General features: G+C 39.7%; 1 long non-coding RNA gene across 1 annotated transcript; it reads right to left on the bottom strand.

Moving 5' to 3' along the window:
* Positions 1–7,827: 7,827 nt before the first annotated feature.
* Positions 7,828–43,748, bottom strand: LOC116854593. The gene is made up of 4 exons (XR_004380196.1): positions 43,628–43,748; positions 12,708–12,854; positions 8,863–8,918; positions 7,828–7,844 (listed from the first exon to the last, which is right to left on the bottom strand). It is a non-coding gene; the product is annotated as an uncharacterized LOC116854593 (long non-coding RNA).
* Between the last annotated feature and the right edge of the window lie 28,341 nt (positions 43,749–72,089).

Here is a 72,089-nt window from a genome sequence, read left to right on the forward strand (position 1 = left end):
AAAGAAGCTCATGGTGAAAGTCAAGAAGTTCTACAACTACCATGATACTTATAGGCTTTTTAAATTATGCTTATTACAAACCTCTTTTGGAAACCCATTTCCAGGGACAAATCTGGATTCTTAGTGATGGCCCCTAATATAATTTTCATGGTTGCTGATGAGACACTCGTCTTACAAATCCAGAAAAGCCAGGTTGAACGTCAGTGTCCTCAGTTATCCATCACTATAGATGTTGTGCCACTGAAAGTTTTAATTTAATTTTTTTAAAGATTGTATTTATTTTAAACATAGAGAGAGAGCTAATGCAAGCAAGAGGAGGAGCAGAGGGAGAGGGACAAGCAGACTCTGAGTGCAGAGCCTGACTTGGGACTTGAGCCCACAGCCCTGAGATCATGATCTGAGCCAAAATCAAGAGTTGGATGCTTAACCGATTGAGCCACCCAGGCACCCCTTGAAAGCTTTAATTTCAGGAGGCCTTCCTGGACCATTCTTATCTGGTTGATAAAGTCAGTAATTCAATGAACAATTAACTGACATTATTGATTAGTTACTATACAGCAGGCAACATACAAGAATTATGTTTAGGATACAAGAATGATGAAACTATCCCCAAGAAGTTTACAGTGTAGGCAACGGTCTTCAAACTTTTATATGCAGTAGACTGACTCTCTTGAAACTTATTAAAATGAAGACTTTCGGCCTTCCTCCAAGATTAGAGCTGCCAAGTTGCAAGAATCATCAGGTAGGGGGATGAGGAAAGGTTTGGTCTTCATGTTAGAGTCTATAGGAATGTAACTTCTGGTATGTGAGCATACCCCTGGGGTGACTGCAGAGTCTGGGATGTACAGTGGGCATTGTAGTGTCTTCCCAATATCTGTTTCCCTTCCTTTTGGTAAACGTACTTCCCATCTTTACCCACTGTATTTTAGGAGACTATGTCTCTATGTCTGGTTGAAGGAGTGGGCACATGGCTCAGAGTCAGTCAGCACAATCCCTTCTCTTGACCTCAGTATTTGGCTCAGGAATGGGCACATGACCCAACTCACAATAACAAGAGGTAAAAAGGTGTTTTCTGGGAACTTTTAGGAGAGCATGCTTCCTCACACAGAGAACTTGCAGGAATAGCTCCTCTCTCTTCCAAGATGTACTAGAGGAAGCAATCTCCCTGGGAGCTAGGAACACCTTCTTTTCAGAATGACTCTGACACTATGGAGGGCAGAAAGGAAAGGGATAAAAGGAACCAGTTGTTTAATGTGTCCAATGACAGTGACGAGTCCCTCAACTCGTCTGACTCATTAATCCCTGCTTCTTTTGAGAAAAAGTTTGTTGTTTGGTACGTGTGTGTGTGTGTGTGTGTGTGTGTGTTACTTGCAACAATATAAGTCCTAGCTGTTGTGGTTGGAAGACCATTCACTATACTCTAAACTTCCTGGAGATAGTTTGGTAATTTTTGTATCCTAAACACCCATGGCAGTATGGTGCCTGCTGTATAGTAACAGATCAATCATGTTGGCTAATTGGTGACTGAATTATTGATTTTATAAACCAGATAAAGGTGGTCCAGGAAGACCTTCTAAAATTAAAACTAACTTTGAGATGGGCCCCAGAATCTTTGTGTTAGACAAGATACTCCAGGTGATTTTGAAGTATGTGACAAATGACCCAGTCAATATGTTTAGATAGATCTCATTTTCAGAGAGTAGAGGTGTTTGCCTCATAAACAGTTTGAAAAACTCCTAAGGAAAATATGTAGGTTAAGTGTTAAAAGTTTAACTAAATCATATCTAATGAATTTTATTTTGAAGGTTTAAGTCATCTGTCCCTAATACATCTGCCAAAGATAACTGCTCTTGAAACTTAAAGTCATATATTTTCTGCTTTGCTATCCTAAGAAATGATTCCATTGCAACCACAATGATGACAATTGTTATACCTCTTATGTGGTGAAGTGGAGAAAATGGGTTTTATGTAATCATTACTTAGTGAAAGTTGAACTGTCACCTCAAACAGTCAACAGTCAGAACAGAAAATTTAAGTAAAACTGAGAACTCTTTTACTCAACTTCACAAAAGTAAAAAATGTTACATAAAATTGATATACACATTTATTGTCATCTTCCTCTTTCAGATATTAGCTCATCATATCTATACTCTGCTGATAAGATAGTGAAATGCTAAAATTTAATAAGTGGCAGATTAAAACAGCCAAAAGAAAATTGTACTGTTTATTAACCCGTATCTTAGAGGATTAGGCATAAAATGCTTTCTGTAAATGACGCCTCATTAATATTAATATTCTTTCTACTTGGAGGTGCTCATTATATTTGTAGTTAACCTTTTACTTTCCTAAAAAGATAATCTTTTTCTGAGGAAATGATACAAAGAAAAACAGACCAAAACAATCTTAGAATGTTTTCTATAAAATTGCAACATGCACTGTGGTTTTTTTTAAAAGATTGATTGATTGATCTTTTTATCTATTATCCATCTATTTATTTATCTATTTATCTAGTTATCTATCTATCTATCTATCTATCTATTTATTCATAGAGGGAGAGTGTGTGTGCGTGAGTGGGGATGGGGGATGTCCGGGCAGAGAGAGAATCTCAGACTCCGCGCTGAGGGCAAAGCCCCATGCCAGGCTCCATCTCAGAACCCTGAGATCATGACCTGAGCTGAAATCAAGAGTCGGAGGCTTAACTTAACCAGGTGCCCCGCAACATGTACTTTCAAAAGACCTCCATTCAATTAAATAAGATAACCTTATATGATTCTGAAAACCTTATCTGTGGCTTGGGTGAAATCTTCCTGTGTGGCAACACAGTTCTCCCAATGACTGACCGCTTGAGGCGGAAATTCCATTGGTCAGTATGGGAGGCAGAATTTCTGAAGTGATCCTAAAAGACATCTTGCCCTAATATCCAGCCACCTTGAATCTGATGAGATCTCTCTCGTGATTGAGTTATGTGGCACAACTGACCTTAAGATAGGGCGATTATTCAGGTGGATCTCATCTACTCACATGGGTCCTGAAAAGTGGCGTGCTTTCTCCGGCGGGCAGCAAAATCAGAAAGATTCAAAGTGTGAGAAGGACTTCATGTGCCATCATGACTTTGACAATGGAGGAGGCCATAAGAAGGAAGGTTAAGTGGCCTTAAGGATCAGAGAGAGAGGCCTCAGTGACTGTCAGCCGGGAACTCATAGCTCAAGTAACTTCAACAGCTTCAGTGAGCTTCTTAGTGGGTTCTTCCCAGAACCTCCCCACACGAGCCAGCTGGCCGACACTTGGACCCCAGACTTGTGAGACTCTGGACTTCTGACCTACAGAACTGTAAGATCATAAATGGGTATTATTTTAAGCAACTAAATTTGTGGTAACTTTTTACATTGTAATAGATAATGGGTATGGTAGAGACAAATGCAAGCAGAATATTTAAGGTCGGGAGACCTCAGAATGCTTCTGCTGCACTGGTTTCCTAGACAAAGAGGGTCTCTAGACATAGGAAACAGAGAAACTACAAGCGGTTTCCAACTTTAAAACCCTACATTAAGTTCTACATTTATTATTAAATACTGCTAAATGGATTTACTTGATCTTGATAACCATCAAGCTTCTCTGTTTTCAGCCCCACTGGAACAGACATTATCCCCATTATGCCCAATATTAAGAACAGAACGTAGAACAAATATATGCTAAAAGATTTGGGCTAGAATTATATTAAGTCTGTATTACAACCACAGTTGTTCAACGGTTGCCAATTATGTTTTGAATTCATTAGATAATAATAAACTTGTTTGTATGTAGTAATGCAATTAGATTGGCCAAATCATTCAAAACATGGGCTTGTTGGGCAGGGGACAGTAACAAAAAAGATATTAGTTATTAATTTGTTTAAAAAAAAAAAAAAAACCTGTTACTGGGTGCCTGCTTGGCTCAGTTGTTAAGCAGCTGCCATCCACTCAGGTCATGATCTCAGGGTCCTGGGATCAAGTCCTGCCTTGGGCTTCCTGCTCAGAGGGGAGTCTGCTTCTCCTTCAGCCCCTCACTCCCATTCATGCTCGTGGTTTCTTGCTCTCGCAAAAATAAATTTTAAAAAACTAAAAAAAGACCATTATTTTTGTCCACACCTCACTCTAAAGACACAGATGAGGGAACTAGTTAGGCTAAACAATTATATAACTGATAGCTAAATCATGGCAACAGTTCTAAATGTTTATGATAGAAAGCTTTTTAATCAAACAAGAGTCTATCCAAGTTTAAAACTGGTAAGTGTTGCTGCTCAATTAGCTGTTTGTGAAAAAGTGGAAATAGACTAAAAAAGAAAAAAAGCAGGCTTTAAAGAAATAAAAAAAATTTTAAAAGCGGGTATTAGATTCACAATTAGTGGAACAGGAACTCCTTTCCATTTGGTTTCATGAAACAAATTTACAGAGCGCCAACTATATGAAAGGTATTAATAGATACTCTTTGGACTACAAGAATGCAGAAACCTGTCTCGACCCCACAGGAGTGACCACCTAGGAGGGGAGCAGAGGCAAGTACCTGCAAAAATACAGTATGAGGGGGAAGGGGGGCAGGGGAAGGGGGGAAAGGGAGTGGCTACTGGGGGGAACAAAGAACTAGGGAAGCTAAACGGGCACAGCGCTTCCTTGTGCCTGGAAGGGCTGGAAGGATTTCACGGAGGTGTCCCCTGGCATGGAGACAATGGTCCCCGAGGGGCGTTTCCTCGGAGGTTTATTACATTTTACAGAGGAGATGTCTCATTAGAAACTTGTCCCTTGAATGCTTGTCCTGCCAGGGACCTGAAATGTGAACAGTAAGGAAAACCAGCTGTGGAACTGCTACGCCTCAGGGAGAGATACACAGAAACTATTTAAAGGAAAGTTGAGCCGGCTTTGTGCCCCTGCAGCACACGCCCCTGAGATGTAATTCCCCCGTCCGTCCCGCCGCTTGTCCTTTAATGCGGTGATGTTTAACTTCACTGTTGGAGGAATGTGGAGGATCAAGCCTCTTAAAACATGAAAAGATGGAGCGCCGATGTTTCAGATCCCTGCTTCATGTCTGAGAGGAATAAGGAGCATCTCTAATCCCATTTGTAGTGGCTGGTTTCTTTTCTCCAGTCCAGGGACTTAATCCCTAGACGCCTTGGCGCTCTGGCACTTAGCCTCTATTTGAAGTGTTCTTTTCATATTTGTGGGATGTTTGCTCAAACCAAACTACAGAATTTAGCAACAGGCATGCCCCCCCCCCAAAAAAAAAGGGAAAAGAAAAGAAAAATACAAAGAACATCTGAAAAAGAAGATAGATTTTTTTTTTTTAATCTATTTATTCATCTGGAACTACGTCAGTGGTGTTCGGTAATCTTGATTATATTGCCCTCTAGTGGTATCGAGAGCGTATAAGGTACAATAAACATTTCCTTTCAGGTAGTCTTCAGGTTTATTGAGCATCTATTGTCTAGCACCCAGATAGCCTCTGAGAATAGTGAGACGTTAAGAGCTGGTTCTTCCCCTTGTTGATTTCTTGGTCCAGCAGTGGAGGCATTAGCCATAGCATAGTGTGAGAAGGAACTACAGTGGAAGTATGTACAAAGATCAATGAGCATGCTGAGGAGAAAATAATTAATTCTCCCTAAGCATATCTGGAAGGGCTTTCCAAACACATCACAGTTGAGCAGCGCCTTGAAAAATGCACAGGAGTTTTCCAGCTGTGTGTGTGTGTGTGTGTGTGTGTGCGCGCGCGCGCGCGCGCGCAGGCACATGTGTGTATTGCTTCACGGCTGAAGGAGCAGCCCGGGTAAAGGAAGCTAGTCCTTTATTAACTGTTAAAATACATACTGTGTTCTCGTGATGGCTCTGTGCCTTCCATGTGAGATTCAAATGTGCTTCAGCCTGACGTTATAATCCTACCTCCCCAGGTGTACCCACAAAACACTTTGCAAACTTCCTGCAGGTTTTATATTGGAAAGGTTGAGACAAACTGATTAAATAGACCTTCATATCATAGTCAAGATTCTGTTTTACCATGATTTTATCTATTATGATTATAATAGTATATATAACACATATATAATACAATTTATATAATAATATGTAAATGATTTTGTTCTTAATAATAATCCAGACTACTTTATAACGCATGCTATGGGTGGTTCTCACTTTCCCCTTCTTGGACGTATAAAACTGACTTTGTTTCACCATCATTTCTAAAAGTCCTATGTTCCATAATTTGTGATATAAAAACAGCTTGAAAAATACACTTATTTAACTATCAGACTCCAGTGGTTTATGGATTTGCTGACTTCCTCTGTGGGTCAATATCTTTCCCTTTGGTTATGTAAAAAAAAAAAAAAATTGCAGCACCTTCCTGGCTTCTGGGCATCTGGTCAGCGCTAGGGCAAGTTCCTGGGCTATCCCCAACTCAGCCACCACTGGGCTGCATGTCATAGGCAATTTCTCCTGGAGCACCCCCTATTCCCTCCCACCCCAGATCTGTGGAATGGGGGATGGGCAGAACAGGTATGAGCAAGGTGATTATCTATGACCCAAGATTCTTTGCTTTGCCAAAGTAGCATCCAGTAGGGGAGCAAACATGGGTTCCGAGGCAGACAGATACGGATCAAATCCTGGCTCTTCTGCTTACTAGCTGTGCGATGTTGGCAAGGGCCTTTCTGAGCTCCACGATCTTCTTCTCTAAAATGGAGATGTTAATATCTACCTCCAGGATTGCTGGAGGGATTAATAAGAGTATGTGAAAAGAGTCTGGCACAGAAAATGATCAGTAAAGATTCGCTGGTTTCCTAACTCCCTTTATTCATTGTAACAAGCAACAGCTGTTCTAAACTTCTGCGTAAATATGAGCACAATAGAACAGTTTTTTTGGTGTACTCCATTTTGTCAAAACTAACACACACCTAAAAAGAGCCTTGCCATTTGAAACTCAGTCTCCTTTCCCTCACTTCATTGGCTCTTCAGCCAACTCTCGGCATTGTGACATCTATTGCCCATCGTTTACTGAGAGTCTACTCTGTGCCAAATAAAATGCTGGGATCAAAGCATCAAACACTGCCCTCCAGAAGCCCTCCAGTCAGGTGCAAGGAGGCAGATGAGAAAACCAGCTACAATTCAGCTTAGTAAGTGCTGTGATGCCGAAGGAGCACGGAGGAAGGGCACCTAATTTACGTTGGTCTTTGAAGTGAAGTGGGCACGGAAAATGAATCAGGAAGGATCAGTGTTTCTCTTGTGGGAAATAAAAGAAAGTATGCATGGGGACTGGGGGGATGGGGAGAGGAGGAAGGTGAGGTAAGGGGCAGAGTGGTGAAGATAGAGAGAGAGGACTTTTCCAGAAAGAGGAAGCACAGGTTATTGAGGCTAGAAGACAAAATCCATATTTGTGATCAAATGAATCTTCTAGATCTCCATATTTTGGTTTTTTATTTACGTGCCTGGCAGATGTGATGTTGTGAAACGAATGGGTTTTGCAGCCCAGGTAACAGAATCTTCTTAGAAAAACAGTTACCTGTACCTAAAATAACTCAGCCAGAGGCTAGTTAATGCCAGATCAAAGTTACTAGTTAAACCACAGCGTCTCTAATACTAATCAGAGTAGCTATAATTATTCACGAAATCATGGTGTCAATCTTATTTCATATACATGACTATTTCTGTGATCTATTTTTCCTCAAAGAAACTCCAGCATTTTCTAGACTACAACTGCTTTAAAAAGACGGAAAAGTTTCTCAGCCAACAATATGATTTATTCACTCTGTCTTTGTCCATTCCATCCCTGTACCCCAGCTACTCACCAGATGTGGGCATCTTGGATTCACTCCTCATTTTGTTGAGCTAAAAAATCAGAATGCCAACAGTGAGATGAGGGAGCACACAGAGCAGCATGGTGAACAGGCTTCCAAGCCGTGATGGTGAAAGAGATGTACTTCTAGAGGCACCGCAGATATTTTTTTTCCCTCACTAACTTGGGCAGGGATGAATTCACTTCTCCAGCCTTGATTCCTGGCATGAACAACCCCAAATTAACATTTTTAGAGCCCTTTTTCTGGGTGAATGTTTGGTGTGTAGAACTTTTCCTCCAAGGATAATTTTAGCCCTGAAAATGCATCAAATTATTTCAAATCCTGGCAAATTTCAAAATATGAGTGGGTGACTTAGGAAGGATCTATTCTCAAGAAATAACAATGGTGTCAGAACAATCCAAGAGACTTGGAAAAGAATTTATACACACACACACACACTCACACACGACTTCACTTCCCAGAAGTTGAAATTGATTTAACACATTGAGATTATGTTACTTGAGTGTTTCTTCTAAATGCTAAGGAATAGATTGACTTTGACAGTAGAGACAAACATTTCTAACCCACAGAGAAGAGGGCAGAGAGGTTGGGGTTCACAAGTATTACAGCAGAATTACCATTGCAAATGCAACCCCTTCCCCAGCATACCACCCCCCCTGTCTTTCCTGGGGCTTTTCTTCATGGAACACCAAAAATCAAAGCAATTAAGGTAGAGTTTCAGGGTATGTACTACTCATCCTGTGTGGTTTCAGAATATATACTTTGCAAGGTCAAAATGAAACACCCCAAATGAATAAGTAACCACGCATTTGCACATATAATTATTCATATTTGCTTGCAGTCCTTATTCTTTTTAATTTCTCCTCCTACCTCCCAAGTTTCAAGAAAGAAATACAAGACATATTTTTCTAGGTACAGTATCCTCCCAGGTGGGCTGCCATTGTCTTTGGTAGCAGGCAAATAGGCTTGAAGTGATTGCTCTATTTCTGCATATTTCTATAGAGTCCAAACCAATAAAAGAGCTCCAGGTAATGGTTCCATGCACTTACATGAGGAAAGTTAAGTTCCTGATAAATACCAGTCTCACTTGGAGAAATTTTTCTTTCTAAAAGACAGGAGAAAGTTGATTATCTTGTAAAATTTGAGAATCCCTATTTCTTTTCTTTGGCCTTGATTCTTGAGTCTATGTAACAATAAAATAAAAACAACCCATTCCCCCACAGCAGACAGATGGTGGTTGCTAACAGGTGCACACATTCTGTGCACATGTATGTGTGTGTAAAACATAGGCTATGTTACTCCATTGGGAGGGCCACAGTGAGGTCGTCACCAGGCTAGGGGTGTGAATTTCCAAGGCATTTATGTCTGGGCACTTCGCTAGGGTGCTGCGGAGCATCACCAGATGTTCATCGCTGCATAGCGCCTACGGCTTTGCTGTAGGATCAAAAAGAAGCAAACGGAAGTATACCAGAAGTAGGAAGAGCAGCCTCTTTCTCCTCCAGTCCCTTCAATGTCTTGTGCGGGTGATGTATAACACTGCGCTTACCATAATGGAAAAGATGCTTAGACGGTCCACCTAAAAGATCACCAAGTTATGCAAGGCAGAGGTCCTTGGGGGGCCTCCAAGAAATCCACACACAGGAACCAGGCTTCAGTTTTCTGTCCTGGGCATCCTTGGTTAAAACAGCACCAGCGAAGTAGAGAGCCTGCCACCTTTGGTTTTTGCCTCCTCCTGCCCTGACCTTGGAAGATCCAGAAGCAGGAGAGGAGTGGAAGAGCAAGAAGGAATAAAAAAGGTGGATGCCAGCAGGTCCCTGAGCCACGAGTCAAGCTGAGTTGGTGGGGAGGGGAGAAAGTGGGGGCAAGGGAGAAACTTTTAGGTTTGTGTTTGGATTGGACTGGATTTTTTAGGATTTGGAAGTGAGATTTGATCTTATAACCCAGGTTTCTCTAGAAACCTGTTGGTCAAGGACCGGGAAGGGAGAGCTGATATAACCTGGCAGAAGGCAAGAAGTGGAGGAGAACCATGTCCTGTTTAGCCCTCATCAAGTTGAGGTGGTTAACAAAGAGTACAAAACGCCTGTGGACTAGGATTATTGTCTGATGGTGCCGCAGTTCAGAGACATTAAATGACCTGCCTGCAGAGGCCAGGTTTAGGCAACAGGCTGGAGCCATTGAAACTTGATCGAGGCTAAAGGGCCCACAGTGACTACCACAGATCTGAATGCAAACAGGCTCATGCAGGACCCACCTCAAAATAGCCATAGGCCCTATCCAGTTACAACCAGGCACAGTTCCTAAGATTGCCAAAAAGGGAAAATTCCATACATTTCCCATACTCCCTCACTCTGCTGCCCTGTAACTGTGGCCCCTCACCACACCCTCCTTGAAGAGGGTCCCTCCTTCGCTGTCCTGCCCACTCCTCCCTTGGGAGGTATTCAATAAACTTCTCTTTTGTTCTGCCTTGGGTGAATCCTTCCCCTGCCTGTGCCATGCGCCCTTTCTTTCCTTCCTTCCTTCTGATTTTATTTATTTGTCAGAGAGAGAGAGAGCACAAGCAGGCAGAGAGGCAGGCAGAGGGAGGGGGAGAAGCAGACTCTCCAGGAGCAGAGAGCCCAATGCGGGGCTCTATCCCAGGACCCTGGGATGATGACCCCAGCCCAAGGAAGATGCTTAACTGACTAAGCCACCCAGGTGCCCCCCAAAGTGGTAGAATTTCAAAGAAAAGACAGGGGAGGGCACTGCAGGCAGACAGGAAGGGGAAGTCTTGGGATGCTGGACCAGTAGTGGCTGGAGTGCTGAGGGGAATGTGTACTGGGAAGAGGGGTAGAGATTTGCGAAGGGGAGTCTGATCCAACTATTCCAGTAGGACTCTGAGCCATCAAGTGAGGTGATGGAAGTCCTGAAGATCGCTTGGGTGGGGGTGTGGAAAGACATCACAGAAATCAGACCGTCTTCGCAGCCAGGATGTGAGAGAACGAGGATTAGAACGACGATGATGGCAATAGAAATTGGCAGGGTATGATGACAAATTTGATAGAGGGAATCAAGGAGAGGCTAAATAACAGGTTACCAAAGGAGAGAAGCTGTGTGAGGCTGGCCCTCCTCTTTTGAAGTAAATAGCTTGGAGGGCAGCCTGTCAGTCACGGCCGCTATTAGGAGCCCCGGAGTGCCTGGGAAGGAAGATTGGCCTAATCTAGCGGAGCTTTTCTTCTGTTCTTTTCCTTGAGTGGTGATGCAGTGTGAATGCTAATGCGTGCGGTTCAGGCAACTCACAGGGGGTACCGCCCAGGAAAGCCAGCTGGCTGCCAACACCCAGCACAGGGTGACATTGGCTCTAATGAATTGAGCGCGGCCGTGGGTCTGGTTGAACCCTGCTGGCAGAGGAGTTTTCCCCTCCTCTTCCCCTGGGCCTGGGGCGCGGCCCCCCCCTCCCCCGGGCTCTGGGGTCAGGCGTGCGTGCACCCCGCAAAGACAACAGAAAGGGGGCTTTTGTTGCGCCAGAACTTCCGCCGCCAGCGGGGACTGGAAGGTCCGCAGCTCCGTCGTAGGGGAAAGCAAAGAACAAAAAGCGGAGGGAACGGAATGATTGACAGCACAGACCAAAAGCCGAGGAGGGGAAGAGAGATCAGAGAGCCAGGAACCGAGGGATTTCAAAGACTAGAGGCGGTCGGGAGCTGGAAGCCCTCGGGAAAGGGCGGGGGGCTCCCCCGGGGCCCTGGGAGCGGAGTGACGGTGTGGGTGGCCCTGGAGTGGCGAACAAAGGCTGGGTGGGGGCGGCGCTCCGAGCGCGGCCGTCGCTGCTGGGAGCAGAGCAGATGGCTCCCGCGGGAAGTGAGTGCGCAGAGCCTCCTTCCGGACGTGTCAGGTGTGGGACCGCGGAGGGCTCAGCTTCCGGACCGGCAGACAGTGGTTTCCTGTCCGCACCGTGAGGGAAGCTCTGCTTTTCAGGAGGGACCCGTAGTAAGCAGCACCACGGAAAGGAAAATAGAAGCAAATGCCAGTGTATTGATTTATAACGAGAAAGACGGCTGTGGACAGAGCAGAATGTTCACGTCCGCAGATCCGTAGGTGATCTCCCTGCAGGCACGCAGTTAGGGAGGTCGAATTATGGCCAAAAGGTTAGAGATGAGCCCACACCCCGAACAAGGGTAGTTTGCTACCTCATTAACGACCTGGAAGCAGCTGGAGTGACTAGCCCCTCCGCAGCGCTTAGATGGCCCTAGAAACTTTAGAAGCTTTATAGTCCCCCCTGTTGTCAGCAAGACCACTGTTTCTAGGTCTGGTCTGAAAACACCTGCCTCCAAATTCACTGGGGAACTTAAATATTCAGAGGGCCTACCAGCTCCTGATTAGATCTTAGATCGGTGGTGGTGGTGGTGGTGGTTTAGAAGCCTGAATTGGAGAATGGCAGGGAGGCCCTGACAAGGAGGGCTTTATGCATGGAGACTGGGGAGGGGTCAGGTACTTTGGGGCAGGTGGGGAGGATAAGAGGTAGGTAGGGCTATGCTGGAAAATGGTAACTTTGCCTGGTAGACAGGTGTGAACTTGTGAGTCCCTCTCTCTTCCCTACTGTCCCCAAGAAGGCAGGTGCTGACAGAACAGTTCCCTTCCAGAATTATTTTGATGTTCTGTTTCACTGAGCTACTCTCAATTGGATTCCACTGGACTTCTCCATGAACTTCGACCTCCCCTATCAAGCCCAGTTTTTGGCTTAGTTTTCCCTTTCAACTTGGTTTCTCCCTTTGTGTTCAGTGAGGATTTCTGCCTCTGGCCTGTCTTCAAGTCACTATACTCAGGTTTTGACCCCTCAACCAATTCTCTGGGCAGATCACTAGCAATGAGGGGAGTTGTGGAGGAAGTCAGGTGCAGGCTGGACCTCGTTCTCTGTCACCTCTTTTTATGTCTCCTCTGAAGCTGCCTTCCCAATGGAGAAGAGTTGGAGGGTGATTCTTAAGTCAAGGGAAGAGGCCCAGTAGTGCTTGCTTGCTAGATTCTTCACAAAGACGTCCGTGGTCTTGTCACAGTGTTCATGGTGAGCCTAGAGGACAATAGGACCTAAACCAGCCTGTGAAAGTCAGGATGGTCTCACAGAGGAACTTTCTCTCCACAGTGGAATAAGAGCAGAGCCCCTGGTGTATTTGTGCAGGTTATGTGACAGCCCGTGGTAGGAGCTTGGTGGTTAGAGGGGAGAAGGATGCAGTGTGCCTGAAACAGAGAGCAGTGCAGGGAACTACAAGGACATAGGTCTATCTAGAGCAAGGGGACCAGGGAGGCATGTGGCAGGCTGAAATGCAGGCAGGGGCCACATTCTGATGGTCTTTGTGTTCTGCCAATCCAAAAGGTTTAAACTTTATCTTGCAGTCAGTGCTCTCCAAACTGGGTTCTCTCCACTCACTGAGGAGGTACAAAGTGAGCTACTGAAAGGTGAAAAGAAAATCTAGACCTTCTTATGTTCATTAAAAAATTAACTTTATTGAGGTATCTTGTATTATATTTTTAGTGTAAAAATTTAAAAATAAATGTTTTTAAGCTATAATGTATGGAATGATCATGGCCCCTTCACTTGGTCCATCTATCCAGTGTGTCACATATGGGACATGAAGTGTCAGGAGGACAGAGTGAGATGGGAGTTCTCTAGTTCAAAGTCTATCACTTGGGCCTTCAGTTTTTGTTTCCTTTTAGCATGTATCACATATTTCGATTTAGCCAGGCAATCCTGGTTAAATTGACTGATAGATTATATTACATTTTGACTAAACTGACTTTACAAAATGGACAGATGCATGGCTTAAGATAGTCTTACAAAGAAACTATATAGAAAGCCAAGAAGCTTTCTGCAAAATGGACTGGAATTCAGAGCAAATGGCTTTCAACCGAATTAAAGATGATCAGTCTAACTCACGGCAATAAATGGAAATTAAAACTATACAGGGATATAATTTGTCACCTATCAGATTTGCAAATATCCAAGTTTGACTCAATACCCAACTGGTGAGACTGTAGGGAAACCAGCACGATTACATTGCAGGAAGAGGGTGGGGGAGATGCAAAATGGTACCACTCCTAATGAGAGGACTTGATACTATTTAGCAAAATCAAATAAGCCTGAAATATCTTGTGAAGCCAAGTAGCAAGGAAGCCAGGAGAATACTGGGGTCATGTCAAAAGACCACACGAGTTAAACTGTATAAGCTCCCATTGGTGAAAGATGAGAGAATCAAGCTTTACCAAGAATAATAAGTGTAATGAATTGATATACATCAAATATGTTTAAATCCATGAGTTCATAATGATACAAAAAACTTTGGTTACCTTTGGAGGATGATAGGGAAGCAATTATTATTTTAAAAACTAGTGAAAAAGGGAAAGGATTAGCATGTATTCTTTCCCTATATAATTTCTATTCCTTGTGAAAAGAAATGGTTGAAGTTAAGAAATATTAACTTTATAGAAGTATTCAATTTACTAAGTGAAGAAGACATGGCAGAATTAAAATATAACCATGAAGAGAAGATTGCTTATATACACATATTCCAGCTAATAAATGAAGAATGATAAAATTAGACTAATATCGTATCCCTAATGAATTAATGGATTTATGCAGTTATTATCCAGGGCAGCTAGCATCCCCAAATGTGCTTCTTGGTAGAATCACACACCAGCCATGAAGTAGTTTAGCTGAATAAATTGAAACTGAATTGGATTAAATCTCTCTATATAATTACCAATTTGTGGGAAATACAGGGAACTGAGGAGTTTGTTAAATGACACCTGACACTCTACAGGACAAATGACTGTTTCTTTAACATATGAATTGAGGAAGTGGGTAAAGAAGATGAAGAAGAGATTATAAATGAAAAGAAACTTCAGAGACATATAATCAGTCACAATGTATGAGTTTTATTTGGATGCTGATTCAAATAAACACACAAAAAACAAGAAGTTTGAAATAATCAGGAAAGTTTGAGTCTGGATTATATATTCATGATATTAAAGAGTTATTGTTATGTTTTTAGGTATGGCAATGAAACTATGGTTTACTTTTTAGATACATACCCTGAAATAATTATAGATAAAATTATATGATACCTGGGATTAATTTCCAAGTAATCCAGTGTTAAGAGAATGTTGTAAGTGGGTGGGAATATAGGTGAAGCAAGGTTGGTTGTGAGTTGATAATTGCGGAAGCTGAGTGAAGGGCAGGTCAAGATTCATTATCGCACCCTCTCTGCCTTTTTGTATGATTGAATTTTTCTATCATAAGAATGAAATAGATTTTTACAGATAAGACAGATTGAAGAGAATACAAATACTGCAAACACCAACAGCAAAATAGCAGAGCTGACGTATTCCTCCTAGTATGAGCCTTTTATCAACCATCTAATGAGATAAAACAATGATAACCTAATTGCAGTTGACAAGAAGCTGGGAAAAAATCTTCTAAGTTGAAATATGTTTCGAGATGAATCCTGATCTAACTGCATATTGTGTCTTAGCATATTAACCACTACTCAAAGTTCAAAGCCACTGTTTCACATAATTCACCTGTTTTTTAAAATCATTTGACTAAAAAACAGCCAGAAAATATGAAAGAGTGGCTTTTAGGCGTGGATGACAGGCAGTGCAGAACAGTGATTCCTGAAAGAAGGGAAATGAAGTGAGCCCTACAATTACCCCCCTTTTATTACTCACAGAGAGTTTCCAGGCCAAAGTGCAGGGAAGGCAATCCCAAACTGATGCTGGCAGGTCCCTGTGTTCAAGGACACAGGGCTGGGAATTTAGAGAAGCCAAAGTGGCTAGAATCCACCAGGCAAAGTACCAGAGAGGAGAAGCAATCGCAGAGACAGGTGTCCTCTGACTCTCAGCTGAAAAACTGATTGGCATGTATGTATGGAGAAACAATACCAGGCCACCAGAAAGGAGTAAGGAAAACAATTTCTGGACATCCCAAAGAACTTGGAATACTTCATTTTCCCAATAGCCAGAATGGAGAAATGTCTTATTTTTTATTTATTCATTTATATGAGGCATCACATAGAGAGTCAGAAGGGTACTTTTTCAGTAGTGGAGCCCAAAAAGCCTAGATGATGGTTTCTCAGTCTTGGCACTATTGATATTTTTGGGCCAAATGATTGTTTAGTATGGAGGGCTATCCTGGTATCATATCATATAGGATATTCAGCAGTATCCCTGCCCTCTACCTGCTAGATACCAGTAACACATCTACTTCTCTAGTCGTGACAACTGAAAAGTGTCTCTACGCATTGCCAATATGCCCTTCCCTTAGGATCAGAATCATCCCTGGTTGAGATCAGTTGCTGAGATGAAAAGTGGCTCTGGTTCTGCCTAACAGAGCTTCACAGCAAGCTGCAAAAGGATTAAATTGTTTCTAAGGAACTCTGCTGCTTTCTAGAGGAAAGTTTAGGAATATTGAAAACACAAGCAATCTAGCATGCCAAAATATAAATTTCACCATGTCTGGCATCCAATAAAAAAATTCCAGACATGTAAAGAAGCAGAAAAGATAAACCACAATGAGGAGGAAAACAATCAATTAGAAACAGATTCAGAAATAGCACAGAAGATAGAATTAAGAGAGAAGAATGTTAAAGGAGCTATGATTAATATATTCCATATGTTCAACCATGAACATGATAACAAGAACAGTTTTAGGAGAGATTGAGATGATAAAAAAAAGACCCATACTGAACTTCTGAAGATGGAGAATACAATGTCTAAGATGAAAAATACACTAAATGAGATTAATAGTGGATTGGATACTTCAGAAGAAAAAGTTAATAAACTTGAAAACAGTATGGAAATTATTCCATTAAAACACTAAAGAATATCAGAGAGTTTTGGAGCAATGGTAAGCGGCTTAATATGCCTATAATTGGAGTTTCAAAAGGAGTGAAAGGGCTGGGGGTAAAAAATTTTGAAGAAATAATGTTTGAAAAACTTTCAAATCTGGCAAAGACTATATATCTACAGATTCAAGAGTCTCAATGAACTACAAGCGGATGAAAAATGAATACTACACCAAGGCACAGTCTAATCAAACTGATGAAAGTAGGTGATAAAGGGAAAAATATTTTAAAGGAACTAGAGTAAAAACACAAATTTAATACAGAGGAACAAAGATAAGAACGACAACAGACTTCTTGTTGGAAACAATGTGAATAAGAAAACAACCCCAAAAAACCCCAAAACCAAAAAAGAAAAAAAAAAAGGCAACAACAACAAAAAACCACACCAAATAAAGCAAACAAAAACAAAAACAAAAACAAAACATAGTGGAGCAACATCTTTTAATTATTGAAAGAAAAACACCTCTGTGGATTTAGAATTCTATACCCAGCAAAGATAACTTTTAAAAATGAAAGCAACACAAAGATTTTTTTCCAGGCATATGAAAGCTGAAGAAATTCACTGGCAGCACACCAGTACTACAAAAAATCTCAAAGGTAGCCCTTGGTGTAGAAGGAAATGGAGCCAAATAGAAATCTGGATCTACACAAAGGAATGAAGAACATCTGAAATGGGAAATACGTTGACTAATACAGAAGATGCATTTTTGCCTATTTAAAAATCTCTATTAAAAATGCCAGGATATTTTAGAGAGAACAGTTTTTTTCTGAAATCAATAAATAACATTTTTAAAAAATATTTTATTTATTTATTTGACAGATAGAGATCACAAGTAGGCAGAGAGGCAGAAAGGGAAACAGGCTCCCTGCTGAGTGCAGAGCCCGATGCGGGGCTCGATCCCAGGACCCTGAGATCATGACCTGAGCCGAAGGCAGAGGCTTTAACCCACTGAGCCACCCAGACACCCCAATAAATAACATTTTATTTCACCTTTATCTTATCCTTTGAACATCTCTGGGTTTATATTAGTGTAGCAGGCATGTATAATCTTTATCACTCAAATGAAAAGATAGTACTATTTCACTAATATATATGATACATAAGAGTTGCATGCTCATTTTTTTTCAGGTAAGGATGAATGATTAAAATCTTGGAGATGATTGCTGTGACTTATAAAGACCGATTGGAGTGTTTCAAATGGTGATATATTATTTTATTATTTTACTTGGCTCTTAAAAAAATCATTAGGGTTAGCAATATGGGCAAATACTTGAGGCAATGAAGGACCTGAAATGAGAGGAAATGGCTGAACATGAGCTCTCAAAATTTGAAGTCATTCGGAGGACTCTCAGCTAACTATACAATATGTGATTTTGGTGACTAAATTAAAACAAAAAGACACATGTGTCATCCTGGATTGTTGTTTTGACCTATTTGAAAAAAAAGAAAAAAGAGACAAGACTTTGAACTATTAAACTTTTTTAGTGCCTTAGAAATGAGCTAGCATTTGCCTTACATTTTATGGGTTTGAAAATTGAGACCAGCTGAGGTGAAGTGACTTGCCTAAAATCACACAGCTGGTTAATTGGGTTGTATTTGGCAGGCATTGACCTTGTGGACTGGTGATGTGAGGATATCAATCTACATGAATTTCACAGCAGGATCATTCCTAGCTGTGACTTCAGAGCCCCTTGTCGGCTGTGTAGAATTTTGGTCACTAGATGGCACCCCAGACAACAGCACCAAAAGATCCTGTGATTTTTCCGGTTTTGATTACCCACAAGGCAATTAATGCTATTGACTCTTTGTATCACACAGAAATTTCCTAAAAAGTTTCCTGGCTGAGACAGAATTAAATAAACAGAATATTCCGGGATGGATAACAAACGGGGGAAAAAAATCCCTGTAAACACCTTCAGGAAGGATTGTTGGTTTTCTACAATATTAGTATCCCTTCCCCAATAAATTAAACAGTTTAATATTTTAATGTACTCATCAGATGTCACATAAGAACTCCCAATTCTCCATTTAGCACAGTTACCATTGTTTAGCTTGAACTACCCTGCTTACTACAGAGGAGTCATTCAGGTCAATTCTACCTCATAAACCCTCATGGATCTCTGCTTCCTCGCTGTCTCTGCTGCTTCCCTGGTCCAAGTGTTACCATTGTTCTCTTGGACTCTTGCAATATCCTCCTAATTTGACTTCCTGCTTTCGCCTCTAACTTATTTCAAATTTCTTTTCTACAATGTTGTCTGAGAAGTCTTTTAAAAATATGAATCTAGTCGTGTTATTCCCTTGTTTAAAATGCTTAGTGGGAATTTCTGGGTTATTCACCACTGTTTTGGAAAACATAGTGATTCAGATAAATTAATAGCAGTATACATTTATCAATTAATATTATTTGGAAAGAAGCTCTGAGTCAGAAGCGTGGTGCTACAACTCTTACCTCACAGACAGAAGTATTCAACAATGGAGGAGGAGGAAGTTGGGGAGGAGGAGTGGAGAGTGAGAGAGAGAGAGATTATTATACCAGAGCTGCTTTCCAGGATTACCAGACTCATATACATTCCCCTTTCTCCTCAATGCAGAGCTACAGTTTTGGGTAATGTAAGATGGCCAAGAGCATTTGCACTTGGGTTGTGAATTTGGTAGTGGCAAGGGACTGAATCTGAAAGAATGGTTCCTGGAAGGGAATGAAACATAGAGGGTTTCAAAGAATTCTGGAATAAGCTCTACTCCTCATGGAAAGATAATCAAGCATAAAGATCAAAAGACATTTCCTAAGGATTGTAAACTTATACCAAGTAAAAGGCACAGAAATCTAGAAAGTTATCTAGAAATGGCCTTCTAGGTTATGAACAAAGGGGATGATTTTGATGGTAGCTAGGTGTTTACTAAAAAGAGACAAGGAGAAACTACATACATTGTTTATGGGTGAATGCTGGGACTCAAAAGAAACTCTCCTTTTTTTAGGGATGAGTAAGGTTAAAGTAACACGAAACAAAACCAAGTGTTTCTCTAGTATGAAAGATGATAACCTAACCCTCTACTTTCTGAAAAAGAGCTTACTTTTGATAAAGATTTACTTCAAGGAGCTAGTTAATTTTAGACATCATTTATACTATACTCTTATAAATGTGAAAACCATGGGTTTCACAAAGCAAAGATCAAAGATGAGACATTAAAACATTAAAATGGAAAAGGAGCTGATTGAATAATAAACAGAAAAGGCCTTGGATTTAAAAAAATCCAAAGGAAGTAAAAATAGATATGAAAAATACAAAATAATCAGAATCAATACCAAAGAATTAGCACTACAGAAAATCAAATCCATTTTGTAGACACTAGAGGGTCATTGTCAAAAGTCTTCCAGGATAAGGAGGACTTAAAGTACTCAGAGAAAAACATGATTTAAAAAAAAAGAATGTCAGATGTGGAGTGTAAAGAAGAGAGATCTGAAAAAACAGACAAGAAAAAAAAAAAGAACTAGTGGAACTGAAACAATTTCAAACATACATAACCTCAAGCTCGACTCGAATTTGAAAGTGAAAGTGACTCATTCATAGTAGTGTAAGGGAAGTGTTATGTAAAGTCACCACGACCTATACGGATCCTAGTGAATCCTTTTTAACTGAAATTTTTACTGAGAAAATTGTAAATTCATATACAGTTGCAATAAGTAAGACAGAGAGATCCCATATACCCTTCACCCAGCTTTCCCACTGTAACAATGTGCAGAATTGTAGTATAATACCGTAACCAGTGTATTGACTTGGGTACAACCCACCAATCTTATTCAGATTCCTTCTGTTTTACATGCAATCATTTGTATATGTATGTGTTTTGCTCAATTTGTGTGTGTGTCTATTTTGTACAATTTTATCACATGTGAAGATTTGTATCTATCACCACAGTAAAGATGTTGAGCATTTCTATCACCTCTAGTAACCCTTTATAATAAAGGGTTTATCCCTATTACAACCACACCAACATCCTTCCCACCCCCACACCCTGCTAGTTCTATCTCTAACTCCTGGAAGCCATGAATCCTTTCTCCATGTCTAAAATTTTTTCAAGGGGCTTCTGGGTGGCTCAGTTGGTTAATCATCTGCCTTTGGTTTAAGTCCTGATCCCAGGACCCTATATCAGTCCTGTATCGAGACCCTACATCGAGCCCTGTATAGGGCACCCTGCTCAGTGGGGAGCCTGCTTCTCCCTCTCCCCGCTGCTCATGCTCTCTCTCAGTATTTCTCTCTCCCTCAAATAAATAAATAAATAAAATCTTTAAAAAAATAAAAATTTGTCAAGAATGTATAAATGGAATCATACAGTATGTAACCTCTTGGGAGTGGCTTTATTCATTCAGCATAATTCCTTAGAGATTCTTCCAAGTTGTTTTGTATCAGTAATTTCTTCCCTTTTGTTACTGAGTAATATTCTCTGGTATATATGTACCACAGTTTGTTGCTTACCTGTTGAGGCTGGTGACATTTAAAAAATTTAAATATAGGGGCGCCTGGGTGGCCCAGTGGGTTAAGCCGCTGCCTTCGGCTCAGGTCATGATCTCAGGGTCCTGGGATCGAGTCCCGCATCGCGCTCTCTGCTCAGCAGGGAGCCTGCTTCCCTCTCTCTCTCTGCCTGCCTCTCTGTCTACTTGTGATCTCTGTCAAATCAATAAATAAAAATCTTTAAAAAAAAATTTAAATATAAAGAAAGATTTCAATACTTCTTTAGATAAAACAACAAGTTTATTAAGGAAAGAGTAAAAAATCAGAATTATCTTAGATTCTTCCGAGTATTTCTATTGATTGGTGCTTTTTGTTTTGATATTTCAAACCACTAGTTAAAACTTTTATATGGGTTTAACTACTTGTGTTATTAAGCATAGTGACAGTTACTAGTAAAAATTAAAAAAAATAAAGCACATGATATCTGTGTTTCAGGTCATAAAAGAAGCAAAAATAAACCATAGAAAACATAAAAACATGGAAAACAAAGGAAATGCTAAGGAAACATTCTTTTTTTTTTTTTTTATAAAGTGGCAAGAGGCTTATTTAGTTTATTTTTTAAAAGTTTTTATTTACTTGTCAGAGAGAGAGAGAGCATAAGTGAGGTGGGGGTAGGTGGCAGGCAGAGAGAGAAGCAGGCTCCCTGCTGAGCAAGGAGTCCCATGCAGGGCTCAATCCCAGGACCCTGGGATCATGACCTGAGCTGAAGGCAGATGCTTAACCAACTGAGCCAACCAGGTGTCCCATAAGGAACCATTCTAAAAAGACAATGAAAGTGAGACCAACCATGCTAATTATGACAATAAGTGTAAGAGAGTTAAATTCTCTTGTTAAATAGTAAACACTTTCAGATTAATAAAGATATATATGTGTGTTTATTAGAGGCAGTTCTAAAACAAATTTAAGAAAGAAGTTAAAAGAAACATGTGGGTTTGATAACAATTCCTGTTTTCTTTGTAAGTAGGTTTAGGACCCATAGCTCCTCATTCTAGTTTAAGAGCACCACCAGTAAAGCACTACCATCTCCCAACAAGGCTTGCTGAGAAATTCCATTTCACTAGAACTGACACTCTAGCTTCTCCATCCCCTACCCAACCCCCCCCCCCCACACACAACCCAAACAAAGAGGACTATGAAGGGTATTAGGGAGGGGTATTAGAAGGTTTACTTTTAGGAGTGCCTGGTGTTTGTAAAGGCAAACCTAGTTCCTCTTTCCAAAGGCAAAGAAGATAAGCCCAAGGTAGAATTATTTAGAAGGCTTGAGATTTCTCTTTTTTGAATGAAAGGGAGACATATTTTGTTCTCCAGTTGGAAGTCCAGAAAGCTATAGTGATTGCTGACCTGCCTCAGGTGGTAAAAGAGCCAAACTGAGAGGGGACAAGAGGTTTCTCCTGGGAGGCCTCCCCCTTGAGATCCCAAGAATCCAAAATATACATCCACTTATCCCCAGAGCTGGGGGTGAAGACTGCAGATGAGTGTGGGAGCTGCAGCTTGCCAGAGAGAGAATATGGACTCTGAAAAACAACCTGAGGGTTTTGAAGGGGCGGGGGGTGGGAGGTTGGGGGAACCAGGTGGTGGGTATAGGGAGGGCACGTATTGCATGGAGCACTGGGTGTGGTGCAAAAACAATGAATACTGTTACGCTGAAAAGAAATTAAAAAAAAAAAAAGAGAAACATGCATCAGAAGAGTGTCACAGGATGTGGGGTACCTTCTGGGGGCTAGGAGAAAGTGCATTTGAATCTACAAGGGCTCACTTGTGCCTAGGGGAGGTCTTTGGTATCCAAACTGTCACCGGTGGGCACACCCACCAAGTCAATAGTTAATGAACTGGTTTAGCCAGGGTGACAGACAATGAAGAGTCAGCTGCCTTGTCACCACTGGTTGGTGGTTGCTCAGGAAAGAGAATCACGTTTACAGCCAACAGATCAGAGGCCTCCACTTTCTCTTGCACAGTCACGCAAGAGAATATCTTTCTCCTTCTATCAGCTGAAGAACAGCCCCAGGAATGAGGAAGAGGGCATGAGAGCATTACTTGTTTTGTGGACCTCCACTCCTTCTTCCTCCATTTTCATGGACCCTTTCTCACCAACCTACTACAAGTACAACTCTACCCTGGGTCTAGAGGAGGAGAAGAGATTAATATTATGACTAGGGAACTTCATTAATCTAATGAACAATGAAAGTTATGAGATCAGACTGAAATATCAGAGTCTATTGAGCTTAGCTGACAAGAGTTATTTGTATAATAAAGCTGTTCCATGTTATACCCTCAATACATCAATAAGCCTCAATCAAAATGGTTAAGAAAAAGAAAAGAGTGATTGTAATATTAATGTAGAATTCCAGAGAAAGTGCAATGAATGGTAAGAAAAAAATCCACTGAGTACTTTTATTTCGATCATATGTAATTTTCTCAATGAAGATATAGTCATTGGTCTTTATGAACCAAATGACATTCAATGAATGTTTACGATACAAATTTGAATGAATACAAACAGAAGTTTACAAAACCACTGTAGATCTAAGAGTCTTTAATATACCATGAAACAAGTGAAACTTGGTCAGGGAATTTACTTGCCCAAGAGAACGGCAGAGTCAAGCCTCGAACCTAAACCTCTTGACCACTGGTCTGAGTTCTTTGAGCCTCAGCAAACGGATTTCTTTCCCTGGCATATGCTCTCGGTATACAGTGCCCTCCTGGTCCCAGCTCCTCATACCTATACAATGAAACATTTACCACATACCTATACAATGAAACATGTACCACAGCCCCCCGCCCCCATCTAAAGCTGGACACTTCAGTGACTTTTTAAAAATTAACTGCCTATATAGAATGAGTCTCAAAAATTGTGTGTGAGAGAAAAGGTTCTTGTGACTATGTTTAGGGGTATTATTGTTTCAATGGTTAGGATAACTTTGGAAGTTTGAAATAATTGAATAATATTTGGCTTTCACAAATCAGTTTTCAGTTCTCAAAGCAAGAGCCTATCAATAGCCAAACAGCAGACACAGGTAATAAAGAGAGTCTTACTGCATGTGAAAGTGACCGGCGTATGGCAAATGTGTTCTCCCTTCCTTTCATCCTTCTACATAATTAAGGTAATACAGGAAACTAAAAAGGGAAAACTCTTCCATTCACTTGAATCTCCAAATGCTTGGAATAACATTGTAGTCTGGCAGTTGGTTACAGACCACATGCTGATAGACACACTGTCTCTTCAGCTGTATTCAGAAAATGCCAAAAGAACAAACAGCTCTGAGTGTAACAAAAATGTTCATGTTGGAACAAAGTTTTCTCTTTGTAGCTCTCTTTACTTATAGAGAATTAGCAGTGAAAAATCATGTAAAAATTACTTAAGTTGCCGTAGAAGGAAGGGAGGAAGAAAAAGGTTAAAAAAAAAAATCTCATCATTTCATGGATAAGACACTGGAAAATATTAGAAATTATCATTGAGAACTTCTAAATGGCACGAAATGGAATGGAATATTAATGGCACAATCCCATTATAATATTACTGTTAGTGAATAATCATAGATTCAATCCTAGTTCATTGCCATTTCTTTGAAATTCTATTTCCTGGGGAAGAAAAGGAAAAACTTATGACCTCTGTACTTAAATAGAAAGTTAAGCATTCCCAGACCCAAGTTCTGTTTTTTAATCCTACCACTCACCAATGTAACCGTATGAGTCTGTGCTTCTTATTATTTTGCCAGAATGGGGGTGGAGTAGGATGGGATTTGCCTAGAGTAGAGAAGACTTAGTGCTACCATCTGTAATAGGGTGTTAGTGCCTGGTTCTTGTAAGTGTTCATTACTTAGTCTCAGTAGTGAAGTTAATCTCATAGACCAGCAGGACATCCTTTTTACTCATAGATCCAAATGCTCCTTATCTGTAGACTTGTTAAGTTAAAAATTTTCCATATTATACTACTACCATATATATTGCTATGTGCCAAGTAATTGAACATGAGATTGAGCCCTGAGTTGGACTCCACGCTGAGCATGGAGCCGGCTTAAGATTCTCTCTCTCCATCTCCCTTTTCCCCTCCTTCTTCCCCCCTTCCCTCCACTTGTGCATGCTCTCTTTCCATCTCTTTCTCTAAAAAACAAAAGTACATGACACTCAGCCTATTTCAATCACAGGTAGATTATCAAGTCAAATAATTGAAGAGAAAGCACCCAAACATATAAACACAAGAGCTTATCTACCTATATCTGTCCATTTATCTATCTACTTACCTATCTAACTCTCTACTTATTGTTACCAATAGCTTGAAATAATTTATAGTATATCTAGAAACTTACAAGAACAAAGCATTGAATCCCAGTTTTCAATACCTATGCTTCAAGATGCAGACTTGCCTGCTGCCTTATAGGTAGTCATTGGATAAGAAGGTTCATTCTGAAATATGATATGATTGGTTTTGATCCAAGAGTGCTAACTTTAGTAGCTTATTCCTAAAAATACCCTGTACTTTGGTTGTGTAAATGTGTCCCTGTTACCTTATAGGGGGTAATAGAGAGGTATGTGACTCAGGCATGTGGGAATAAGAGAGAACAGTGACATCCCAGAAATGAGAAGTGGAAATAAAATCCTTTGAGTCAACGAGGAAGATGCTGTAATCGTGTGCATGCACATACATGCAAGTCTATATTTAGAGATATGATTCACAGTCAGGAAGAATGGAGATTTTATATTCATACCTTCTAAAATGCCCCCTTTCCCAGTTCTTCATGGATCAGTATGAAAGAACAGATTATTGCGCACAGTCTCTAATAAGTAGTAAGATTCCAAGATTGTGTCCAAAGTATGTTTGAGAAGTAACACTGTTGCTAACTCATCACATCTTAAGGCAGTGATGACTTTTGCAGTGTTATTCCTGTCTACAGTGGAAGTTATTGATCTCATTATTCCTAAGATAACTTACCCACATCCCAAAGATGGTAATTTCTCAAGAACCTTTGTAGTCTGGTTATTCTGAGTCTATTTGGAATCACTAGGGAGTGAATTCAACCTGAGGAAGGCTAAAGAGTTCATACCCAGGACACTGAAATCGGTCAGACCACAACCAGAAAGTGAAGCAGGATTAGAACCAATGAAGGCCTTCAGAACCCACCTCAGGACTAAAGGAAGATGTGGACAAAGCCTAAGTCTGGACTCAGAAAGACCATGAACTCTGCTTTAGCCATGTTATTACCCAGGTCTTCCCAGCTTCTTTTGGCCAAGGACCAACCAACCAACGAGTGGCATGTACTTCCACGAAATGTCCAAATCGGTGCCTATCTTAAGGTAGCCCTGTGATTGCCACTGCACTGTCAGTCCCCAGTATGCACCATCATGGAATCTGTGGGATTATTTGGTGAAGGAAAAATAACACAAATTAAAGGCAAGAAACAAAAGGTAGGAATATGGCACATAATGGAGGTCTAAGTAATGGAATCTGAGGGATCAGAGCAGAAGCAGTTATTTCTCATGATGAGGAAAATTACTAGCAAAAACCATCTGCAGTCAAGTTTCAAAGTTTACAGGAGATATCACATTGTTGGAGGGAGTGAAGTGTTGGCCAGCAAAAGTAATTATAGAGATCTCACAAGAAAACGAGCAGCTGAGTATCAGAGAAGACAAATGTAGAGCAGTGTGTGAGAAAATATCATGGTTCAAATTTTGCTTATGGGAATGGACCATGAACTATCAGATATGCTCAGAGAAGCCCTCAAGTCACTCTGACTCAGTGAATAGCCATAGAGGCTGGCTGGATATCTTCCAAGAGACCACTGGAAGCAAACCGAAAGAATATAATCTTACCTGGGTTCAAAATTCTAGTTCCGCCATAGGAAATATATGGAATCACTAAGACTCAAAAATTCCCAGCAGAAGTGAAGCAATTCCAAAGAAAAGCAATTGGGATGATCAAGAAGAGGGGAAATGACTACAAGTGGACAGCTTGGAAACAAAGCATACATCTATCAGCAAATACAGAGAATAAAAAGGTGTGTCATCTTTGTCTGTGAAGCCCTAATAGAAGTATGAATGGATAGTGATTTGTTTTCCAGTTTCCAAAATACCAGGTCAGGAGATTCACTTGAAATAACCAGTTCGTGACAACAACAAGGACAGACTACAATGACTATGGTGATGACAGTGACAAAGATGGCAGCAATAATTTTGTGCTCAATGAAGAGTTCATACTCAGTGAATGTTTATTGAATGAAACGGATAACCTGTTTTTTGTTGTTGTCTAATGTCTGAGAAGCTAAGCTTCCAGGACCTCCCTCAAGGAATAGAGAAGACTTCTCTGGGCCCATTTGTGTTACTTGATATCACTGAGCCAAATTACCCAGTTTCAGCCGAAACAATGTGGTAGGCTGCTATGTACCGCAGCCCAAGTCATCCTACTCTTTTCATTTATGTAACAGTGTAGTATGTGGTTATCTTCATCTGGGAAATTGAAGTTTCTCACCCTGGTTATTGTAGTTTGGGGTTTCCAGGAAGCAGACCCTGAGATGGAGATTGGCATGCAGATTTTTTAGGGCATACTTTTGAAATCTACTCTTTTGAAAAAGAAGGAAAGGAAATAGGACTGGGCACAAGGAGAAGTTGAGCTGTGATGTAGTCTTAACAGATGCCTCCTCAACCTGCCAAATGGGGAGTTACGAAGATGGAATGAAACTGCAGACATGTCATCGGTGGGGTCTTTATCATGTTAGTCAGTCACCAGATGTAGGATGTTAAGCAGTCACTAGATGTAGGCTTCCTTGGGAAGGAGTGGTGATCTTGGTCAGGCAGTTTCCTTCAGCCAAGGTCCCTGAGGGGGACTGATGGTTGAGGGCAGAGTCCCAGCTTCTGGGAGTAATTGGTGATCTCGGCAGCACATCCCAGCACCTCCTCTACACACTTCCATCTTGAGCAGTAGTTTCCATTTCTGATTTACATAGCTAGAGAGAAGGATGCTGCTCAGGCTCTGTTTAGTGAGATTCTATGGCTTAGCGGTCAAATACAAGACCAGCCCTTGGGGAAACCAAGGAGCTGACAAGATTTGTCATCTGTGGTCCCAGCTTCCCTTCCTGGATTCTTTGCTCCTTTTGCCAATGCTTCTTCCTCTCCCGGCTCCTCCCTTGAGGTTACTCTTCTGCTCACCTTGTCTCACCTCTACCACACTCACCTTTCCAGTGGAAGTGAATTGAGAAATTCATTCACCCAAACCTGTCAATGACAGGGCCTGGATTTGCATTTCAATGTGAAATAGAATCTTTGGCCCCAAAGAGTGAAGCCCTCTGAAAATTTCAAGCTGTCTTGTTGAGCAGAGGCATTGTTTGGGGGAGAGGAGAGCACCTTCTTGAACTACAGGAATGATATGGTTTTGGTAGTCATGCAGCTTTGAAAGTTAAAAATGGTCCTGAAGAGATCGCACAAAATTGAGACGGATGTGGCCAGCAAAAGAGAGGAGAAAAATAAGCTTTTCATGGAGGCGCTTGCTGAGTGCACATGATTGACAACTACGGATAAAAGCAAGAGCTGGCTCCCTCAGCGTGGGAGTAGCCGCTGCCTAGCAACTAGGGCTAAAGAACCAAAGCAGAGGTTTTTCCACCCTGAACTCAGAATCCATCCCTCGTCAGTTCTGATGAGTTTGTAAACCCATCAGTAAGTAAACCCAAGTAGGGAATTGGAGAAGATAGACTTCTGTTAAAGAGAGGGCAGTGAAGAGAGTTTGTACAAGACCAGAGTCAGTTTCTCAGCCTTCCTCCCCCTCAGCGGTCCTCACTTATTCTAGCTGCCACTGTTCCACTTTTTAGTAGTAAGAATCTCCAGTAACCTAAAAGAAGACTTTATTTATTTTAAAGATTTTATACTTAAGTAATCTCTACACCCAACATGGGGCTTGAATTTACAAGCCTGAGATCAAGAGTCACGTGATATACCAACTCAGCCAGCTGGGCGTCCCTAAAAGAGGACTTTAAAAAGAAAGAATCTTAGGAGATTTTTTTTTAAAGGTGGGGCAACTTTCTCAAAGATTTTATATGTTCTGATATGCTGTAAAATCTGTCTTTACAGTTCCATCTGATCCTGTCTTATTATTTGGGGGGGGTGGGGTGGGCTTCTCACTTCCTTTCATAGTCTGTCTATAATTCATACCAACAACAAGCTGATGTTGTATTTTGAAAAAATCTCAAGTTACCAACATTTTACATATCAGTGGGCTGTTTCTGGGAAGAAGCATGTGGGAAATAAATGAGTTACTGAGGAAGGAGTAGATTTGACAAAAAATTCAGTTGCATTCATTTAAAATTCTGCTTTATATTGTTCCTCTTTATTTTCAAAGCAATTTTTTCTGTATTCTCATCAATATTTTCTTATATTACAATAAAATGTAAATTCTATGAAAGTAGGGATTTTTGTTTGTTTTGTTCATAGGTAGTCTCCTGTACCAAGAACAGCGCCTAATGTAGTTAGAGAATCTTTAAGTATTTGTAGAATAAAGGAATATTTCTCATCACCATCTGGGGGTTCAAAAATTCTCAAGGCTGCTTTTTTTAGCTTCTCAGAATATCTTACTTTAGATTTCATCAAAATGGAATTTTCTTTGCCCCAAACTCTCTTTTTGCTGATAAGGAATTGGCCATAATTCTCTGTCTTACCATATTATAAGAGTTGATTAGGAGTAGTGATTACCAGAATTAAGTCAGGAATTACTAATAATAATTATTTAGGAAATTATTAGGAATTAGTTAGGAAAACTTGGGTAAATCATTTAAATTTTCTAGGTCTCCATTGGTTCATCTATAAAAGGTGGTTTAATAATGCCTTTATCTTGCAAGACTTTGGCTTGGATACCATAACATAACAAATAGTTTAATGGTTAAAAGCAAGAACTCTGAATCTAGACTCAAATCCTAACTTCGCTGCTTTCTAATTGTCTGACCTTAGGCAAGACATTTAATCTTTTTATACTTTAGTTTCTTCATATTTATTTATTTATTATTTTTTTAAAGTTTATTTATTTATTTTAAAGGGGGAAGGGCAGAGACAGAGAAAGAATCTCAAGCAAACTCCTCACTGAGTATGGAGTCCAACACAGGGCTCCATCTCACGACCATGAGATCATGACCTAATAGATGATCTGAGCCAAAACCAAGAGTCAGGTGCTTAACTGACTGAACCACCCAGGCAGTTTCCTCATATTTAAAATGGAGATACTTATAGTACTCTCCTCTTATAATTATTGTATAGATTAAGAAAATAGTCAAAATGCACAAAACACTTAAAATAGTGCCTACCATGAGAAGGGGCTCATAATAAATGTTAGGTTTTATTTTTGAAGGTAAATTACATTTGGAAAATTGTGAATTGCTGTAGAAATACAAGATAATTAGATTTCCATCTTAGCAGGCCGTTGATGGCTCAAGCTAAAATTAATGACTAATGCTGAAATTTTAGGCTCTGATAAATTAGGGGGTGAACAATTTGGCATCTCTCAAATTATACCTCATAGTTGGCTATGATTTCCATCCATTTGCAGGGCTGACCAAAGGTGCTTATGATAGGGCATAAGCAGTAAATTTACTCACAGTAATTTTGCGTTTTTGAATTCTGTCATCATCTACGTATATAATGTTGGACAAGCCAATGAACTTATTTGAGTCATAGTTTCCTCATTTGTAAAATGTGAATGACAAGAGCTTATTGCCTTTTTTTCAGAGGGTTAGTGTTGGATCCAATTAAGATATTCACTATTCAAATATGAGGTAGTGTTACCCTTTGTTTATTCTCCTTGACATTAACTATCCTGTTCTACGCAAATAGTAGGCTGTTTGAGGCTGTGCAATTCTAGGTGCATCCTCTTATAGACTCAGATATATTTTCTTTTTCTATTTAGACTCCTCCATTATGCAAAGTTCAAACAGACCCTATTAGCTATCCAGTAAGCTAAGGTCCAAAGTCAAAAGTACTGTATGAGCAGCGGTGGTAGAGGAGGGCTTTGATTACTTATTCAGCCTTAATGGCCAATCTCAGAGCAGTACAGTGTTTGCAATGGCCAAGTTGGTCTAATTGGCTTAGTTTTCCAAGTTTAATGTATTAAATTTCCTAAGGGACTAAAAAACTTATATTCATGTTAAGGGCTATAAAATGAGTATTATAGAGTTGGAAAACTGGATGTACAATATGCAAGAGATTCAGAGAACATTTTCATTTTTGGTTGTTGATTCAAATCCTGGTTAGCTTTTGCTGGTAGCTGTAAAGGAATAACTGGTGTTGGGTTATTCCTCCCATGGTAAACAACCATAAAACTAGAAAAAATATGTGAAGCAGCTATTGTTAAACATTGAAAAACAGTCCTTGCAAAGGATGAGGTAAGCCTCACCTCCTTGCAGTTTTCTGCCTGGAGATGTGTTTCCGATTATGGTACAGAAAGCTGGGATCAAAATCAAACTTAGATCTCACAGTCGTACTGTTGAGCTGAGGAAACAGATTGGAATTTGGGCTATCTGAAGCAGCTGGAATCTGCAAAGCAGGGCACCAGAGAGGAGAAGCTGTATAGAGTGGGCAGGAGGTTTTGGAAGGAGTTCTTCCTGAATTTTTGGCTGAGGACTGCTCTGTATATATGGAGTGCAAGACTATACAAGGCTTATCAGAGAACAAATGCTGCACAGCTGATAATAAAACAAATAATAAAGCTTGAGGAGGGCTGGGGGATGTTAGAGATCCTACAAGAGTTGAAAGACAGCATTGGCATCTTGTTAATAATTCAAACATCCAGCTTTCAGACCAGAAAGACCATGCCTTAGAGGTAAGCACTGAACTTTAGAGTAAAGCCTAGTTTCTCAACCTGATCTAAAAATAAACAAACAAAAAACCACAAACCTAATACCAATCCTCCACAACAAGCTAAGTTGAGCAGATATTCACAGGTCCACTTCAATATAAGGAAAAGCCAACTTAAACAAGTTCAAGATGATCAGCCAGTAGTTGATCTGCCTACTAGGACAAAAACAAACTCTCTTTTAAGAATGATAACAAAATCCAGAGTCTCTACAAAGTATCATGAATGATACCTAATAAACAGTAAAAAATTACCAGATATGCAAGAAACAGGAAAACATGGTCTATAGTTAAGAACAAAAGAGGCCAATGATTATCAGCTCCAAGATGGCTCAGATTTGGGATTTACCAGACCAAACTTTAGAGCAGCTATTATAAATATCTTGAGAGAAAAAGTGAAAAAATATGGAAGAGTTAAAGAAAATTATGTCTTGATGAGTGAGTTGCTAGGGAATTTCAACAGAGAAAATGATATATAAATATTCACATAGAAATTCTAGAATTGAAAAGTACATAACTTCTCTAATCTGAAGCACAGAAAGAAAATCATGGGTTTTGTTTTATTTGTATCTATTGCTAATGCTTCTGACTTGCCCCACCAGCCTCTCAAAACAATTTCCTACATTATAGAACATAGAGATAGTCTCCTGTTGGTTTTTTAAAAAAGGAAACCCCCTTGGAGCTTCTGTTTATTTGCAACTCCTGCTCTTTATTATTATTTTTATTTTAATCCACATTAATATATATATATTTATTTAAAGATTTTATTTATTAATAGAGGGAACACAAGTGGGGGGAGTGGGATAGGAAAAAGCAGGCTTCCCACTGAGTGGGGAGCCCAATGTGAGGCTTGATCCCAGGACCCCAGGATTATGACTTAAGCTGAAGCCAGACACTTAAATACTGAGCCACCCAGGCACTCTGATTTATTTATTTTTTACTTGTTTTCTTACAACTCCTGTTCTATAGAATGCTGCACTCCCTACTGCTGTCCTGGGCTTTCTCTTTCCCATGATCCAGAGAACTCCTCTTCCCTCTCTTGTGTGTTGGATCTTCTGAAATTAAAATCTCATGAAATGCTCTTCCTTCATTTGCTTTGTTGTTTTGATGGTTATGGACACTATAGAGTCTTCTGAGAAAGAACAAATCATAAGTAACTTCCTTTGCATTGTGCATATATATAAATTTTATTGCATCTTCTTGCTTTATTGCTTAGCAGGATATAGAATTTTAGGTTGGAAGTAATTTTCGTTTGGATTTTTGAAGGCATTTCTCTATTGTATTCTAGTCTCCAGTGTTGCTATTGAGAAGCTCCCAACCCTTCTAATTTTCATCCTGCTTATATTCCTTGAAAGCTTTTTTTGAAAGCTCAATTTTTTGGCAATATCTACTTAAAAAAAAAAAAAACAAATGACAATGAACGTAAAAATTAAAAATGTAGAAACTGGGCGCCTGGGTGGCTCAGCTGGTTAAGCGACTGCCTTTGGCTCAGGTCATGATCCTGGAGTTGCGGGATCGAGTACCACATTGGTCTCCCAGCCCCATGGGGAGTCTGCTTCTCCCCTCTCGTGCTGTCTCTCACAACCTCTCTCTCTCTCTAATAAAGAAATAAAATCTTTTTAAAAAGGTGTAGAAACTGATAATTTATTACTTATGTATACTCATGACACTATCACCACACTCAAGAACGTATCTATCGGTTTGGGTACATCAGATTGGAACATACAAAATTTTGTCCTTTCCTTGTAGCATCTCTCATTTCTGTCTCTCTTTGCTACCTCCCTTCCATGACTCGTCTCAGAAAACCACTTACCTGCTATCAGTATAGATTCTTTTGCAGTTTTTAGAATTTCATATAAATGGATTCAAATAGCATGTATTCTTTTTTGCTTGGTTTCTCTCAGCATAATTATTTAGAGTTACCCATATTCTCATTTCATTGTATCAATATTTCATTACTTTGTTATTGGGAAGCTTTCTATTGTGCACAGTTACTCTAGAATTTATATGGAAATGCAAATGAGCTGGAATAGTCAATTTTTTTTTTTAGACAGTAAAGTTTTAGGACTTACATTATTCAACTTCAAAACTTATTTACAAAGCTATAGTGATCAAGAGAGCATGGTATTGGCATAAAGATAAACATTTTGATAAATAGAATAGAATTGAGATCCCAAGAACAGACCCACACATGTACTGATTTTCAATGAAGGTAGAAAAAAGAATATTCTTTTCAACAAATGATACTGAAAAATTTGGGGTATTCATATGGGCAAAAGTGAACCTCTACTGTTACTTCATGCCACACACAAATATTTATTTTAAATGAATCACATATCTGAACATAAAGGCTAAAACTATGAAGCTTTTCACAGAAAACATAGACTATCTTTCTGATCTTAGTATAGAGAAAGATTTCTTAGAACATAAAAAGAATACATTGTAAAATTTTAAGAAAATGCTACATTGGATTTCATTAAACAATTAAAAATTCTCCCTTTGAAAGATTCCATTAAGAAAATAAAAAGTCAAGTCACAGACTTAGAGAAATAATTCATAATATGTATATCTGGCAAAGGATTATATCCAGACTATAGAAAGACTATAGAAAGAAATCCTACAGGTCAATAATAAGAAAACAACTCAATAAAAGTAAGCAAACGATTTGGATACTTCACAAAAGAAGATACACAAATAAGCCAACAGGCATATGGGAAGATGCTCCGAATTTTCCGTTAGGAGGGAAATGCAAACTACAGCTACAGTGAGATCCTCTTAGAAATGCACTACTGGCAGGACTATAATTAAGAAGACTGACAACAACAAATGTTGGTGAGGAGTTGGAGCAACTGGAATTTTCACCCATTGCTGGTGAGAGTATAAGATGACACAATCTCCTTGGGAAACACTTTTGGCAGTTTCTCATAAAGTTATTCTTACACTTACCAGCAATTCCTCTTCTAGGTATTTACCAAGAGAACTGAAAGCATATGTCCACACAGACTTGTACACATTCATTTTAGCAGCTTTATTTGAAATAGCCAAAAACAGGAAATAATTCAAATGTTTATCAAAAGGTGAATGGATAAATTATGGTGTATCCATATCATTGAACCTTTTGCAGCAATAAAAAAACACAAATATTGACCCTTGGAAAAACATGGGTGAGCTAAAGAAGCCAAAAGACGTATCCTGTGTATTCCATCTATATGAAATAGATAAACCTCTACTGATGGGAAACAGAGAGTTTGCCTGGAAACGGAGAAGGGGAAGATGACAGCAAAGTGACATAAGGGAACTTTGGGGGATGATGAAAATGTTCTATTATGTGTCTTGACTAGGATGGAGTTACACAAGCATCTGCATTTAACAGATCTCATTGAAATGTGCCCTTACTATGCAAGTAGTTTATGTCATGTAAATTATTCCCTCAATAAAGGTAGGGAGTGATTTAGCAGCTGACAGGGTCACTGTATTGTGGGCTGCTGTTACGTGGCACTTCTACTCTTGGATAATTTCTCTAGTACTCATGTCGCCCACGAATCCAGGCAAAGGTAAAGGTATAGTGACACAACAAAGGAAAAAGAAAAAAAAATTAAGTCTGTGGTTTCTAAATGCTGGCTAGCTTAAAAATACAAAGATATGTTTTATAATTTTTGAAGGGTTGGAAATGACCATTCAGTGGTGGTGGTGAAGTTAGTTTATTCAAGTGAGTGTAAGAAAACTCATTTTGGAAATGGAAAAACTAGCATCGTATCCCAGTATGTATCATCACACAAAAACTAGTAAGTACAGGGATAGTCAATTTTCTAAAAATTAGGAGGCCTCTAAGTGTACTCAGTGCTCAAACTCTGCTAATGAGAGTTGGGTCTTTGATAGCTCACTAGGCTTCTCCTCCTCTGGGCCCTCATTTCTAAACACTGTGCTTGCAAAGAACTTAGAGATGAGTATCAGAGGTTAACAGATTTCCTGTTTATAGAATGTAATACACAAGGGGATTTAACGCAGTCGTGTTTTAGAGGAGGTCTTTCAGAAATATAAGGGAGTGAGCCTAATGGAGGAGGTATCAGGAATGATGGGAGACAGTGAGGTGGGATTAGTTTTCATCACCCTTGGTACCATATCACCTGAAGCAAGCTTTTCGACCCCCCACCCCACCCCAGTTTGCAGCTACTTTTCTCTGCCAACAAACAAGTTAAAATAAACAATTTATATTTTCTTGGGAAGACTCAATTATAAAGAGGGGTTGGATTTTGCTTCATTACCATTCAAAAAAAAGGGGGGAGACTTACAAATGAAAAGAATTATGAGACAAATCAACCAATTAAAATGTATGACTCTAATTATTTGGACCCTGAAGAGAGAGAACAAAATGTAAAAGCAATCAAAAAAAATATGGAACAGTTAGAGCAATTGTGTGTGGTTGGATATTGAATAATATTAAGAAATCATTAAAAAATTTAAGCCTGATAATGGAATTTGGTTTTGTTTTTAAACACATACTGATGTATTTATGGATGAAATGAAATAAGCTGCTTTGGAATGCTTCTAACCAAGGCCATGAGAAGAGGGTAAGGAAACCCTACAGGTTTTTACTCTTTAGTTTGGGATTGCCTTATGCCCCGCTCCCTTCTCCATCTGTCCATAATTTTCACAGCTTCCATCTTACTTGACCTTCTCCCTGGTTCCCTCTTCCCCTGGTGCTGAATCCAGGTGGATCTGGTTAAATCTGGCCCTTCCTTGGCACGCTGTTTCCAGGATGGACTCCTTTATGTCGACTCGCACCATGACCGGAGTTCAGGGACAGACACCATGGCCCCCCACCTTAGCAACCCTCACGGGTGTAACACTTTAAAAGGAGCTCCCAAAGACCCTGCCTTACAATGTAGAAAAGAGTCTGATTTAATTATGCCATTTTTACAGATCATCAGAATTGGAAAAGTGTGAAATTATGGGTACCTTACAATTCCACCAAAGAGTTGGATAAGCAATGTTACTGATAGTCCAGAAAACAACCCTCGAAAAATGTTAATTAAATTCACTTTCTAGTTACAGTTTGTATTTCATCAGAATGCTATAAATTGATGTTCTTTAAAGCATAGTTTAAGTAATACGATAGTTTAAAGCGACAGGTCATCTTCCTTTGATGTGTTGTGAAATTAACTTAATGGGCAGCAAAATGAATTTTTAATAGACTAGACTAGATTGGAATAGAATAGAATGAAAATATTAAAAGGAATCATACATAGTAAGAGTGACTCTTTTTTTTAAATTATGTTAAAATTTTAATAAAAGCTTAATTATATTAAAATTAATCATACATGTATATTTTAACATTGTATATAAATTAAATTATTTCCTGTTGATTTATTTGTAAAGCATGGTTTATTAAAAATTGGAAAAAGGAATAAATATCTAGAAAAGCTAAATTGCATATTTATTAAATTAGAATTTATTAAAATTTTATAAAATTAATAAATTAAAGTTTATTGACATTTCTTAAAATTTCAGATGACTCTTTTTTTGTAGAACCTTTTGTTTGCATGTGTGTGCGTGCGTGTGTGTACGGGCTGTGTCAACAATGTAACAATTTCTGACTGTGGTCATTGCTTAAAAAGTTTGAAAACCCCTAGATAATGAAATTTCTACATACAATATATAAATAATAATTTAAAAAAAACCCAAGGGGAAAAAACAAGATCACTCAATGAAAATTTCTTTCCAATCAATTTCCGATAACTAGTCACCTGAATCAGATCACTAACGCTAAACTGCCAGCCAGACCAAAATGAGAAATAACACGACAGAAGGAAGAGGTTCCTCAGTGTCACCTGATTTGTGGTTCTTTTTGTGTGGTTCTGATGAAGTGATGTGACTTGAAGTCTCAGGTTCATGAGCAAATGGCTAAGAAAGAATTCTTGAGATGGTTTTGGTGCAAAAAGGTGATTTTATTATAGCATGGGGACAAGACCCTGGGGGATTGTGAGGAGTGACTCATTATATATTTAATTAGTGGGGGTTAGGGCTTGCTAGCTAAATCTCTAAGGAATTTGGAAGCAAGGCTTTCAGGATCTTGAGGGGCTAGCTGCTATGAAGATAAGGTTACTTTTAGTCTTTAATAAAACATAACAAATGCATAATGTAGCCTTGAGTTCCTTGTGGATGGTCACACTCTGCATGTTTCAGGTATCTCTCAGTGGGCTGCAAGTTGTAAGGAAATTTTTTTAAGATTTACTTATTTATTAGAGAGAGAGATTGAGTGTGAGTAGGGGGATGGGCAGATGGAAAGAGAGAGAGAATCTCAAGCAGACTTTCCGCTGAGGGTAGAGCCCCCAGTATGGGGCTGGATCTCATAACCCTGAGACCATGACCTGAGCTGAATCCAAGAGTCAGACACTCAACTGACTGAGCCACCCAGGCACCCCAAGGAAGTTTAATTTAAGCCAGATTTCTCTTGCCTTTGGTTCTCTCATTAGTTCTGCTTACTATGTTTTTCTATTGATTCTTAAGGGCCCTGTGCATTTTTGTTACTTGGTAGTTGCCATTTCCAGCCTGGAGTTTGTCTCTAGCTGTAGCTGATGTGATAGAGCTGAGCAGGACAATGAGTAAGGCCATACAACCTTGCAGCTGGTCCACCAAGTGACCAAATGGAGAATTCCATTCCCTTCCTCTCCTCCCCCACCCAACTGTTCAGGCCATGATATGCACAAGGTAAAATGACATTAGTCACTCAGTCACAGACTGAAGTGGTCACAGTTGAGGCTCCTATAAGGCTGGCTCATGCGCCAAGGCCATATTTAGCCAAAGAATGTGTGCCCTTTGAAATCCCGGCAGGCCAGCTCCACCAGATTATCAGCAGATGAAAGGTGTGTCTGTTTTTGCAGTTCCAGAATGAAGAAGACAATCTTCTTCTTGTCAAATGGATCTTTTATAGAAACTTCCAAGAAGAACTACAAACTTTCATAATGCTCACACAACTAGAAATTTTTAATTCAAACACTCTAAAGGGCTTGTGGTACTCACAGGCTCTCAGTGGTGTTGGAGAGCCACTGGAAACTGGATTTGAGTGTTTCCATCACAGAAGGAGCACATCCTATTAAAAGAAAGAGCACCACCGATAAAGGGGTGACTCTGCAAATGGAAAGTCGTGTTGAGAGGACGTAATTAAGGCCAGAGAATCTATATCATGATGACATGATCCCTTGGAAAATGAAATGTTCCCACTTTGTCTGAGGGGCTCGGGAGGAAATAAATCCCGAAGTCTGAAAAGGGGACTGGGTTGGGGAACATGTTCAGACAGCAGTGATAAGAAATGTAAAATGTATTTATCAGACGTTTCATTATGTGATCTAATTGGTGGCATGTCCCTGGGCACGAAAGAAACCGGGCCTGCCATATTGAAAGCAGAATGAAGGGGAGCTTGGCGGGGCTCCCTGAACAGTCACCAGTGATTCATCTGGAGACACAGCTGGGACCCAGAGCAGGAAAGCAGAGGATGCCGTCAGTGTGAGCACTGTGGGTTCTCAAGACCACAGATATCCCCATCTCCAGCTCGGCGCTGACTCAAACTAGCACCTTGCTAAGCTGTTCTCTTTTCAGAGAACAGAGTCTGCTCAGGTTTATGTTCTTACCTCATTGCAAATTTCAGACGAGGTGTTAAGAGTGGTGTCTGGAACATTTCCTGGCAGACAGGGCGCTGCCCCACTCCCCTCTCCAAGACCTTGTTTTCTCTTTCCTGCCTCTCCCCGCTATTTCCCAGGAGAGGAGCCTGGTGATGGAGTGAGATGGACCTATGTTCCAATCCAGCCCCCCTACTTGTTTGCTAGATGGCAAACCACTGAACTTCTCAAAGCCTCAGTCTCTTGAGCAATAAAAGAGAAAGATAATACCTCTCTACCTCATAGGGTTTTGTGAGGATTGAGGAAATGCACATAAAATGTTTTGCAAGCATTCAACACTCAAGGTCAGGGGTTCTCAACCTCAGCACTATTGGTATTTTGGCCAGATAAGCATCTGTTATGGGAGGCTGTCTGGTGAATTTCAGGATGCTTAACACTATCCCTTGTCTCTACAAACTAGATGTCAGTAGGACCTTACCCCCTTGGTTGACCGTGACTTCTATCTTGCTCTCCTTTCTCTCTCTCTCTCTCTGTCTCTCCCTCTCTGCTCTTCTCCCCTTCCCTCCTTTGCTCCCTGACCCTCTCAGTTTGGAAAAGGAAACTGCCCTGTCATCAAGAGCCCACATGGCAAGAAATTAATGTCTCCAGCAAATAGCCAGCAAGAACCTGAGGCCAGCCTGAAGCCAAGTGAATGAACTTGGAAGAGGATCGACCCTCAGCTGACGCTAGGTGATACCCGGATCATGGCTTTGTGGGTCACCCTGAGTCAGAGGCACCCAGCTCAGCCTTGCCCAGATTCCTGCACCCCACAGAAACTCTGAGATACTAAGTGCTGTTCTTTGAAGCTTCTAAGCTTTGTGGTAATTTGTTAGGTCCTGAGAGGTAACTAAGACAAGGACCAGCAATGTCCTTGTCTTAGTTACGTGAGGTATGAAGTTGTGTATTGGGTATTGCATTGGGAAGCAGATGAGTGAGGAGTCATCTCTGCTCAGCAAGGAGGCCTAACTCAGAGGTGACCTCACAAGGCAGGTCTGAAGGTGTCTGTGGTTTTTCTTTTCCACAGCCACACCCATTGCATTAGGTTCTTTCCATATGTATTGCTTGGTTGTCCTGAACACATGTAGTACTCTCTCTCTCTCTCTGATCTTACCTTGAACCTTAAAAAGGATTACCTTTTTAAAATTGTATGAAGAGTTTAAGCAACTTTACATGGAAAGAGAATGTTCAGCTAAATGTCCGTTATTCTAAATCCATCTTCCAATTTTATTCAATGTATATTCATATATTTTTCTTGGTTATCATCAGTGTTATACTATTTTGTGTTGTCCATCTCCTAAATGTATTTTTAAAATTTGTTTAATTTTTTTTTTTTTAGTTTTTAAAGATTTTATTTATTTATTTGAGAGAAAGAGAGAGAGAGAGAGAGAGAGAGAGAGCCCGAGGTGGGGAGGGGCAGAGGAAGAGGGAGGGAGAGACGGACTCCCAGATGAGCAGGGAGTTTGACCCAGAGCTTGATCCCAGGACCTGGGATCAGGGCTCAAGCCAAAGGCAGACACTTAACCAATTGAGCCACACAGGTGCCCCCCCCAAATGTGTTTTATTGCAAAAGTAACAAATAGTTGATATAAAGAAATTAAAATAATACAAGAAGGCATAAAGAAGAGGTATGCCACTTACCAGAATTAACAACTGTTAACAGTTTTATGTATCTCTTTCTAGATATATTCCATGGAATATTAACTATACTACATAAACACATATTTTTATTTTTGAGATTCTTTGGTTTCAAGGGATAAGAACAAAAGCATACTGGCTTAAGCAAGAGGAAAGGCCTAACTGGCACAAATACCCCAAATTTTGGAAAGACAGAAGTAGAACTGGCCTTCAGGATGATTGAAAATCATCAGGAATCACTGTTTTTGTCTTTCATTTCTACATCTTTCTGCATGTTAGCTTAATATTCTATAATGTGTTCTCCATGAGTCTGTCAACATGACCACTAGCAGCTCCCACCTCTGAGCCTTACAACTTTGTGACCAGAGAAGAAAGGGACCTTGTTCTTCTGGCCTGAAAAATCCCAGGACATGTTTCTACCTGGTTCAATCTGTTATTCATCAATCACCCTAGGCAGGGCATGACATATTACTAGAGGCTCAGATGGAGTCACGTGCTCAATCCATTGCTGGGGAAAATGTCCGTTACTGGAAAAGTCAAGGAAAAGGATGCTGGGCAGCCAAGAACAATGGACATCTGTCATGTTTTGTTTTAATTCAAGTAGGTGCAAAGCACGCATATTGTTCTCCAGTCTGTTTCAGTCAGTGAATTTTATATCATGGATTTCTTTCCATATCAATGTATATTATGATCAACTTATCAAACAGGCTACATTCAATAGACCAGAAACAGGAAACTGTTTTGGTTTTCTTTCCAATCATGTCTTTCCATCATATTGCATGAAATCTCCCTTCCTGACCCTTCATGATATTTTGGGCAGATCTGATAGCTTTCTAGCCACTTTTTTTTTTTCTTTAAGAATTTATTTATTTATTTGTCGAAGGCAGATGCTTAACTGACTGAGCCACCCAGGTGTCCCTCTGGCCACTTTTTATTATTAAAGTATCTAGAGTAGTCTGAAACTAAATTTCACATTCAACTTTTTTTCACATCCATTTTTTTTAACATTGCTTTTTTAGAGAGAGATTTAAGAGAGTGTATGCAAGTGGGGGGAGAGGGGCAGAGGCAGAGGGAGAGAGAGAATCCTGAACAGACTCCCCGCTGAGCATGGAGCCTGACATGGGGCTTGATCTCATGACCCCGGATGATGACTTGAGCTGAAACCAAGAGTCCTACACTCACCTGACTGCCCTTCACATTCAGTTTAATGTTCATTCTCTTCCTCAAAACTGCCAGTGCAGGGCAGGCCTCAGTGAGAGGATTTGGAGTAGAGAAGGGTGTGGGTCACCCTTCACTGTTTCTGCCCTTTTACTTCTTTCATTGGGATGAGAAGGAGGAAGAAGCAGAGAGGCAAGTGTCTCTTATTTATAGGATTGTTATAGGCTGAACTGTGTCCTTCCTCAAAAATCTCATGTTGAAATTAAACTCTTTGAAAAGCTAAGCCCCGATACCTCAGAATGTGACTGTATTTGGAGAACAAGGCCCTGAGAGAGGTGATTAATTTAAAATGAGGCCGTTAGGGTGGGCCCTGATCTAGTCTCACTGGTGTCTTTATAAGAAGAGGAAATTTGGACATACAGACACCAGCGGCTCACATGCACAGAGGGATGACCATGTGAAGCCAAGGAGAATGGTCTCAGAGAAACCAACCCTTTGGACACCTTGATCTCAGACTTCCAGCCTCCAGAACTGTGAGAAAATACATTTCTGTGGTATTCTGTTATGGCAGCCCACACAGGGGACTACGGTGATGATTGCTGGGGTGTTCAGAGGGTGCTTGCTGTATTCTAAAGACTGCCTTGTTCATGGGTCACATGTGTGGCTTCTTCAGGAAGATCCCAGAGAAAGTTCTCCTCAGGGCACAGTTCTGTGGTATGAAAAACACGCAGGAGTTTAACTTTCTCCAATTCCCTCTCAGCTCCCACCCAGAACAGTTCATGTGATAGTCCCATGTTCACGGGGGTGGCAGAATGGGGTCCTCTCTCCCGGTGACCAAGCCTCTTGGACAGGGTACCCAGGAAGTTACATTTCAAAGATTGTTTCACTCTCAGGAAGCCCCCATGTCTTTGTCACACCCAAGAATGGACAGATAGACTGCCTTATGGCTGTGGCCTCTTTGCCCAGCTCTGTTTCTTTCTATATCCTTCTCAGATAGACACAGAGGACAGATGAGCAATTCCACTGAAGAAGGAGATATGTGAGCACAGAGTAAATGTGAGGACCCCTGTCTTGCCTGCACCTCTCATCTCTGTTCCCCTTACTTAATTCTTTTGAGGGACAGCCCCCTCATGAGGAAAGAGAGAAACCAGAACACTCACCACAAGGCTGTCATCTGAAGACCGAAAATTCTCGAATTCGTTTCCCGAAGAGGTCTGCATGTGTATGTATAGATTGGAGACAGTTACGTACTGACAGCTGAGTAGCTCAGCCAATCTAGCTGTTTTTTATCTGCCCTGAGGAGGCACATGACCTCCAAGTACTTTAGCCTCCTTTTAGTATGTGGGTTGCTTATCATCCCAATCTCTAGCCAATTGTGGAACAACATCCTCTTACATGTCAGTTTACTTAGAGTCTGTTTTAATGACTTGTATGCATGAAAGCATTATAATGTGTTTAAGTAGTCCTCCGCTGACGAACATTTGGGTAGGGCCCAGGCTTCTTGCTACTGCTGCCATGAATATACTCATTGTTTTTGTGAACATGTGAGTGAGGGTATGGATATGTCTCATGGGCTAAATTCCTAGGTTTAAAACTGTTGGATCAAAATAGGTTAGCACAATTTTTTTTTTTTCTTGAGCATTATACACTAAGCTTTTGCTTGTTACATTATCATAAAGTAAAATTGACATTTTTATTTTGGTGTACAGTTCTATGAATTTTAAAGATTCTTGTCTATATCACTGCTATAATCAGAATACAGAACAATCCATCGTGCCAAAAAACTTTGTCGTGGTGTCTCTTTATATTTACTCTCCTCCTCCCACCCAGAACACCTGACAACCACTGACTTGCTCCTGCACAATTTTTAATGGTAACAACTTGTGTTTGTTCATTCTGATTGATTGATGAAGTAATGGCTACTCTGTCATAAAAAGGTTCAAGGCATTAGTTGCTAGGTTTGCTAAGATCATGTTTCCCTACAATTACCCCTAATGAGAAGATAAACTTAAAAGTTTTTTTTTTCCCAAAAACATTTAAATAGAATAGTTTTCAAAATACTCTAGGCCTTAATAAAGGTAAGCCTTATCAGTTTAAAGTAGTCTATCATTTTAATGAATTCTGTGTGTTTTTAAAAACAATTATCAACCAAATCATAAATAGATTGATGTGTAAGCACAGACTACATAAGAATGATAAGACAGACATTCTTTTTTTTTTTTTTAAGATTTTATTTATTTATTTGACAGACAGAGATCACAAATAGAGAGGCAGGCAGAGAGGCAGGCAGGTAGAGAGGGAGAAGCAGGCTCCCCGCTGAGCAGAGAGCCCGATGTGGGACTTGATCCCAGGACCCAGAGATCACGACCCGAGGCGAAGGCAGAGGCCCAATGCACTGAGCCACCCAGGCATCCCAAGACAGACATTCTTAAATCTGTTCCCCAACTTAAGATCTAGAACATTAGAGTGCCTTCGGTACCCTGTGTTCTCATCTTTTATCATATCCCCTCTTCCTAGGCCTGAGTTTGCCTCTTCAAACCAAAAGTCTTTGACTATTGTTTAACATTTATTTGGGAGGGGGATAGAATTGTTTCTTTTCATATTAAAAACTGAATTACTTTGTGATGGACAGAATAACGGCCCCCTCCAAAGACATCCTAAACCCTGGGACAGGTGATAAGAGAAATTTGTAGATGTGATTAAGGATCTGAGATGTGGAGATTATCCTGGACTATCTAGGGGACCCAACATAATCGCAGTAGGTTTTTAGGAAGTGGCAACAGCACCAGACTTGATGATGAAAACAGAGGTTGCGATGGTGTGGAATGCAGGGGCCTCTGGAAGCTAGAACAGACATATGAGATGATAAATTAGTGTGGTTTCAAGCCACTACGCTTGTGGTAATTTGCTTCAATGGGAAAATAATAGGAAATCCATAGGAAGGTGGTACACTCTTTATCTATGCTTCTAAAAAGTATAATTAAATGCTCTAAATAGAATATGGCATTTAAACATGTTTATTTTAATACAATTTCAAGCTTTCACAGAAATCAAAAGACTAGTATAAAAACACCTGTCTTTCCTTTACCCAGATTTGCCTATGGTTAATATTTTGCTCCGTTTGCTTATTATTTGCTCTCATTCTTTCCCTATTAAAAAAAAATTTGAAAACACCTTACAGATACTGTGATTCTCTATCAATTGTTCTTTACTGTGTATTTCCTAAAAGCAGGGACTTCAAGATAATAAACTGGAACTTTGGAGTAATACTAGAACCTAAAGTTCATATCTACATTGCTCCAGTGGTCCCAGCACTGTTCTGGTGGTGACTGTTTTTCCTGGTCCAGGATCCAATCCAGAAGCACGTGTGGCAGTTAGTGGTCATGTCACTTTGGTCTCTTATAATCCAGGAACATTCCTTCATCTTCCCTTGTCTTTCATGTTTTTGACAATTGTGAAAAGTACAAGCTAGTTACTTTATAGGAGTTTTTTCTATTTTACTTTGTCTGAGGTTTCCTTGTGACTCAATTTGAGTCACTCATTTTGGGGCAGAAACACCACAAATGTGATATTGTGTCCTCATCTGTGTATCTTATCAGGAGGCACAGAATCAGCTGGTCACATTGCTGATGATGTGAGTCCTCTGTCCAGTTACTGTGTCCCCCTGTGTAATGAATAAGTCACCTGTAGCAGGATACTTTGAGTGAGATTGCTTCTCAACTTCATGAACCACCGTGCTGATTCTGCCTTCTTTCCTTCCAATTTTTTAAATCCCTTCTTTAAATATTGAGAAATCTGGTTTCCCTGATCTAATATGATATTTTAACCTATTTGAAATGGTCTTTCCTACCACTGTTTTCCCATTACTTACAACTTAGTGTCATAAGTCATTCATAGTCCTAATGGATAGAGAGAATTCATATACACATAATCACAGATCCCCTTCAAATTATGTTTAAAGTTTCTTTTTTGGACTTTTATGTTGCCTGGAAAATTTTCCACTTTTCTCTATTGTACTCTCCATTTTATTTTTTAATTTTTTTTGAGAGGGGAGGGACAACTTATTGGAATATAAAAGTTTTATATTGTATATAAAAGGCTTACAATTTAGATAAAAAATTAAACAACCATTTTGTTTAAGAATTTCAGGATTATTTCCTGGCAGATCCCAGTGTTGGTGGCATTGCTATGCTTATTCAGTTCCAGAGAATATCACAAAGGTAACCAAACCTCTTGTGTGGTAAATGTTTCTCTTTTTTTTCCACATGAGGGCACTTTGACTTCAGGGGCAAACCTGACACAGACTTCTGATTGACTCTAGTGATGTTTTAATGACGGTTAGTGATTTCTACCTCAGGAAGCTGACTGACCACACTTCTACCTATCTCAGGTTCAGGTTGGGTCAGCCTTGGGCAGAACGGAGTTTGCTGAAGTATCATCTAAACTGATCAGTAGTTTGCACTTTCTGGAAATGATCTATTTAAAATCAGAATCCACCATTTGGTAATCTAGTTTGACTTGATCAAGGACAGAAGGGTCAGGGAAGAGAGCAGTCATGATGAAATTAGTTTGATGGAGTCTCTCAACTATGGGAACAAAAGGCAGGATAAGAACATCCTTTGGAGGAGGGGATAGCCAAGGAGCAGTATCAACTATGAACCCAAGAAACACAAGAAAAATTTCTTAAAAGTATCTGACATGCATTCCCAGAATGAGCAGAGTGGTTATACACGTGGGCTTGGCACCAGACAGAATTTTATTTGAGTCCTGGTTTACTGAATGACCATGTTGATTGAATGACCTTCAATGATCTATTTATTAAATGACTGGCTAAGTTATTTGATTTTTTTTTAAGATTTAGTTTCTTTATAAAATAGGGATGACAGGGGTGCCTGGGTGGCTCTGTGCATTAAGCCTCTGCCTTCAGCTCAGGTCATGATCTCAGAGTCCTGGGATGGGGCCCGCATCAGGCTCTCTGCTCAGTAGGGAGCCTGCTTCCCCCCGCCTCTCTGCCTGCCTGCTTGTGATCTCTCTCTCTCTCTCTGTGAAATAAATAAATAAAATCTTTAAAAAAAATAGGAATGACAAAGGTGCTTATATCACATGGTTATTGTGAAGACTTATTAATGTGTGTCAAGCTCAGTAAATGTCACCTGGCTATAACTTCACAGAGTCTATCCAATAAAGAGCTTAATTTATCAATTCTTAGTTTTTTGAGTAGCAAGAGAAAGGATCAAAAGTGATCGCTCTTTAATTGGCAAGATGGTCTTTAAAACAATAGGATCATGACTTGTAACTGTGTGGGTGGAGAAAATGTATGAACTCCCTAGTGGCGATGGTACAGCTGAAGACATTTTTGCACCCAGTATAGTACAATGGATTTACTGTGATATTATATATTGTGTGGACATATCCCAGAACACAATGAGCAACAACCATTGTGGTATAATTATGTGTATATAAATCACAGGCCTTTTTTTTGCAATAGTTGGTAGAACTATCACGTCTCCAATATATGAGTACATAGGGAAATGATTAAGAAGTGATATTAAAAGGGAAAAATCAGGGTCCTCCTGGCTGACTCCCTTAATCACTATCAGTAATCAGGAGGCACATAAAGTCAGGTCAGAGCTCCTGCCTCCCTCCAAATAAAGTGCAGCCCATGGGCACTGGGCCTATAGAGCTGGTTCTGTCCACTATTCTAAATCTAGGGACTACACTCTCTCTTTGCAGATGACATGATACTTTATATGGAAAACCCAAAACACTCCACCCCCAAACTACTAGAACTAATACAGCAATTTAGTAATGTGGCAGGATACAAAGTCAATGTACAGAAATCAGTTGCTTTCTTATACCCTAACAATGAAAATACAGAAAGGGAAATTAGAGAATCGATTCCATTTACTATAGCACCAAGAACCATAAGATACCTGGGAATAAACCTAGCCAAAGAGGTAAAGGATCTGTACTTGAGGAACTACAGAACACTCATGAAAGAAATTGAAGAAGACACAAAAAGATGGAAGACCATTCCAAGTTCATGGATTGGAAAAATGAACATTGTTAAAATGTCTATACTCACTAGCGCAATCTATACTTTTAATGACATTCTGATCAAAATTCCACCGGCATTTTTCAAAGAGCTGGAGCAAACAATCCTAAAATTTGTATGGAATCAGAAGAGACCCCGAATTGCTAAGGAAATGTTGAAAAAGAAAAACAAAACTGGGGGCATCACATTGCTTGATTTCAAGCTTTACTACAAAGCTGTGATCACCAAGACAGCATGCTACTGGCATAAAAACAGAAACATAGACCAGTGGAACAGAGTAGAGAGCCCAGATATGGACCCTCAACTCTATGGTCAAATAATCTTTGACAAAACAGGAAAAAATATAGAGTGGAAAAAAGTCTCTTCAATAAATGGTGCTGAGAAAATTGGACAGCTATATGTAGAAGAATGAAACTTGACCATTTTCTTACACCATACACAAAGATAAACTCGAAATGGATAAAAGACCTCAATGTGAGGCAGGAATCCATCAAAATCATAGAGAAGAACATAGGCAGTAACCTCTTTGATATCGGCCGCAGCAACTTCTTTCAAGATATGTCACCAAAGGCAAAGGAAACAAAAGCGAAAATGAATTTTGGGGACTTCATCAAGATCAAAAGCTTCTGCATAGCAAAGGAAACAGTCAAAACAAAGAGGCAACCCACAGAATGGGAGAAGATATTCTCAAATGACGGTACAAACAAAAGGCTGATATCCAGGATCTACAAAGAACTCCTCAAACTCAACACACACAAAACAGATAATCACATTAAAAAATGGGCAGAAGACATGAACAGACACTTCTCCAATGAAGACATACAAATGGCTAACAGACACATGAAAAAATGTTCATCATCACTAGCCATCAGGGAGATTCAAATCAAAACCACATTGAGATACCACCTTACTCCTTACAGTTAGAATGGCCAAAATTAACAAGACAATAAATAACGTGTGTTGGAGAGGATGTGGAGAAAGGGGAACCCTCTTACACTGTTGGTGGGAATGCAAGTTGGTGCAGCCACTTTGGAAAACAGTGTGGAGATTCCTTAAGAAATTAAAAATAGAGCTTCCCTATGACCCTGTAATTGCACAGCTGGATATTTACCCCAAAGATACAGATGTAGTGAAAAGAAGGGCCATCTGTACCCTCAATGTTTATAGTAGCAATGGCCACAGTCACCAAACTGTGGAAAGAACCAAGATGCCCTTCAACGGATGAATGGATAAGGAAGATGTGGTCCATATACACTATGGAGTATTATGCCTCCATCAGAAAGGATGAATACCCAACTTTTATATCAACATGGATGGGACTGGAAGAGATTATGCTGAGTGAAATAAGTCAAGCAGAGTCAGTTATCATATGGTTTCACTTATTTGTGGAGCATAAGAAATAACATGGAGGACATGGGGAGATGGAGAGAAGGGAGTTGGGGGAAATTGGAGGGGGAGATGAACCGTGAGAGACCGTGGACTCTGAGAAACAATCTGAGGGTTTTGGAGGGAGGGGCGGGGGGTGGGAGGTTGGGTGAGCCTGATGGTGGGTATTATGGAGGGCACGTATTGCATGGAGCACTGGGTGTGGTACATAAACAATGAATCTTGGTACACTGAAAAGAAATTAAAAACATAAATAAAAATCTGGGGACTATTCCTGTTTTTGGCCATGGAGTTCATGTTTACTCCCTGCTTAGCCCCTGGGCTTGGTCTCTGCCTTATGTTCTCAACACTGACTTCCCTAGTTTCTATAAGTGGCATCCACCTTGGTCCCTGAAGCCTGATGCTCCATCCTTTAGGTCTAGGATATCAGACATGTTCAAAGAGTATCTGGGATTTATACCTTCTCCAGGAGACATCCAGGGAGGATGGCTTGGTGGGGGGAAACTTCTGAATGGACAGGATCACCTCAGGCCCTGTCCAAGATGCAAGATGTGTCCAGATCACCAGACAGAGGAATGGCCACACTCCAAGGACTTGCCTGGAATCTAGGACCCAGGAACTTAACCCAGATGCCTCCCTTGGCTGCCTGCTACCTGGATTTTAACTTCCTAGCCAGATCAGTCAGTTATTCAAAGCACATTCAGCTCTAGCCCACATCCGAATAACAGACATTATCATCTATGCTTGGCAAAAACAGAAGTGTGAAATGTGAGTCAGTTGTTTTATTCCACTTCCTGGTGGAGAGAGACAGTTTCTCATCCCGTGTGAATCCAGTCATTCAGGAAGAAAGTCTATTCCAGAGAATTATTCAGACAGTGATTGTGACTGCTCCCAATTAGATGCAGACTGACTCAGGAGGCAGGGTCCTGACACAGTGAGAGGGGACTGGGAGGGATGGCACTATTGCACAGCTGTTTCTGGCCATCATGCCAGGCTGGCCTCTTACTCAGTCTCCTCACACCTGTATTTCTCCCTGTAGCCAATTATCCCCATTATAAGTACCACCTATTTAAGAGTGGCCCAACCGGTTATTTTTTATGTTATAGCCAACCCAGCCTAACACACATACTCTCTTTTGAGGAAGTGGATTCCAGCCAGTGGAGGGCATTTTCTTTGCTGTACCCTGAGATGCTGCCAGTAAGGGAGGCTGGAGGCAAACTCAGAAGCAGAATTGAATTGCTCACCGTGTTGGGGGTGGGAGCGGGGGGCAGAAAAGGAAGTTCCATGGGGGAATATACAGGCAGATAGAGATCACAAGACAGCAAGGTCCAAAACTGCTTTGCAAAGAACAGAGGAAAAAATGCAGGAGGGAGATCAGACACTTCCTAAGAGAATTTGGAGTATTCAACTGAGGTGTGTAACCACAGAAACCAGACTCCATCCTTCATCCTTCATCTCTTTACAGAGTCTTGGTCAACATTTACAATGCTGAGTAATGCTTTCAGTGCAGAGAGGATTTTCTATTTATTTACGAAAAAGAAGAGCAACGTTGTGTCTAGGATCAAGGTTAGCTGGAGACCAAAAGAGAGTCTGCTTCTGGGGACAGCAATATCTGAGTTACTTGTGTAATTATAGTATTTTTTTTTAAATGCCTGTTTCCCTGCTTCATCTATAAGCTCCAAGAAGACAGGAATCGTGTCTCCTCTTGGCATATCCCCAGCGCCTAGCACAACGTTGGCACATAATAGGTGTTCAAATATTTTTTGGATGAATGAATATACAAATGAGTGACTCCACTTGATGGCTCCATACAACTTCTGGTCTCCAGCTGGAGTCTGGAAGACAATGCCTCTTTGTCCCATTGCCCAAGTTCTGCAGGGCGTATTGGAAGATTTGATGATTTGGGGGATGGTGGGTCTCATAGCAGCAGCTTTTAGGGCAATGCTTTAGAAAGTCACTCTTCCTCTCCTGATAAGGTGGTGCTGTTGGCTGACAGCAGAGCTGAAACACTACGTGCAGGAAATAATACAAGCCATCAAGATACTCGCTTTATTTGGAGTGGAGGAGGCCAATCTGATTTCCATAAGTATTAAAGTCACAACACTGCTCTGGGATTTTGCATGCTGATTTATATGGGGAAAAAAATAAAGCTCTGCTGGAAGAATTGCATCAGTTCTTTCCCTGTTCGCCCTCTGCGAGCTTCCATTGTGAAGAGGAATTGAGCTCCCTAATCATGACACTTAGCAGAAAATATAAAGTAGATGTAGTTGCAATAACCTTCAATTTTTTCCTTGGGCTAAAATGAAACTTATTAAATCGAGAAGGAAACTCTCTAGGCTGCTAAGTGTCATGAACAGAGAAGGGTATTTTGAGTCAGAACATCTGGGCTGAAGGCCCAGCTCCACCATTTACCAGCTATATGAGTTTGCAGAAGTCAGTTTGAATGCTTGGAGCCTCAGTTTACTCATCTGTAAGATAGTGATATTACTATGGTGTGTGTATATGACATTTTGACTGAAGAGTTTCGAGGTAGCTGTTTTGGCTTAGCCATTTCCATGTGGCCTAAAAAATAACAAATCATCTACACTTAACTTTTTTTTTTTAACATGTATATGAGAACTTTATTCCATTCCCATGTCCCACTCCAAGCCTGGCCCAGCATGGAAGATTAGGAATCAAAGGTGAATTAAAAGACTAGGACATGTACTACAGACAGGACTTGAAAATTAAGGGGGAAAATAATTTGAAGGCAGGGGGAATTGCTATTTATTACAAAAAGACAAAAACAGCAACTTCCATCTACCTGAGTAGTGATGAAATTTGTATGAGGGGAGATGTTTTGCTTAGGAAAATATATTGAAGCTCTGTTTGGGAATGAGTTTGGTCTGAAAGGAGGGAGAGAACAGAGAAAAAGAGACTTTATTGCAAAATAAAGTCATAATAAAAGTCACAATAAAAAATAAAACTTTATTTATTGCAAAATAAATGAAGTAAATTGTGGGGTTCTCCGGAGCTCTCTCTGAGAGGGAAAGTGAGTGTAAGGAGAGAAGGAAAGAGGCCCAAGGCAGTGGAGAACTAAGTCCTAAAGAGGAATTCCATGTGACAGAGAAGGACAGTCTTGGGGTGCACAAAATCTTCCTATTTTAATAACTGATGTAGATCTTGCTTGCATTCTCAACTTTAGAAAGCAATAATAGAAAGTATAATTTCAGCTGGATAAAACCAGTCATACCAAAATGAGGGAAGATGAAAAAAATAAAGAGCAAGAAAAATGTTCCTAATTAACAGCATTTCTTCATATTTGTGGTTTTGCTACCGTGTGTAAAGGTATGGCTTTTGTTTTGTTTATCTTTATTTGGGACTCCATGCTTCATGATTTGAGAACTTACAAGTCTTTTTTCAATTCTGAAAACTTCTTGGGCTTTATTTTTATTTTTATTTGCAAATTCCCTCTTTATTCTTTCTACTTTGTCCTCCTGGAACTCCTATTTGGCATTGTTGAACTTTATCTGAGATCTGTGTTTCTGGAAAGCAGGATGGTTAAGAATTGTCCATTCCCAGTACTTTTGTGTTCTGGAAATAGCTAACCTTGAAGGACGACCCTGCCCTTGTATCCTCTGATATGAGACCTTTGCTGTTCTTCCTGATGATTCCTTTTTTTTGTTTTGTAAGATTTTATTTCTTTTTTTTTTATTTATTTGACAGAGATCACAAGTAAACAGAGAGATAGGCGGGGGTGGGGGGAGTGAGGGAAGCAGGCTCCCTGCTGAGCTGAAAGCTGGATGTATGAGGGGTTTGATCCCAGGATCAGAGGCTTAACTCACTGAGCCACCCAGGCGCCCCTCTGTTCCTCCTGATGATTCCTACAAGACTTTCCATGACTCTCTTATTTACCTGCTTCTTTAAATCCTCAGGTCTTCTTCCTTTTCACTGAGACATTCCCAATCAATGAACATTCATTATTGCAACATTCTATTTAAAATCATCACCCCAATTTTCCAGTTCACTTTGTTTTCGATAAGTTAAATATATGTAGGGTTAATGTTCTTACTCATCTCTCTGTATTTCTACTTCTATTTCATAATCTCCACCTCTTTATTTCTTTGTGCTGTAATTTGTTCAAATCTATCCACTAATTTGCTAATCCTTTATACAGTGCCTAATCTGATATTTAAACAGGTTTTCGTTTCTAAGAGTTCTCTGCCTATTCTTTTCACATTCTTTTGTGTTCTTTCATTATGATGTCTTTGTTTTAAACATACTTCTATTTTAGTCTTATAGATGGCTCTACAGATGGTTTCCAGCTTAAGATCATTTGGCTTAATGATTTTTTGACTTTGTGATGACACAAAATGATATGCATTCAGTAGAAACTGTACTTTGAATTCAGAATTTGGATCTTTTCCTGGGCTGACGCTATGCTGTATGATTCTTGCGATGCTGGGTAGGGAAAGGAAACAGCTCCAGTCAGTCTCTCAATCATGAGGGTAAACAACTGATATGCTTAGAAACATTCTGCATCCATATAGCCTTTTTAAAAAATCACTTACAGTATAGAATTCAATAAATTATATGAGGCACCCAACACTTCATTATGAAATAAGCTTTGTGTTGGATAATTTTGCCTGACTGTAGGCTAATGCAAGTGTTCTGAACACATGTAAGGTGGGTCCAGCTAAGCTATGATGTTTGGTAGGTGAGGCATACTAAATGCATTTATGACTTGGATATTTTCAACTTACAATTTGTGTTTTGGGGTATACCTCATCATAAGTTGAGGAAGATCTGTATGTTCTCCAGACCTTGACCATCTTGATTTGGAATCAATTAGTCACATCCATCAATTCTCCCTCATGGTAGATTGTTTCCTTGTATAGTTTGTAATGTCTTTACTGTGAAATTACCTCTGTTTGGAGGTGGTGATTCCTGAATGCTCTAAATTGTAAGAGTATTCCTACAGAATGAGTTTGACTTTGCTTATGCTTCAGTTCCAGTGGTTTCACAAATATTAGACAAATTGTAATGTTAAACCATGGTTTCCTGCAATGTAGTGAAAATTTGGACCTTATATCCTTAGGTATGTGTATGAACTTTGATTTCTCATGACGTAAAATTTTCCACCTCGTTTCCTGGTTACCTTCAACACCTATCAACACTTTCCCAGGCTAGCTGGATAGGGGTTTTTCTAGCCTCATTTTCATGATAGCTTTATAAAATTTCCAGCTTTTTTTGCTAGAGGCATGTTTCCCGTTCCTTCTTCATGTGGGTTTTCCACATACATAGGCTTTTAAAATTATTTCTTCTTTTTTTTAAGATTTTATCTATTTATTTGACAGACAGAGATCACAAGTAGGCAGAGAGGCAGGCAGAGAGAGGGGAGGAAGCAGGCTCCCTGCCAAGCAGAGAGCCCAGTGCAGGACACGATCCCAGGGCCCTGAGATCATGACCTGAGCCGAAGGCAGAGGCTTTAACCCACTGAGCCACCCAGGTGCCCCTAAAATTATTTCTTAATAAAAACAAACCCCAAACAAAACTTAGATCTGTAACTCTGAGGCTTAATTTGCCAATAGCCTTCCATGGATCTAAATAATTTCCAACTTTCTCCTGCTATCATAATATGAGAGTGAATCATCCAGATAAAACTAAATTTCCAACCTTCATTTCCACGATAAAGCCTTCTTCTATTAACTGAGTTTCAGGAGGTGTTGGCTCAACTGTATTCTGTAGTGACAAGAACAAACTGAAATTTTCTAATGTCAGGCAGTGGAGGAAGAATGTCCATGTGGGAAGGGAATTTAGAATCTTATAATTGAAATTCCAAGAGATTTCCCTTCCCCTTGCTAGTTACTGCTGCTACCACCGTGCTGACTTAGCAGATGGCTGCTGTCCTCCATGCATCTCTAGGTCACACACTGTTCATCTAAAACAGAAGGAAAAAGAAGTCAGGAACGTAAAATGGGGCAAGGAATAAGGTTTTTACAAGAATGCATGCAAAGAAGTCCTTATACTCTTACTGTGAGAGGGACATAAATTTATCTCTAAGCTTTCCAATAGCTAATTCAAAGACAGAAACATACTTGCTTGCACACAATTTAAGAGACTAAGAGATAAGAGCATATAAGTCAATTAACTGAAACTTGGGGGTACCAATAAATAAGGAGAGCTAATGTGAGGGAAGTTGAAAGAAGTCTTTTGATATATATCTTAGCTTGAGCTGCTATAACAAAATACCATAGACTGTGTGGCATAAATAACACTATTTCTCAAAGTTCTGGAGGCTGAGAAGTCCAAGATCAAGGTGCCAACAGATTCAGTCCTTGGTCACCTTTTCCCTATATCTTTACATGGTGGAGAGAGGAAACTCTGGTGGTCTCTTCCTCTTCTTATAGGGGCACTAATCCCATCATGGAGGCTTCACTGTCATGATGTCACCTAAACCTAATTATCTCCCAAAGACCCTGCCTCCTAATGCCATCATACTGAGGGGTTCACACTTAAACATATGAGTTTGGGGAGTGGGGGACAAAAACATAACTCCATGATAATATGCTACTTGGAGTGGGGAATATGAGACACCAAAGTTTATGCTTGAGAAGGAATAAATACTACACTGCCTTCTAAGGAGAATGGGTCTTAAGAGGTATTTGGTATGGTTGAGTAGAATTTGTAAATTTGGGGCCAGAGCTGAAGAGAGACTAATAGCTACTCCTGTGGTCTTTCCCTGCCTTTCTCCCGTATTTCACTTATCCTCCCTTCTAAATGGAAGTAGAATTTGTACTGGCACTGAGTATGAAACCTGTATGAAGAATCCATGTATTTCTATCCAGGTCTGTTTTGACATTAAATTTCTCCTGGTGTGGGCCCTTTTCTGTGTTCCTCCCTAATTTTTAAATTATGTCCATATTTGCTTTTCTTTTCTTTTTTTACCCTCTGATCTCTATTTCTGAGTCTCTCAACCCTTTCAGGTTCCCATTACTCCTTCCTGTCACCCTACACATGGGGCTGAATAAACAACTCTTTTCATGAGTGGGGCAGTTCCATAACAATCCCATATATTAAGGGCAGGGCTGCCAAGAGATGGGTGACATGGTCCTGGGAATTCTAGCCTAAGGCAGATTTTCTCTGTCATAACCTGGACACTGTTCTTTTCACTGTGCCTTTTATTTTTCTTTTTAGGTTAGAAGGTCGAAGTTAGGAGAGCTTCTCCTAACTGGTTTCAATTCAAGATTGTATAAAGAATTCTTAGACTTGGAAATCATTAAATTTGGGTTATAAAGAGCTGTGTCAGGTTCAGTAAGAAATATACTTTCCTTCTCCAATCTTTATTTTCGTATCTTAAAAAAAATTTGAAATAGATTTAAACTTTCTGAAATAATGTCTTCCAAAGAAACTTTGAAAGATAACCTAATAGTTAAAAAGAGAGTGCTATATCCTAGTGGAGGTTGTGGTTGTGATAACGGTGGGTGCTGTCTTCTTCCCTTTATTCCCCATGAAACCCCAGAGGACCCCTGTAGAATTGCTCCAACTTTAAAAAGTAAAGTTGGGGAAACCACTGGCCTGCATCAGAGAAAAGCAAAATTTTACTATGAAGGGCCATCTAGTAAATATTTCTGTCTTTAGGTATTATATCATCTTTGTTGAAACCACACAACTCTGTCATTCTAGAATTAAAAAGCCATAGACATTTCTTAAACAAATGAGTGTGACTGGATTTGCCTCACAGGTCAGTTTGCCAATCCTTGGTTTGCAAAATCCCTAGATGATTTTTGAGGTTGTTTCAAATATATGTATGTACATCATAGAGTTCAACACAGATATATGCATTTTGATTTATTAAAGGAGGAAACAACTTGCCCTCAGTTTTCAGAGGATTTGGGTAAATCTTCATCCCATCTTCCTGTGTCTCCAAAGAGACTGCCAGTTTAATGAGCCTGGGTACAATCTCTAGGAGGATTCCTTCCTTCCTGAGGCTGCCAGCAGAGGGCAAAAGCAGACTTTATATTCTTCTGTTTTAGCAAATGCACACTGGCCTGGATTTGGGGCTACACTTTTGGGTAATGTAGGCACTGGGAAATGACAAAGAAATGACACACGTGATAGAATCAGTAGACGAGACCATTTAAACATGTATTAGAACTGTATTCTATCTGTTGAAAAAATTAAGAGGAAATATTGAACATTAAGTAGAGAAATGAAGGCTATAAAAGATGCCCCAAATCAAGATTTTAGATATGAAAGTTATAATGGCTGAGGTGAAAAGTGCAGTGGGTAGTAATAATGACAGATTAGATGTAGACTCGTGGACCTGAGCACATAGCCATAGATATTCCCAAAATGAAACACAGAGAGAGATTGGTGAAATTGAGAAAATGAGTGAACTATTTATTAGACAAAGTAAAGCAACCAAATATTTGTGTAATTGTAGTCTATGAGGGAAGGAAGAGAGAAAAGTATTTGAAGAAATAATGGCTGAAAAATTTCCACATTTGATGAAACAATAAACCCTTATATCCAAGAAGCTCAACAAACCTCAAGTAAAAAAAAAAAAAAAACCAAAAAAAAACATAAAGAAAAACACAGTAAAAGAGAGTCACATTGCTTAAAACCAGTGACAAGGAAAAGATCTTAGAAGAAGTAAGAGGGAAAAAAAAGGACACATATACAGAGGAACAAACATAAAGATACCAATACATTTCTTGTTAAAAAAAAAAAATGCATGCAATGAAACAATGGAGCAATATCTTCAAGGGCTGCAAGAAGAAAAGCTTTAAAAGTAGAGTTCTTTGTTTGGTGAAAATACCTTCCATGAAGGCAAAATAACAACTTTTCAAACACACAAAAGCTGAAAGAATTCATCACTAGGAGATCTGCATGGTAAAAGATGTTAAAAGTAGTTCTTAAGACAGAGGGGAAATGATGTCAGCCTGAAATCTGGGTCTGCAAAAATGGAATGAAAAACACTGGAAATAACTATATTTGTAAATGGAAAAACGTTTTATTGTTAATTAAAATATGAAAGGAATAATCTGGTTAAAGCAAAAATAATAACAATGTATTGTGGAGTTTATAATACATGAAGAAGTAAAATGTAAGGCAATAATGGCACAAAGACAGAGAGGAGAAAGTATACTATGATAAAGTTCTTATACTATATATGAAGTAGTATATTATCACTTAAAGGTAGACTTGACAAGTTAATTATTTATCTTATAAGTCCCAAAGCAACTACTAAAAACACAAAAAGATCTATAACTAATAAGTTAAGAGTTCTCAAATTATAGTTCTCAAATATGCAAATAATCTAGAAGGAAGATAGGAAAAGAAGAAAAAGGTCCAGAAAACACAGAGGACATATAGAAAACAAATAACAAGATGGTGGGTTTTAACTCATCTATAGTAATAATCACATTAAATGTAAATGGCCTTAATACCACAATTAAAATTCAAAGATTACCAGATTGTATAAAAAAGCAAGATGCAACCACATGCTGTCTATGAGAAACCCATTTTAAATATAAACACCTGACTAGGTTAAAAATAAAATGATAAAAGAAGATATTTAACTCTAGCATTAACAAAAAGAGAGCTGAAGTGATTATATTTATATCCAGCAGAGAAGGTTTTAGAGCAAATATATTACTAGGGAGAAGGAGTGTCTTTTCATAATGACAGAGAGGTCAGTTTATCCAGGGGCATGATATGCTTATGAACCTGATAATAGAACTTCAAAATCCATAAAGCAAAAGTTAATAAATTCTGGCTAGGACAGTAAGCCAATAACAATACATAAAAGGCATTCAGACTGGAAAGGAGGAAAGGAAGAAATAAAATTTTCTTCACAGAGGACATTATTGTCTCTGCACAAAATTCAACGGAATATATAAAAATGCTACTAAAATTAATGAGTCAGCAAGATTAACATGCAAAAGTCAATTGTATTTCTATATACTAGCAACAAACAATTGGACATTGAAATGATAAAACGACCATTTATAATAGCATAAAAATATAAAATTGTCTGACAAAATATATGTAAGACCTATCAAATAAAAAGTACAAAACATCTTGAGAGAAATTAAAGAAGATCTAAATAAATTGAGAGATATATCCTGAGTTTGGAAGACTCAATATTTATAAGGATTTAATTCTCCCCAAATTGATCTAGAGATTCGGTGTAATTGAGATAAAAATCTCAGTAGTCTTTTTTGGTACAAATTGACAAGCTGTGTATGGATGGGTGAGTCTGCCTTTGGAAGGTGGGGAGTGTAGAAAGGGATGACAAAAGGACATGAGGAAATATTTGGAGGGAGGTGGATATACAATCCTGATTGTTGTGATGGTCTCACAGCATACAGATTTAAACATGTATCAAATTATACATTTTAAACATGTATAGTTTGTTGTATGTCAGTTATACCTCAATAAAACTTTTTAAAAAGATGATATTTATTTATTTGAGAGTGATTGTGTGCGTGCAAGAGAACAGTGTGAGGGACAGAGGGAGAAGCTGGTTCTCCAATGAGCAGGGAGCCTGATGTGGGCCTCTATCCCTACACTCCGGGATCATGACCTGAGCCAAAGGCAGAGGTTTAACCAACTGAGCCACCCAGGTGCCCACAATTAAAGTTTTAAAAATGTCATAGCGTTTGGAGGCATACTAGACCTTCGTAAGTGTCAAGAGAAGAGTCATTGTGATCAATTCTTTTTATTGAATCTATAAGCTCTCAATTATGGGATTTGATTTAGACTGCAATCATTTTCAACAGGATACAGACCCTGGATGGAATAGATGTAGGTAATCTCCATTGTCTATATCTGTCCATTGTTCTTATTCCCTTTTTCTGTTAACAGCATCCCCTCTTTCTTTGGAGAATCTTTCTCTTTGTGGTTACCCATCCATGAGTTTGTGGTAATACTGCCCATCATATTTCCTTGGCTGTAGGGGTCATGTCAACCAAAGCTAACCAATTGGGGCTCCCTATCACTTTTCATGGCCAGTGGTCAGTGAGGTTGATATAAGACTCAAGCAACAAGAACCCATCCCTAGGAGATTTAAATATAGACTTGAATGTGGGTAGACAGAGATATAAAGGTATAGAGAGGACAGATGAAAGAAGGCTTCCCTTGCTTCTCAGGTCAATAGCTTGATTTTACAATCCAAATTTTAACTGTAGGCAGTTGTATGGAGGAACCATGAGGACATTAGGAAAGAACTTGTACGTCACTTATCACATTATATATATATTTTATTGCATCCTTACTATGTGTCAGTTACTGGTCTAGGTGTTGGGAATACAGCGGTGAACAAGCATACTTGGTAAAGAATAAAGAAAGGAAAAGTCTAGGTGATGTTGACTGAGATCTTAGATCTAGTCCTACCTGAGATCACATCCATTTTGCTTTTCCCAGTCACATAAAGTCATGAGACTTTTTCATTTGCTAAAGACTATTTGAATTTTGTTTCTGTTTCTTCCATGTGACAGACTCTAACCAATGTGGAGGGTGAAAAAGCACCTCGGCAAGAATATAAAAAGGGCACATGTGATTTGAAATGGTATGTTAAATATATGTACTTGTTTTGTAATTCAAAACAGAGAAAGTGGAGCAAAAAAAAAAAAAAAAGAAGATCTCAACTAGGGGAGATACACATAGTAGACAGTGAGAGTATAATGTAAACCATTGTTTTTTTTAATTTTTTTGTTTTCAGATGTAGTATTAATAGTTACCATTTTTAAGCACCTAAATCTGTCAGATACTTTCCAACATTATATCTCTTTTAATCATTAAGACCATATTTCAAAGAAGGTAGTAATCATTGGTTAGGATCTTCACAGGGTCAAATAAATAGCACCTTTCTTCTTCACCTAAGTTCTAAATAACCTAAGAGATAAGAAAAAAGGAGATAGCAGACAAACTTTCCTTTTCTTACTGTAAAAGACTAAGTCAGATGATTTTCAATTAGTAGGAGACACAAATCCCTTCTTTAACTGAACCCATCTAGTCACTTGAATGCTGGACCAGTGCAGACCTCCTAATATGGGGGCCGTCCAAAAGAGACTTAGAGCAGAGTAGATTCACTTCCAAGAAGTAAAGTGGAGAATCTGAGCCATTTATCCTTTTTCTTTTTTTTTTTTTTAAGACTTTATTTATTTATTTGACAGAGAGAGCGAGCACAAGCAGGGAGAGCAGCAGGCAAAGGGAGAGAGAGAAGCAGGTTTCCCACAGAACAGGGATCTCAATGCAGGGCTTGATTCCAGGACCCTGGGAGCATGACCTGAGCTGAAGGCAGATGCTTAACCGACTGAGCCACCCAGGAACCCCTGAGTCATTTATTCTTACCAAGTTTAGTCAGATAGGTCACTTCACCTCCCTCAAGACTGAGTGGTTAAAGAGGTAGAGAAAGGCCAGAAACACATCCCTACTTCAGCTCCCCCAACAAGGAGGAAAACTTTAAGACTGGGGAAGTGTTTCCTAAACACAGTTCAATTTTACACATGAGGAAAATGAGACTCAAAAATGCTAAATTGTTTGGCCAAGAGCACACATTTAATCCATAGCAGGACCAGAAATCAAGGTTCATTTGACCACAAAGTCCATTTCTTTCTACTACCCATTAAGTATCCATTGTACTTTAAAATGTTTGTGTGCAATTCCACTGCCAGGAATTTAGCCATGTGTCACCATAAGTGCACAAAGATTTCTCTAGAACATTTGCTGCAGGATATTTTCAGTAGGAAAAAAGTAAAAGCAACTCAAATATCCTTCAGCAGGGAAATCATTAAATAAATTATGGCACATCCACAGAGTAGAATGGCTTATGACAATTTTTTGACAACAAGGACAATCATCTCTGTATTAAAAGGGGGGGACAATCTAAGATATATTTAAATTAAAAAAGCACATAACAACAGTGTACATAGTGTGTTCTTCTTTGGGTAACTTTCAAAAGTTTATATTTACCTGTACATAAAACATTTCCATAGAAATATAAAAGAAACTTAGTAATGGTCACCACTAGGTGGTGGAAGGAGGAGTGGTTAGGGTGCATTGGTTTCTACTGGAAACATTTTTTATAGATATTTTTCTTTTTTTGAGATGTATTTCACATACCATAAACGTCACACACTCACAGTATACAATTCAGTTGGTTTTAGTATATTCACAGGGTTGTGATGGCTTCACAACCTCATTCAATTTAATGTTAATTCCTGAATATTTCCATCACCCCAAAAAGGACATACAATTAGCACTCACTCCTTACTCCCTCATATCCCTAACCTTGGCAACAACTGATCTATTTTTTTGTCTGTCAGAATTTTTATATTATAGACATTTTATATAAATGGAATAATAAAATATGTGAGCTTTGGTGTCTGGCTTCTTTTACTTAATGTTTTCAAGGTTTGTCCAATTGTAGTATTACCAGTGTTTCATTCCCTTTCATCGGTGAATGATATTCCATTATATGTGTGTATGTCACATTTTATTTATGCATTCATCAGTAGATGGATGTTTGAGTTGTTTCTATTCCTTATCTATTATTAATAATGCTGCTACGAATATCTATGCACATGTTTTTGTGTGGACATGTATTTTCAGTTCTCTCGGGCATATCTGGGAATGGAATTGCTGGGTCATATGATAAAAAGTTCTATGTGAACTTTTTGAGGAACTGCCAAACTGTTTTCTGAAGCAGGTTACCTATTTTATATTTTCCTCCATTTTTTGGAGGATCATTTCTTTGGGTATAGAATTCTTGGTTTACAGTCTTTTTCAGCACTTTGAAATGTCATGTGACTGCCTCTGACCTCCATGGTTTCGGATGAGAAATCAGTTGTTAATATTATTGAGAATCCCCTGTATTGGTTGAGTTACTTCCCTCTCCCTGCTTTCAAGATTCTCTTTGTCTTTTGACAGTTTGATTATAATGGGTCTAGATATAGAGCTCTGTGAGTTTATCCTACTTGTAATTTGTTTAGCTTCTTAGATATGTGGATTAACATTTTCAATTGATTTTAAGAAGTGTTTCTTTCAAATATGCTTTCAACCCTTTTATTTCTTTTCTCTCCTTCTGAGACTTTATTAAATATATGGTGTTATAATTAATGCTGTCACACAGATCTCTGAGGCTGCTGGGTTTTTGTTTTTTCTTTCATTCTTTTCTTTCTGTTCTTCAGACTGCATCATCTGAATAATCCCATTTTCAAGCTTGGTGATTCTTTCTCCTGACAGCTCAAATTTGTTGTTAAGCCTCTCTAATGAATTTTTCATTTTGGTTATTGTATTTTTCAATGCCAGGATATCTATGTGTTTCTTTTTAATAATTTCTATAACTTTAATTAGTGTTCTCTATTTTTGTTGATATATACTGAGTCATCTTTTTCATGCTTCCTTTTAGTTCTTTAAACATAATTTCATTTAATTTTTGGGGGACATATTTTATTTTTTAATTTTTTTAAAGGTTTTATTTATTTATTTGACAGAGATCACAGTAGGTAGAGAGAGAGGGGGAAGCAGGCTCCCTGCTGAGCAGAGAACTTGATATGGGGCTCAATCTCAGGACCCTGGGATCATGACCTGAACTGAAGGCAGAGGCTTTAACCCACTGAGCCACCCAGGCACCCCTGGACATATTTTAAATACCCGATTTAAATCCTTTGTCCAAAGGTTCCAACATCTAGGTTTATTTAGCAACAGTTTATGTTGAATGCTTTTTTTTCCTCCTGTGTTTGGGCTAAACTTTCTTATTTCTTTGTATGTCTGGTAAGTTTGCTGCTTGAAACTGGACATTTAAAATAATATAGTATGGCAACACCTGAGACTATATTTTGCCCTTCCCTAGGGTTTGTTGTTATAGTTGTTTGATTATAGAGTAACTTTCCTGAATTAATCCTGTAAAGTCTGTATTCTTTGTCATCTTTGGCCAATAGTATCTCCCCTTGGTTAGCTAATGATTAACCAGAAATTTCTTTAAATGGCTGGAATCAGTAAGTCTCCCAGCTTTTGCCAGTGGGGTCTGTGTGTGTTTTTGAGTAATACTTTTAATGCTCAGGCAAGTAATTTATAACCCTGCCTTAGTCTTTACTTCCTGCTTACAAAGAGCCTCAAGATCAGCTAGTAATGATAGCTTAGGGTAGGGCCCTCTTGGGTTTTTCCTGGGCATATACACAGCCATGTGCCTGGCTTTCTTGATTCCCAGGAATGTGTTAGAGCTTTTCAAAGTCTCCAATGGACATCTCATTCCCCGCCTTTTCCTTTTAACTTTTTAAAATCAGCTTCTTAACTCCAACTGCTATTATGCCTCAGGAAACTATGCTGTTAAACAACTATGACTGATTGTCTTCAACAAACACTCCCAGGAAAAAGGCTGTTTGGAATGAAAGAAGTCTGAGTCACATCAAATAAAGACAAGCCTTGCAACTGAGCATTTCTAGGGAACCACCAGAGAGGTCAAATAATGACAATTCTCTGAGAAAGGTGTTTTGGGGGAACCAAACCCATTCTGCCTCTTCCAGGAGTTGCCAAGCTGCTGATTTTCACTGTATTTGAAGCAGCTCTTTCTCTTCAAGACTTCTAAGAGTTTTACAGAGGAGAATGGGAGTAGGACAAATTAAAACCCCACAAATCTTACTGTTCTTACTAAGATTCAGCCATTTATCTTGAAAGAACACTTCATGGATTGTTGCCAGTCTTTGGTTAATTTCTAGAGTTTTGAAAATGTTGATTGTGGCAAGTTTTGCCAGTGTTCTTGTTACTTTTACGAAGGAGCAAATTTTTGGATGTACTTACCCTACCAGCTGATTGGTACCTACCAACATCATTCCAGCTGATGTTGTCTTCTGCAGTGTTTAAACTTATTTAAAAAATCCATAAACAGGTATAACTTTTATTTTATTTTATTAAAGATTTTCTTTTATTTATTTGTCAGGGAGAGAGAGAGAGAGTGCTCACAAGCAGGGGGAGTGGCAGGCAGAGGGAGAAGCAGGACCTAGGACTGGATCCCAGGACGCTGGGATCATGACGTGAGCTGAAGGCAGATGCTTAACTAACTGAGCCATCCAAATGTGCCAACATGTAAAAATTTTAAAATGAAAACAAATGATACATCAAATAAAGTAAACAAAAACATAAAATAAATGTTGACAAAGTTCTAGAATCTTATAAATACTGTTTCTCTTTCTATGTAAGTTGGTGGCAGAGAACAAACTCTAATGTCTAGAAGGGTGGTTGTGGATCCACGTGTCCCAAACATAGGGTTTCCAGCTAAAATATAGGATTCCTAGTTAGAATTGAATTTCAGATAAAAGCAAATAACATTTTAGTATAGGTATGACCCAAATATCAAATGGGATATAATACTGACATTTCATTAGTTATTTATCTGTAATTCAAACACAACTGAGAATTCAGGGTTTTGTTTGCTTTTGCTAACTCTTGCAACTCTACTCACAAATAATCAAGTTCTAGGACTGCAAGGACAGGAAAGCTTTCCTGGCTCAGGATGGGGGAGAGTTCTCAGAGCATGTTTCTGTTGTCAGCTAAAGCTATAATGGAGTTAAGAGAGTCACTGATTGAACTGTGGCCTGAGAGCAGGTGACTTTCCAGCTGTGGGGAAGGGGAGAAACAATGTGATCTAGAGGGAGAGACAAGAGAGAGAGAGAGAGAGAGAGAGAGACAGACAGAGAGAGACAGAGGGAGATAATTACATGGGAAACTTGCACTTTCTGTTTTTAAATTTTTCTGTGCTGCTTGGCTATCTTACAGGTAAGCAGTCCTTTAAATTTTTTTAAAATTAAACTTAGGGGTTCCTGGGTGGCTCAGTCAGTTAAGCATCTACCTTCAGCTCAGGTCATGATCCAGAATTCTGGGATCCAGCCCTGCATGGGGCTTCCTGCTCAGCAGAGAGACTGCTTCTCCCTCTGCCCTTCACCCCACTCATGCTCTCTCTCTCAAACAAGTAAATAAAATCTTTAAAATTAAACTTAATTTTTTTAAATCAAAGTTTTCATTGATGTATAACATTTACAGAAAAGTGCACAAATCATTAATATATATCTCAATACAGTCTCATTAATGAATTCTTGAGTTTATCTTAATTAGAACGACATTCATGTTTTAACCAGATTTGAGATGGAGCATCTAGCTTTGCAAGCTTTTTTCTTATACCTTTCCTAGAATCCTTACTTCCTCTCAGAGATCTAGTTGCTCCCACCCCAGCCCCCAGATTTCACTCATCTGAAATCTGCATACTGAAGTGTCCCCCCTACCCTCACCCCGGGCTATTACATATCAACCAAATGGTGGTTTCAATCATGATCTATCTTGATCTGGATGTGCCCTGTCTCCTCAATTTTGCTGTGATTTCCTTGTTTTAGGAACCGAGTGTGTTTATCTTTACACCCCCACTCCCTGCATTGTGCTCAAGGGTTCACTGAGTTTTGAATGACAATGGTGATGACTGGCATTGAGGCATAATGTATAGAATTAGCTCCTCAGTTGTCCTTGGATTGTCCAAGCTTGATTCTAGTTGAGTCAAACCAAGAGAATTCTTCCGGAGTTCCTTTCAGGCCTAGGATTGTTTTCTGTTTTGGTGGGACGTGGTGGGACATGAGGCAGAGCCCTGGGTTTGAGCTGCTTGTAAAATACTTCCTACGTCGTTGCCAGTGCCAGTCTCCCATCTTTCCCCGTGCCAGTCTCCCATCTTTCCCCAACCTCACATGGGAAGATTGTTTGTGATGAAGTAATAGGCAATTTCCAAACAGTTGAGGCTTATTTGGAAAGCTTTGCCTCCAGAGAAGTAAAAGCTGCCAACCAGTTGAACCCTTGGATTATGAGGGCTCTAAATTTGTTTGATTTAAACAACAACAAAAATGTATTGTTGACTTTAAAAATGTAATCAGAAAACCAATACAATACAGCTTAAAGTGTTTTCAGTAGGCTTTCTTACCATAGCATCCCAGTTCCTTTAGAAGATAAACAGCCCTAATAAAAATGCATTAAGAGATTTTTGTCTTGAAACTTTTGAAATTTTGTTCTTGAGCTTTTAAAATGATTCTTGTTAGTTTTGTTTTCTTTTCCTATAAATTTACCCCAAGTTTTATTCTATTCTTATTCTCAGGCCCCTCATTCATATGTGTGTCAAAACTATAGGAATTGAGTTATCTCTATGTCCCTCAGGTATTTTGCATTGTTTTGTCTTTTAAGTGGGATCCACACTTGGTGTAGCTTTGATGAAGTTCTAGAACATAGGTGAGGTTCGGTGGGGTGAGGTCCGGAGCTGATGACCAAGAAAGAATTCTTGAGACATCTTTGGTGCAAAATGGTGTTTTATTAAAGCATAGCACGGGACCCGTGGGCAGGAAGAGCTGCTGCCCTGGGGATGTGAGGAGCGGTCCATTATATACTTGTAAGTTGGAAGGGGGTTAGGGATGGCGTAAGTCTCTAAGGAATTTTGGAAGCAAGGTTTCTAGGACCTTGAGGGGCTAGCTATTGTCTGGGGAAAAGGTTATTCATTACCAGTAATAAAACCTTCTGTGAGACCCTTTAGATGTATATCAGTGGGCCATATGCATGGGAATGATTCTCAACACTATCTTGGAGGCTTAGAAATAACGTTTCCTAAAGGAATTGTTCAAGTAGACTTACAGGATCCTGGTTGGGGATGGGATCAGTCAGGCTAGGATTGTCCTTTGCCCTTAGCAAAGCCTCAAGGTGAGCGTAGTTGAGTCCCTAGAGGAGGGTCACTCTGCCTGTTTCAAGGGCTTGTCAGTAGGTATTGAAATTTAATAATTTTCTTCTGCCTCTGTTTCCCACATCAGCTTGAACTCAATGTGGGGCTTGAGGTCAAGACCTGAGCTGAGATCAAGAGTCCAACGCTTGACTGACTGAGCCACCCAGGTGCCTTTTTATTTGAAACCAGAGGTTTTCCTCAACACTGAATGTATAGAGTATCTTCCTAACTACGAATTGGGGAAGAAGCTCAGGGATGGGCCATTTTCAGCACATTAATTCAGAGGATATTTTGCTGCAAAATCCATTTGTTCATAATCCATTGTCTGCACTCCTCAGACAAGAGAAGTTTTCTTTCATGGGGTTCCTTGTCTAGACACACCTTTCCAATCAGGCTTATTCCATAAATCAGGGAGGCCTTTGTTTCTAGTGGTAAGGAAGAAAATTCTTCATAGCGTTTTGTTGTTGGCTAAACCCCGCAACTCCAGCTAAAACCAGGGTGGTTTTTCTATAGAAAATCAACACAGGTTATATTTACTTGAATCTTTTCAAGAGCAAAAATACTTTCCAAATATTCTCACAACCTCAGGGGTCAGGCTGCCTGCATCCAACTACGTGTCTGGGACTTAGCAACTCTAGGTCCGTGTGATGAGTTTTTTAAATCTTTTCTGTTCCCTCGTCTATAAAATGGGGATGATATAGAATGAATGTCATAGAGGTGTGGTGAGGGTCAAAGGAATACTGAGGTAAAACATTTGGCACACAATGCAGCAGAAGCTCTACGGATGGTAGCTATTGTTTTCATTGTCTTTGGCTTCTTGTTCAAACCCAGGGAGTTTCTGAAGATAAAGAAGTTCAGGAAATTCCACAGTCACGGAGAACTACCATCAAGTCTTTTAAACCTCTGTCCTTAGCAATACTCCTCTTTCTGTTAAGGCCTTACTATTTTGCCAAGTAAATTGCAGTTATGTCTTCCCACTCGCATCCCACAAATAAGACCCTTCTCTATTTCTTGTGATGAAATATGGCAAAATCTTCCCAGCAGAGAGCTACGAAGAAGGGCTGAAAGGGAACAAGACCAAAATAAACTAAACAACCTTTGTCTTTATTCCAAGTATTTCTGGCAACACAAGACTAGTATTAATACTAGTTAAACTGAGGGCATTCAGAGAGATACAGGGAAACACTTATCTTCACGCTGAGTTGAAATTTTCATCCCAGCAGGGTATACGCACATTAAACACTGTGACATTAGGGTGAGCTGCTGGTACTCTCCCAACATTAGCCTTCCTGCTAAAAGACGCTGAGGAGTTATTGTAAAAGTCTTTTTTTTTTTTTTTAAATCTGCATAAATTTCAGGCAAGATACACCCTGGGGGTGAATAGAAATTCTGTGAGTCAGAGGGCAGAGAGCAAGCCTTTGCATGACCACAGAAGTTAAATGTACCAACGAGTACCACTAACAATAACTAATAAGCACCCCTGGAAAATTATCGCAAAGGTTACCCAGACAACAAATACGTAACAGGGCTGATGACATATGGCCCAGCAGGCATCTGAAGTCTGTCACGTCCTGGGGCAATCAGCCCAGATGAAGAAACCAATGGCGACCTGCAGCTCTTATATTCACGTTTCTCAGGCAATGAACAGCATTGCACATTTTGACTGTAATGGGATTAATCCATCCCTCATTTTGCACAAAACTACTTATTAAGGGATGGCCAAGATTAAGTCTGATGAATTTTCTCTTGGGATACTTTTCCAGTGGACACTTTGCGCTTCACTTGCTGTCTTACAAAATTGTGAGAAATCAAGGAAGTTGGCTGCAGCCTGTGGAAGCTTTTGGATTTATTGTTAGAGGGCACATCAAAATACATAACAAATGCTATTGTCCACAGTTGTGCAGTGAACAACATAGGCAGCTGTACATGATGACCCTGGAGGACTATCTGTTACTGAGTTTGAGAGAACTGAGTGTGTGTAACTCAGCCCCTTCCTCATATTTGGGATCTGCCTTTCTATAGAGAGATCCTCTATATTGTAAATTGTTCAAGGAAGTCCTCCTTCCCCTGGAGGATTACAGATTTCCAGCTCTACCTATGACTGAGTAGGTAAGTTTAATTCTGGGATATAGTGTTAGAAAGCCTTCCTTTGCCACAGGGGTAAACCTCATTCTCCAAACAGCTTGCTCCTTTTGGCCTTTATCTGTCTGATTCTCAAGTCTTTTCTCAGTGGACTCAAAACATAGGCAAGAAATAGTCAGTAAGATATACTGACCCTTTAAAGCCCCAAGCTTCATCATTTATTGAGCAACTACCATGTACCAGGTCTCTGATCGCATTCTCATTCCATCCACACTATGCCTGTGAATTTGGCATCATTATCCCCATTTTATAGAAGAATTAAGGTCAGAGACCTTAAGGGGTCGAGCTGGGGTTTAAGCCCACAGTCCTCTAATTCCAAAGCTCACCCTCTTTCTACTCTGCTGTGGTTTCCAAATAATTTTCAAGGGCAGCACACTTTTTTTCTAAAAATGAAATATTTGAAGCCAAGCATAGGACAGAAAAGCAGGGGCGCTCCGGGAGTTCTGCAGGGGGCGCTCAGAGACACATCTCTGTTTCCCACCCTCTGTTCCCTGTGGTAACCCCTCCTTGTCCACACTGGCTTTTCTGAGCAGCTGGCAGACCGCTTCTTCTCTGGATGGCTAAGAGATCTTTGTAAGGAGGTTGCTCAAGCTGCTGGGACTGCCAGGAAGTGGGTGATAGTTCTCAGTTGTCAGGCCCTGCGAAAGCCCCAGGGAGCTGCCCGCTAAGCAGCAGCATTCCTGGGAATCAAACCCCTGCCTCATGGGCTCTGCGCCTTGGGCTGCTCTGGTCCTGGCCTGCCAGGCTGTGAGGACAGATCTGTGAGGACAGCTCAGCTCTCCTTAAGCTTACCCTCAGGCCAGGTTAGGCTAATCCTTCCCAAAGGGCTGTGGCTGCGGGAGGGGAAGACAGGGAAGGGCAAAGCTTCTGAGAATGGCCCCTCATCTTCCCGCATCTGGATGGGAAGTGGGACAAAGGAAGGAAGAGCAGACAGTCACATGTGTAATTCTTCCTTTATGTGCCAGCGAAGGTCTAACACCTGCATCCTGCAAACCTGGGGAAGGACTTGGCAGTGGGGGCAGGTTCCCTACTGCTGCCTGGGCTGGAGGGAATATACTGGGGAGTTCGGACTCACTGTCGAGATCCGTCATGGGGAAGGCGTACACGGATGCCCCTACTTGGGGGCAGAGCTGTCTTCAGTCACGGGAGAGCTCTCTGAGTGTTTTTTCCCTTCATTTCCTTTCAGGGGAGAATAATTTCCGAGCCTTTCTAGTAACCGAGGCTTTGTTCAGTAACTAAGAAACACGGCTTTGTAGCAGCCTCTACTAATTATTCTTATGACTCTCATCTCAGACAGGTTTTGCATTTC

The sequence above is a fragment of the Lontra canadensis genome, unplaced genomic scaffold (assembly GCF_010015895.1).
Source record: "Lontra canadensis isolate GAN:19392208 unplaced genomic scaffold, GSC_riverotter_1.0 scaffold3, whole genome shotgun sequence".
NCBI lineage: Eukaryota > Metazoa > Chordata > Mammalia > Carnivora > Mustelidae > Lontra > Lontra canadensis.